This window comes from Artemia franciscana, chromosome 2, assembly GCF_032884065.1.
Source record: "Artemia franciscana chromosome 2, ASM3288406v1, whole genome shotgun sequence".
NCBI classification, from domain to species: Eukaryota; Metazoa; Arthropoda; class Branchiopoda; order Anostraca; family Artemiidae; genus Artemia; species Artemia franciscana.
Window position 1 is genome coordinate 37498307 of NC_088864.1, and position 60948 is coordinate 37559254.

The window sequence follows — 60948 nt, forward strand, 5'->3', positions numbered from 1 at the left end:
CAATTGGCGACAACGTCACTATCACCTTGGGCAACTTAAGAATTTAAAGTAGAACCTGTGGTTTTGATTCTTAAGCAGAAAACCACAGAAAATGTCTTCTATTTTTAGTTTCAAGCTACGGTAATCAATGTAATTACAATAAGTACACTATCAAAAAATGCTATTAAAAAGTTCAGAGATAGTGGTGCCTTATTGTGGATGCCTTCGTGCCAATTGAAATATTCCGGTAGAAGATAGCTTCTTGAGGGAAATCCAGCACGGTGTATTTGCAATACACAGTGATTTTAATGAAAAGAAAAGCGCATTAAAAAACATGTCTATTAAAAAGTTATAGATGAATATTTTTTATTTGGAGAAAACTTTTACAGAAACAAATTAGCATGATGAATAAAAAAAGCGAAATATGTCACTTGTCAGGAAAATCCGATCGAAGTTGTAACGCAATTTTATAACAGCGTTGTCAGTAAGTACACACCGTAAGGACTATAGGGGAAGGGGGTTAGAATATCTTTTCAAGGGTCTGATACTTGAAGAAGAATGCTTTTATGTAGTAGGATTTGACGTTAAACTTACCAATCAAGCCACGAACTGGAAAGTTATTATATTAAAGTGTATTACAAACAGTAAGTAGAAAAACGGCTAGAACCAAAATTAGAGGTGGCATTAGAAAAGTTACCATTTGTAGGGGAACGGCGGAGGAGTAAACCCCAGAAAAGTGAGTTTTTATGTCCATACTAAAAAATATTTCAGTGTACTTCGGGTTGTTCTTAGGGGGAATCCCCCCCTCCTCTTGCGCTTATATATGATTGGGAAGGATTCAAGTCAATCGAACGTGTATGCCAAGAATAAATGAGACAATAGAAGCTTTCTTTCCAAACAAACCTCCCAAACAAAAGTTTAAGCTGGGAAAGAACAAAAATTAAACCAAGCATTAGGGACTTACTGAAAAGTCATTTTAAGCACTTTATGAGTATTGTGGGCGACAAACCCATACAAAAAGTAAATTTTGCTAACCAGCTATTCTTATTGAAACAGAATCTGAACTGCAAATGATGTTTTAGCCTGGAATTAAAATTTATTTGTAAACAAGTGCAAAAGTAAAACAAGTGTAATAGCCTAGATAAATACATGTTGAAAATGTGCATTCAATAACTAATAGAATGCAGGTTTTCAGCTGTATTCTACTGCACTAACAGAATGGAGAATTCTTTTGCTTGAATTTGCTCTCCAGCAACTGAAACGTCGGTTCGACGCCCTATACAGCATCAACGGCCCTGGAATATCTTTATCCTTTTTTTGCCCCATAATGGCTACTACTACTAACTACAAACCGCAGCACCAAGCCACCTGAGGCCAACACAGCTACGCACGCTCCTCTTCCATCCAAATATATTCAAAGCCTCCCTCTTTACGCCCTCTCAAGAAGTTCCTATATCCTTTAAATCTTACTTCATGACATCCTCCAACCCCAGATGAGGACGACCTGGTCTCCGTTTAGCCCTAGACGGTTGGCCAAAAGGAAAATCTTTGGCAATCTGTCATCCTTCATCCGCAGAACGTGCCCTAACCATCTCAACCTTTCTTTCATTATAGCCCTAGAAAGCAGGAATGAACCACACTTTTCGTACAACCCACTGTTTCAAATGCGGTCTGTCAGCCGGATACCCAGAATAATCCGTAAGCAATTTCTCTGGAAAACATCTAGTAAATCTTCATCTGCTTTTCGGAGCGCCCATGCTTCAAAACTATATTTGACCCCTGTCATCACTGTACCTTCCAATATTCTAATCTTGGTTTGCAGACTTAACTTCTTATTCTTCCAAATGACTTATTCGTCAGTTAAAAGTTAAGAGCCTACAGATTTGAAAGTGCAGAATTTGGATACAAAACAACACACTGAACTGATTTTAAACTCCCTAAATTGGAATGAATTTAATACCAAAGTTTCTAGTACCTTTAAAATATCATCCAAAAAATTCCTTGTAGAGTGTCCCTTATAAATTACAAACACTGAACCATGCACATGGAAAAATAGAAATAGTAATGAATAAACTTGATACTGGTATTAAGTAAACCTTGTAGGTATTTGAATGAAAAATATCAACAGAAGATCACTATCGTCCGATTTTTAGGCGGGAGTTGGGAGATGGAGGGTACCAGTGTACAAGTGTGTTGCTAAAGTTTTGCTAAATAAGAATCATTTCAATTGTGAAAGTTAAAGCCTCCTCTTCTTTTCAAAGTTCTTTCTTAGTAATTTCATGATTTTGCCAGGCCTGCCTTCTGAATCAAGGGTAGACAATATTGATGAAAAATTTAAGATTAACAGCCTTGTTACAGCCAGAGTTATTGGAGATTTATGTTGTCATCTATTTTTTTCAAATCCACAGGTACACCTGTATAAAGACAGCACTTTCAAATATGTATCCAAAATATTTTGAACACATAGATTCTGCCTATCTTGAGACAATACCTGAAGTACCAATAAGTTACATGTACCTTTTCTCCTCCTCAAAAAACATAGAAATAGTAAAAAAACAATAAAAAATAGCGAATTGACCTACTCGTTTGCTAAGGCAAATAACAGGCCAAAGTGAGCAGCCAAGAGTGCAGCAGCAGCAAAGACAACCACAGATAAACCACTTCATATTCACAGGCATGCTTTTTTTAAGTACAGAGTTAATCCGTCCAATTGTTTCTTGAAACTCCTCGGGAGCTACTCTTCCAGTCAAGGGTGCAGGGAAATCATCTTGAAACCTGTTGTTTAAACCAAAGCTAAAAAAAAAAAGTAACTAGATTTATTTTTCACATTAAGTGACAATATGTATTGTCATGAAAAAATTCATGATATTACAGCTAAGAGCAACAGATTATTTATCTCCAATGGATTAAATAGTTATAAATAAAGACATTAGAGTTTATAAGGACGTTAGCCAAGAACCTGATACTGCATCGGCCTCTGTTAAAAAAAACTAAGGCCCATAATGACAAAAGACAATAAAATGACAAGCCAAGACAAAAGTTAAAGGTCCAACAACAACAAAAAAATATAATTTTGCAAAGGGGCTATTTATAATTTAAGGTCATTTAAAATGTCTAAGGGGTTGACTGATAAAAATGAAGCATAGATAAATATGAATGAAAACTAGTGGAAGTGAGAATCAAATTGAATTGTAAACAAAATTTTGAACAGTGATCTGTGATTGAAATCTGGAAAAGACGTATTTGTTATCTATAAGGTCTTAAGAAACTAAATGAGATGATGTATGAATCTAAACTGCTAAAACAAAGGGCGTGAAAAAACTTTCTGAGGTAAAGATGGACAAAAATGGACAATGAAATCTATAGTTGGGAAACAAGGAAAAGCGATGACCGGCCACAAAAACGATCTAAATAGGTCAGGACTTCATGAAAGACTTCGTATTTTTCACAGGATGGCTGCATCAAACCTGTGGTGACGTCAAGGCATCAAGAAAAAGGCTCAAATTGTCTGCAGTTAGAAGACAAGCGACAATGGGAATCAATATATAGAAGTCTTCCGCGTGCCAGAGTCCGGCTACAAAGAACTTAAGACAATGTGAACTTCAGCTTGATGTCATGGCATTATCATAGGTTCAATACAACCTCCCCGCGAAAAATAAGAATTCTTCCCTAAAGTTGACACCTATTTATATCGTTTTTGTGACCAGAACTGTCAATATGCCAGTTTTAAGAAAAAAGAATATTTAGCTGATTTCGAGGTTGGGCCCTGGCACTTGGCATGTGGCAGGCATGTATATTTTGATTTGCATTGTTGGTAGTCTTCTAGCAGCAGATAGTGTGAAATTCTTCTTGATGTCATGGCGTCAGGTTAGGTTTGATACAACCTCCCTGGGAAAAATACTCCATAAAATATGGAACAGGATTGGAATGAAATATACTGGAGCTCTGGAAACAAATCTAAAGGCACTGTACAAGAGTAATAACTAGACATTTGCCAAAGACTATTTCAAAGTTTTCTTGTTGCAAGATTGTTTGTAGTTTTATTGATGAAATTCTTTTGCTCTCTGTTGAGATGTGAAATACTTGATTTACTTTAAAAATGCACATTCTAATGACTGGTCTCATGAGCCATATCTATAACTGAGATGGCTCTTCAGGCCCTCCCAGATAAATACATATGTTTTGTGTTGAGAGATTCTCTGATACCTCCCTTTTAAACTTAATACATCCAACTGTAGACTAAAGAATTATTAATCCAGATCTAAAAGTGACACAAGAATTGTGATTTCAAAAATCAAGAAGGGTAACTTCAGGATCGAAGATTGCAAATCCAGGTCCTGGAGTCTGAAGTCAGTCCTGAGAGTATGCATCTGGAGTCTCAAACCAAGGGATCTCTGCCCAGTATCTATTCAAGATCAAAATCTCAAAACTAGAGTTTTTAATTTTCAGAAAATCAAGTGCTTTACAATTCTATGCAACATAAGAAGACTACAGAGCAAAGTTTGGATGCATAATTCCTATTGAAGGATATCAATTTATTTAGAAAATGATTATCCATCAAAATATCAAAAGGAATGACATTAAATAATCTTGAATGATTCGAGATAGAGTAATTTCAATCATTTGCCAAAAATCCCAAGCGGAAATAATACAAACACTTGCAGATTGAACTCAAGAATGGAAACTGACCTTTAAATCATAATAGGACTTTATTTCTGCTAAACATATGCTTAATATGGCTCTTTAATTTTCTTTGAAAAACTTATTTTTTTGAAAGTTTTTTTATTAATTAGTTAAGTAGTTAGGCTATGATAACAATGATACGGATTTTTATGGTTGAAATGGAGAACATTCTATACTGAGGAGACAAGATTGAGCTTGCTTAAATCAAGCTTGACCATTTTATCAGTTGGAGAGTTGGGACCAACTTTTAGTTATTTATTCAGTTACCATATTATGAGTTACCAAACAATAGCTTATTAAACTAAAAACGCACTGGGGATGTTCATAGAGAACATTTTCTATCTGCAGGAGGATATTTGGATGGAACTGGTGAGCATGGACTTTGTGATAAAGGAGATATTGGGCAGCTTTCTGAAAAGCACTGGCTTGATCAAGCAATATTATATCTACTGATGAAACTACACGAATCCATCTTTTTAATTTACGAGCAAGTTTATGATAGACTGACCCTACTATATCTTTCCTTCCTGAAGCCAAGCTGAACAGGATTAAAAATTTATTTGTAATCAAAGACAGATAATGCCAGTTGCTAGTTTCTAACGTGCTCGCAAAGAGCCTATTTTATGATTCACGTGTGGCGTAATACCTATTATAAACACCAGCATACACAGTGGTGGAAGTACGTTTGGACTAAAATTTCAAATACTTATATCATAGTGCACGGGTATTATTACAGCTTCCTTTATTGCTTAAACAATATTGTTTCCAACGTTTCTTTTTGTAATGACCTTTCTATGACTGTTTTTGTGGTTAGAATAGCACGAGTCCATTCAGATATCACATCGGGTTGCAGCACATGTATACACAAACTCACCTTTCCAATGCAGAGCAGTCCATCAGATTCAACAAACCAGAGAACTCTGTTTTACAGGTTTTAAGACCAACTAATAAAATTTTAGGTTTTTTATTAGTAATATTAAAGCTGCTCATTAAAAGCTACTAGTTCATTGAAAATTTGCATGATTTTTGAAAATATACTTAAAATCCCTTGAAAAGGGATGCAGTAATTTCTAAGCTACATTATATTTATTTTATGGAATTTTACTGCCATTTCAAATATTTCCAATCTTTGAAGGATCTTTGAAATCCATTCGTCCCAAATGAATAGGAGGACTCGTGCTCTTTTCTCCACCTGATTTAAATCTCAGAATGTCATGTGCATATAGTTCTGCACTTCCATAATGCTTGGCACACACCACCTGGCGTTTGTGAATTTTGAAAGTAGGCACTCCCTTTATGCAATTATAATCCTAAAATTTCAGAAAGCTTTTATTCTGACTGAACAAAGAGTACTTACTGGTAAACTTTAAAAGAATATTACACCAAATATTTCTTCATAAGAATTGTTGCTTCCCTTCTCTAGAAAAAATTGTCAATGTGTCAAATATAAACTTTCAATCAGTTTTTTTTTTGCTTTTTGTAATTTACTATTATTTTTTTGTGGCTTACCACAGGGAACGCTACTTGGTCCTTCATTATTTCTTAAAATTTGCAACAAATATTGTATTTCCAATTTAAATATGCAGGTTGTTTGTTATCCTGAAATCTAGTGCTGAATTAGTTTTCTGTTAATTAAACATTACCTATTTTTGGAGTCTTAATATTTATTTTGAGATTAAATAAAAAACAATAAGTATTTCAGCTGAAAGTAAGGACCAACATTAAAACTTAAAATGAGCAGAAATTATTTCATATATGGGGAAGGGTACCCCTTCCTCAACCATGGATCTTTACACTAAAGTCTAAAGGTTTTTTTCAAGCAGTATCATTACAATTCAACAGCCATTGTGTTCAAGCGATCTTTCTTAAAGAATTGTAATAAAAAGTCAAACTTTAGTGTAAAAAGTGAGGCTTAAGGAAGGGATGGCCTCCTCATAGACAGAATAATTTCGGCTGTTTATAAATTTTGATGTTACTCCTTTTTTTCAGTTGAAAAAACTTGTTTCTTTAGTTTAATTTCTGACTGTTTTTCCAACCAACCTAGGAGATCCGCTTGCCTCCCTCCATGCAAAATTACCACCAAGAACAGGCCCATGTTAAATTCTACCCATGAAAAACCCTCTTCCCATCGAAATATATCCCCCAAAGAAAACTTCAGTGTATTTTCCAATAACAAATACTATAGGCCTATGTGGAGAATGGGCAAGTTGCATATCTTACAACCTTATCCCTGGGGTTATGGGGGGTCTTATCATCCCCAAAGGCATAGTTATTAGACCTTTCAATTATAATAAATCATGTGGCCAACTAAAAATTTTGATCAGATATCTGGAGAAAAGGGGTTGTGGGAGGGGGTAGCTGCCTTCCAATCTTTTTTGGTCATTTGAAAAGGTCACTTGACATTATGTTTCATGAAGACTGTTTTAGAACTATTTTATGGCAAAACACACTCATCTTAGTGGAAAGTCACATGGACTGTCACTTGAATGGATAGTCACAAGCCAGAGATTTGAATCTGGTCTATTGTGACATTTATGCTGTTTACTATGTGTACCAACGTAGTCACCTCATTCTCTTGTCGTTTTTCTGTGATTATTTTTTTTTTTTTTTTAAGTCACCCAGGAACAAACATTCCTTTTTTTGTCCAATAATAAATCCTATATGTAAACAATGGACAAAGTGCAGAATCTAAGCCTTAGCTCCTTGTGCTGTAGAAGATCCTGTCATCTCTGCAGACATATTCATTCAATCATTTGACTTTTTGTGGCAAAATGGCTATGATAAAATTTTTAACAGTGGTGAGATGGGGGAGGAGCATACAAAAAAGGCCAAGTGAGACCTGGCTGTCCTTCAATCACTTTTGACTTTTAAAAAGCGCATAAGAAAGTTCGCAATTGGCATGGGGAGAGGGGTTGGCTGGTTTCTCTCCAATCACTCTCAACTCCAAAAAAGAGCACTAGAACTTTCAATTTCTAATTGAATAAGCACCTTTCAAAGTTTCTACAACAAATCCTTCTATACAAACGGCCCTGGTCTTAAAAAAAATACATCATTGTAACATCATTCTTTACTTAGACAGTGCTATTGTGCTACCTATGATAAGAAGCTTTTTTAAAAGTGCTGAAAAACTTTAGCATAAAGAGTAAGGTATTGAGGAAGGGGGGATATGCCTCCAGGGCATAAATTGCAACCCTTGTTCCAGTGCTCTGCGGGGTTTTATTAATCCTGGAAGCACTGTTTTATATTCTTTTGACTATTTTTTAACAAAATATCTCTTCTCATAGTTTTGATCAGATGTATTTGGGGAAAAGAGGGCGTCAAGGGGGGGGGGGATAGTTGCCCTCTATCACTTTTGACTCTTGAAAGGGAACTAGAACCAAATGAGGTTTTTTTTAGTCTATCATTTCTTCAGTTTTTAATGAAATTTTTAAATGATTTTGATTTTCCTGAGCTTAAAAAAGGTAAAGCTCCTCCTCTAGAGATTCATCAATTTAATTAGCAGTCTAATGTATCCTTTTGGTAATCTTGTGCCTAGGGTAATACCTCAGTACTTTGACAATGCCTAATTTCAGACAACTACTTTGTGTAAAAAAAACTTTACTCTTGTTTTTCTGGTTCTTGTTTTGTCAAAGGGCAGGGAGAATAAAGTATAGCAGAGCTGCATACAAAATGTATTAACTATGATTATTCTGCATATTATGAAGTAAGATTTTTTTTTTCTTAACATGTTTCCTTGTCAATAGCCCCTAATCTAGACCCTTACCCAAATTTTTACTTACAGACCTTATCATAACTGTAATGGGAAATAGAATCCTTGCTTATAGCATGAACTTTATAAATATAAGGCTGTATGTTATCTTTAACTGCACAAACAATTTTATTTAAGGTAATATTTCAATATTTTAAAATTGTAATTACCAGCACTTCAATATACATATATTGTTCAGATATGTTCTGTTTGATAAAAGAGACTGAAGTCAGACAGCCTTTTAGACCATGTAATAATGCTATAGACCCATTGGCCAAAAGATGTTGGTTTCTGAAATTGTTTTACTGGAAAGATATGTAAAATATTCAGTAAGAGAGAATAAGTACATGAAAATAATGTGATACACAACAAGAGAAGGGCTAGTTGAACACCAATTTATTGCTCAATCACAAATCCCTTTCAAAATAAAAATCAGTACAATACAATTCTATTACTTTCTTTCACCCTGCTGTGAATTCAGTAAAAATCACAATAACATATATCAAACCTGTTTCTCCTAGCCTCTGGGTAGTTTTGTATAGTGAAAACTAAAAGGGATAATAAAATATATCAGTAAAATAATCTAAAATACACAAAATACTTAAATTATATATAATAGGTAAAATTCTAATTGTACAAGGGTTCCATAAATATGCTAAAATATGTGAAATACCCAATTTACCATTCACAACACTAATTTAAGCCTTTCTTCTAAGAAGAAAAACCCTTCTTATAATTTTATTTGAAATCTTAAAACATATTATCCTAAAGTCTTTAATGTCTTATGTAGCAAGATCTAGCAAAGATATGAGGCTCAATATACTTTCCACAGAAATCTTACTTCTGGTTGCCATTATATATTAGCCTATAATAGCACTTCTCTGTTTTTTTGCTGCTTGATCTGTATTCATAAAATGGTGCTTTATTAGCATTTGCTAATTGATATTGTAAAACATAATCGCAATATATAAGCAAACTGTATGTTTATTTACTTGGGAGGGGTGGAAGGGGATGGTATAAGTGAAGTGAATTGGTAACTTAAATACACAAGAGCCAGGACCAAGGTATGATAAGCTTGTTTTGGTGTTACTTGGTTGTTCTACATTTGTTTTTTCATAGGCATGTATTTTGGGGGTGATACTTAGCACAGGGATGCCATGGGGAATTTATGGTAGGCATGCCACTTGCCTGGGTAGGGAATTCAAAGTGTCCAAACCCTATAGGCAAGTGTGTATTCTCCTGGTGAGCCCTTGTGTTGGGTTGTTGCCTCTGAATTATTTGTCTTTTTTTCTTTTTTTTTTACTGTTTTTAATATTTGGTAAATGACAACTTATACTTACTTACAACCTGACTGCCTGTCCATGGATTATTCTTTATGGTTGATTGTGTATGGTTATGCTGTTTGACCTATGTAATTGGGTAAATTTTTAGCAAACAGTATTACTGGCTTTTGCATAAAGTGAATATACCACTTGATGCCTTTTTTTATGCTCTTTACAAATATAATAATTGCTTCTACTGGAAATTCAGATTTAAGCACTTTTTGACCTCTTAAAAATGACCTAAATATGGGGTATAAAAAAGGCTAAGAAAATTGGTCTCAAACCTTAAATACCTTATAACATTGATCTCAAACACACTGTTTCATTATAAATCAATTTTTTTTAATGTTATATAATCCACAAGTAATGATTTTCCATTATTAATTTGAATAAATTAATTTTTCGAAAGTTATGATGTTTTCTTCTTCCTTGACATCAAATTTTAAATAAAAGCATGCATTTTTGGTCAAAAATATGAAAACCAGCTATTATGAACGCCAGTTATACTGTTTGCTATAATTTAACTATATTAAATACAGCAATGGTTAGTTTACATATTTAATATATGCTATGCTTTACCCCCACCCCCCTGATGTGCAAATACATAGCCCAAATTTGTTTCTAAACTATTACAGATTTGTGATTTCAAATATCCTATTATTTTGTAAAAATGACTGAAAACACATGCTTTAATTGAAATTTTGGCAACAAGGAAGAAGAAAACACCATAACATTGATAAAATTTATTTATCCAATTTAATTGTGGAAAATCAGTGCTTGTGGATAATATAACATTAAAAAAAATGGATTTTTAATGAAACAGTAAGTTTGAGTCCAATGTTATAAAGTTTGAGAGCAATGTTTTAAGCCCCATATTTAATATGGGGAAGCCTCATATTTAATACCAATGTTAATACCCCATATTTAGGTCATTTTTAAGAGGTCAAAAAGTGCTTAGATCTGAATTTCCTGTAGAAGCGATTATTATATTTGTAAAGAGCATAAAAAAAGGCATCAAGTGGTATATTCACTTTATACAAAAGCCAGTAATACTGTTTGCTATAATTTTACCTGTAATTGTATGGATGAGTAGGGTTAAGGCCTCATCCAAGTTCTGATCTATATTAATTACTAATGTAGGAAAACAGTCTTCCTTTTCTCCTTCTGTCTTTTTTTTACATGCTTGTGCTGTTGCATTGGTGATTTTGTTTTTCATTATAAGTAAGCAGTCCATTGATTATTCTTTGGGGTTGTTTTATAAAACAATCCCATCAAAAAACAAATGGGATTGCTTTATAATCTTAGTTTTATAAAAGTAAAACCTTGCAAAATGGATCTTCTGCTTAAATAAAGTACAAGGAAATTATTTTCAGCTTCAAACCTTTGCTCAATCCCAATTAATAAGATTTTAAGATTTATAGGCTAAATATATTTCTTAAATTTAGAAAAAAAACTATTCATATAGGCTAGCTTAAAATTTTACTTGAATAACAGGAATTTCATTTCCAAAACCAAAAACCAGAGAAGCATAACTGAAACTTAAGAAATAGCATTGTTTTGGGTAAAATTCTAGTTAATTGACTTCTTGCTATCTTGGAAAGGGTTTAGGTTAGGAAAATGAAACTTTCAGGGATGGGTCTACAGGCTAAAGTATGTCCCAGGAAGGTATTTTAAAATACCCACCTCTACTCCTTCTCCCTCTAGAGGGCCCTGAAATTTGCCTACATGACAGGTCTATACCTATTGAAATTTTGACAATACATTTAACCTTAATTTTCAGTTACTAGTTGCTCTTTCTCTGCCTTTAGTTCTGAAAATGCAATTCCTGTTATTTGAGTAGAATTTCAAGCCATATCAATGTGTTTTTTTCAAAATTTAGGAAATGTATTTGCATATCTTTAAAACATTATAAAATGGAATTGAGCAAAGTAATGAAGCTGAAAACAATTTTGTTGCAATTCAATTAAGCAGAAGATCTATTTTTCAAAGTTTCACTTTTATAACAGACATAGCCTATTTTTAAAGGTCATCAAAGATCAGGGCCCTCTAGAGGTAGAAGGAGTTGAGGTAGTTGCTTCAAAATACCTTCCCAGGGCATACTTTTAGTCTGTAGATTCATCCCTGAAAGTTTCATTTTCCTAACCTAAACCCTTTCTGAGACAGCAAGAAGTCAATTAACTAGAATTTTACCTTGTTTTGTCTAAATTATAATAGTTAAAGTCCAAATTCCATAGGTAAAGGCAAATTTCTAAGACATAGAAATCAAAAGAGGGTTAATGTAGTAACTTGGCAATAGCTCCCCAGAGTATCTTTTTTGGCCCTGGATTCAAAACTGAGCTCTATTTTCCTAGCCTCACTAATTTCCAATATCGAAAATTAGATTGTCTAAAATTTTACCATTTAAGACTAGCTTATGACCTAGGTTAGTGTAACTCACATAGAAGAGGAAGATGTAGCCCCTCTTATTACTACAGGATCAGGAACAGGAATGCCAAAAAAAGGGTCATATTCTTGAGACTCAGAAGGATATTCATGAATAGCTGATATGTTATCGTCTTCCACTTGCATGTCTATTTAAAAAAAAATTAACTTCAAATTCATTGTTGTCTTCTTTTACTTGAAAAGCAATTTGTACAATGTTGCCGGGACGAATTTCAAAGCCCGTGTGAAAATATTTGAAAAACATGGTAAATTCGTGAAAATCTTGTGACTGCCATCAGAGCGTCTTCAGGGTTTCTTACTACAATTAATTATAGCCTTGTTTTTATTGACAAATTTAGGAGTTTTTACTATTGAACACCAATCATAATTTGAAAGTCATTAATCAGATTACTATCATTCAATGGTCTGGTTTCTGGAAGTTTGTCCTAGGATCTTACAGCGAAGAATGAACTTTTGATACTCCGAAGGAGCAGCCCTAGAACTTACTGGTTACTAGAACAAGCGCGACAAGGTCCGAACGGCTGCAGTGACGAAATTTTTGTTTTGCTTGATTTTATTAAAGAAGGAATGAAAGTGAAAAAAATATTACCTCCCTCAGCTCATTTGCTAGAGTAAGCATTAATTACTAAAAAGACTTAGTATCATCGACCAAACCCTGTTAATCACAACTACTCTGTAGTAAAATAACAAAATATGAGCGGTCATACCTACTATTTAGTTACTATCACTTTATTATAGTAAAAAGACTAAAAAGGTCCTAAAGCGCTCCGATACTATGGCTATGACATAAAATGAAATGCATTCGAACCCTGAGCTACGGTAATTGACTCGGCAACAATAAACTCAACCGTAGTCCTTTCAAGGTCTAAGTCACGAAAGTTTGTTTCATTTTCAACATGGTAAAATGTTTAAATGTTGAGGTATCAACCCATGTTTAAAATGATTTTCACTTTTCTTGAATTAAAAGATGCCATTTTGAAATCGAAGCACTGTATTTCAGTTTGAACAGCCATTGAGTATAATTTATAAAGGGCAATTAATAAGTTAATAATTAATTATAATAGTCTAATATATTTATTGCAGCATTATTATTATTAATATCTTCAAGGCCAGATAAAAAAGGTTTGAAGCTTGATTAGAAGTGTTTTTATGGAGGGCTCTCTCTATACTTTATATTTTAAGTAAAATTCAGATTCAGTCAATATTTATGCGCACCGGGATACTAATGGCTACATAACAGTCTTTTATATATTCATTATCACTGTCACTTGTCGTCTATCCGAGCCTGTTGCCCCCGTTAAGCAGAAAGTTGCTTTAAATTATGTTTCACTTTTCGCAGTTTCATGTAACCTTTAGCATAGTTATCTGTGTATCGCAATTTTTTTTCCAAGATATCTATTGGATTACGATATGTTCAAAATTACCTTCAGGCGTCTGTGATGGAAGTGCCACTAACTTAATTTTGTCATAAATTCGCCCAGCTACCTTCAACCTGAAAACATCAATCTATTGATGGTTCGATCAATGCCTACGTTGAATGAAGCTAAAGCAAAACATGATTTCAGTTTTTTATTTTTTTTTTGCGAAATTCTTTAAAGAGCAAATGATGTCCTATAACAGGCCAAGCCAGTTTATTTGGAAATTGTGGAGGTGGCGATCCAATTTGACAAAGCAGGCAGCCACCTCCAAATAAATCAATTTTTCCACCTACTCTTCAAATGGGAAAATGGAGGACTCTACAGTGAATAAATACAACGTTGAAGGATTCACTGACTTGTAAATAACACTGGTGTAGTTAACGACATCTTCGTGGGTTTTTACTGGGTTTTGCGCAACAGTTTGTTGGCGTCAAAGATTGCAACGGTGTTGTTCTTTTAAAGTAGCATTTCTTTTCCTTCACTTTTGAGTCGTTCTGATTCTTACTGTCGCTTGTCTTCTAACAGAACAATTCTTTGTTCTTCACTTTCATTTCTGACACATTCTGATTCTTGCTGTTGCTTGTAATTCTCACGGTATGTTCTAACTGTATATTTCTCTGTTATTGGTGTCGTATATCTTCTAACCACATATTTCTTTGTTCTTTATTTTCATTTTGAATTCTTTTGGATCCTAATTGTCGTATGTCTTGTAGCCACATAATTTTCGCTCTTTTTGTTCTTCACTTTTGTTTTTAAGTTGTTGTAACTCTCGCTGCCGCTTTTCTTTAAACGTCCTATTTCTTTGTTCTTCAATTTCATTTTGACTCTATTTAATTGTTGTTTTCCCAGATATTCTAACTACATTTTCCTTTATTTTTTATTTTCCTCTATCGTTGCTTCAGACATTTTTCCAATGTCCTTTACCTTAGCTGCTCAGATTGGTCTTGTCACTTTTGATGGTCTAGTTTGCTCATTTTCACCCTTACATTTACCTATCTCAGGTCGTTCTCTTGATATTGTCTCATTTGATGGTCCATATTGTTCATTTTGAGCTTACAACTTTGTCCTCTTTTGTCCTTTATTGTCAAAGAAACAACAAAGAGAGAAATTTCAACGAAGTAACAAACAAACGGGACTAAGGCCAGTAAAAAGGAAAAATAAAAACTAAAAAAAGTGGATATTTCACCTGTATGAAAACAAGACATCTTCAAAGTTGACAAAACAAAGATAAAAAATAAAATAGCCTAAAAACAAATAAAATCCAAAATGAAGAAATATAAACAACAAAATTAATTTCTATAATTGTCACAACTGTGACTGAGATTTTCACTGATTTGTCACTAGACATTTTTTGTCCTCATTTGAGCTTATATTAATTATTTTTGTCCTCTAGATGTTATAAAGCTGCTGAAAATGCCTTTTGAAATTTACATCCCCGATTATGAATACATGTATTTATGTATTTTCTAAGTTTTTGTTCTATAAATATTTCTAAAACTGATTGAAAATCTAATTTCCTTGATTCTTCACTTTTAATGGACATAATTGCTAGGCCAATCAGTCTGTTCTAGTTCTTTGTTGATATAAGTTAGTTTCTTCTTGGTTTTACCCTTGGAAATGGCGACACTCCAAAAGCAGTGCTTATTTGAGTCCAGCACAGCTACTCACACTCCTCCTCCATCCCAATCTATTAAAAGCCTCCCTCTTTACACCCTCCCAGGAAATTTTCATTTCTTTTAAACATTTCTTTATGATGAGCCCTAGGGCTAAGCTTTCCGTTTAGCCCTAGACGGTTGGCCTGAAAAGACAATCTTCGGCAATCTGTAATTTTCATCCGCAGAACGTGCCCTAACCATCTCAACATTTCTTTAATTATAGCCCTAGAAAGTAGGATTGAACCACATTTTTCGTAAAGCCTACAGTTTGAAATACTGTCAGTCAGCTGGGTACCCAGAACAATCCGTAGGCAATTTATCTGGAAAACATCTAGTGAATCTTCATACGATTTTCGGAGTACCCATGCTTCAAAGCCATATTTGACGACTGTCATCACTTTACCTTCCAATATTCTAATCTTGGTTTGCAGACTTATATTTCTATTGTTTTGAATTTTTTTAACTGTGAAAACGAAACATTTATTTTGCTCCGATTCAGACTAATTTTAATTATTGTTCTCTAGTATATTTATCAAACAGTTCGTGGTGACGAACTGTAGTAAGGAGCGACCCGGCTCAATAGTAACCGAAACCCTAAAAAACGGAATTTTAATACCATTAGTTACATCAAAAGAACTGCATTTTTATGTTGATTTTAAATATATAAGTTTCATCAACTTTAGTCTTATCCATCCAAAGTCACGAGCCTGAGAAAAATTGCCTTATTTTAGAAAATAGGGGGAAACACCCCCTAAAAATCATTGGATCTTAACAAAAATTACACCATTAAATTCAGCCTATTAGAAGTTTCAAGCGCCTATCTATAAAAATGTGGAATTTTGTAATTTTTGCCAGAAGACAGATCACGGATGCGTGTTTATTTGTTTTTTTGTTGTTTTTATCCCAGGGGTGATCGTATCGACCCAGTTGTCCTGCAATATCGCAAGAGGGCTCATTCTAATGGAAATTAAAAGTTCTAGTGTCCTTTGCGAGTGACCAAAAAAAAATCTGAGGGCACCTAGGCCCCCTCCCACACCCAGTTTTTTCTAAAAGTCACCGGATCAAAAATCTGAGATAGCCATTTTGTTCAACATAGTCTAAAAACCTAGTAATTGTGTCTTTCGGGACGACTTAATCCCCCACCGGCCCTGGGGGAGGGGCTGCAAGTTACAAACTTTGGCCATTGTTTACATATAGTAATGGTTATTGGGAAGTGTAAAGAAGTTTTGAGGGGACTTTTTCCTGTTAAAGGGGGGGTTAAGTGGGATGATCTTTCCATCGAGGAGTTTATCATGAGGGAAGAGAACTTCCATGAAGGGGCTGCAGGATTTTCTATTATTATTTTTAAAAAATGAGAAAATAAATATATAAAAAAATTTTCAGCTGGAAGTAAGGAGCAGCATTAAAACCTGAAAAGAACAGAAATTACTACTACGTATATAAGGGGGTTCATCTCCTCCACAATACTTCGCTCTTCAAATAAAGTATTTTTAGTAATTTCAACTATTTATTCTACGGCTTTTGGAATTCTGGGGTCATTCGTGAAGAATTTGGACAAAATTCAAGCTTTACGGAAAGAGCAAGGTATTGACTAGGGGGTGAACCCCCTCATATATGTAATATAAATGCACATATATAGAAGTTCGTTACGTAAGTTAATTCTTAAGTAAAGTATATTTATTACTAATAAAAATGTTCGTAAAAATATAAAAAGTTCTAGATACTATTTTAAGTAACCAAAAACTGGAGGGCAACTAGAGCTCCTCCCCCACCCTCTTTTTGTATCAAAATCTTCTGATCGCAACTATGAGAAAGCCATTTAGCCAAAAAAATTAAAATGCAAATTTCGTTTTAATTATTTATGTGCGGTGAGCCAAAATCAAAACATACATTAATTCAAAAACGTTCAGAAATCAAATAAAAAAACAAGTTTTATTGACTGAAAGTAAGGAGCGAAATTAAAACTTAAAAAGAACAGAAATTACTCCGTATATGTAAGGGGATTTTCCTCCTCAATGCCCCGCTCTTTACGCTAAAGTTTGACTCTTTCTCTTAACTATTGAACTTACATATACATATATGTATCCTTACATATACGGAGTAGTTTCTGTTCGTTTTAAGTTTTAAGTTCAATCCTTACTGTCAGTTAAAAAAACTGTTTTTTTTGTTTAATCCACTTTTAAAAGCCATATTAAATCACTACAAATTTAAAAAATAAAGCCCTAAAAATTCTTAAACTTTTTATTCCATCAACTGTTGAACTTCCAAATAAGTCTTCGACAAATATATCGACAAATATAGTACTAAGAGATCTAAATTCGCTCCATTTGTGTCAATAGCCCGGTGTTGGGATGCTTACACGGATCCTTTCGATAAATTTTCTTCTCTCCATTTAATAAAAAGGAAACTTAAATTTCATTCAGTTCTGGATTGTTTTTAGTTAAGCATCTTTTCAATAAGGCAAAGTTATTTCTATGATTTGTTGCTCTGGTTGAATGTGGGCCTCTCAGCTGTATTCTAGTATTAATTTACATTTAATAATATTGAAATTTTCAATTTTTTCAATATTATTGAAAGATCCTGGGCTAGCTGCTACTTTCGTATTATTGTTGTGTTATTGTATCTTTGCTGTCATGTTTATTTTTGTATTGTAGTGTAATTTGTTATTGTATCTTTGTCTAGGCCTAGTTTTTCGAGCTTGTCTCCCCATGGGCTTATTTCATATATATACATGTATATGAGATTAAAAAATAAATGAATTTGAACTTGAGCCTTGGCTGTTTTACTTTTAACATCTTCACTACTCCCACCGTCTTTACTTTTTCAAACATGTTCTAGCACCCTGAACTCGCAAAACCTCTAAAAGATCATTCGTCTTGATCACACTTTCATCTAGGATGCTTAAATCATCGGCATAATCTAAGTCTAGGAGAGTTTTTCCTCCCCATTTGATTCCATGGTCTCCCATTGCCTTTCCTTTGCTCCTTAACACAAAGTCCATAAAAATGATCCATATAAAGGGGGATAGAGCACAATCCTACTTAACTCCTTATTTAATACAAAACCAGCTGCTAAACTCATTTCCTACTTTAACCGCAGCAGTGTTATTCTCGTACACAGCGCTAATCACTTTAATGTATTTGTCTGGTATACCATACAAGGATAAGACTGCTAAAGCTCATCTATCAATAGAATCGAATGCTTGCTCATAATCTAAAAGACTGAGGACCAAAGGTGTTTGACAACTAAGGAACTTCTCATTTATTAACCTAGGAGTGAAAATTCGGTCGACACATCCTCTATCTTTTCTAAAACCGCACTGTTCTTCTCTTAAAACTTTGTCTACAGCATCTCTCAGTCTAAAAAAGTATCATTTTAAATAAGTAATTTGTTACCTACAGAGACCAGACTAATGCCTCGATAATTATTACACTTAGTCTTATCACCTTTCTTATATGGTGGTTTATTTAAGGTCTTCCTAAAATCGTTAAGTGCTTTCCCTTTTTCAAAAATTATATTCATAATCTTCAGTAGCTGATTTCTAACCTCAGAGCCACCATATTTAAAAACCTTATTTACCACACTATCAACACCTAAAGCCTTATTTATTTTTTAATCCTCTTAGTACTGTCACTAATTCTTCCTCACAAAACAAATCTTCCTTCACATCCAAGGTATCAAAAACTTCTTTATTTTCACCCACCTCTCTTTAACTGTTTCTTTATCACTAATTGTGGCCTCGTTCCTCTCTTTAACTGGGACAAGTCCGGATTGACTCCTCCCTCTCAGTTTATTAACATGCCAGTATAATATTTTACTACTATGCTTCCTAGCTGCATCTTTCAGATTCCTGGCAATTTTATCTATGGCCTCCCCTTCATATCTCCTTAGTTCATATTTTAAGGCTTCCTCCACTTTCTTTACTTTTGTTTTGTTTTCTTATGATCCATTACTGAGATAATTCTTGTACAAACTCCTTTTCCTCTCTTTTTAAACATAAATATTTTTTACTTAATATTCCTAGCTGCAGTCTTAACTTTCTTCATTAAGACACCCTCAGCAACTTCACGAATTATTTTTCTAAAATGATTTCAACCATCTTCCACATTCTCAGATTTTAAACCCACAAGTTCAGTATTCAACTGTTCCTGGAAAGTTTCTCTCAAATTCTTACCCTGGAGTCTACCAACATCATAATTTCCCGGAGGTAGTTACCCTTCTGAAATTTCAGTTTTAAATTATCCCGAGACACTAGTATATGGTGATCTTTACTCTTAACATCAATAAGAGTAGCCCTATATACTTTAGTATCTTGTATTGAGTCCGCCAGTCTTTGGTTTACTACAGCATAATCAATAAGGATTGCTGTCTTACCACCACTTGAATACCATTTCAACTTATAGGCCATTTTATGACCAAACATTATAGTGGTTATAACTAGATTGTTATGCCTCAAAAATTACAAGTATTTAGCCATCACTTTTTTCTTTTCCTACACCAAATTTACCTAGGCTAAGATACCTTCTATCCCTATTTCTACCAGCCTGGGCGTTTAAATCTCTTAGGAAAAACACTATTTTTTCAACTTTGGACCCTGTCTGTTTGCTGCTGTAACTCTAAGTAAAATTTATCTGAGTTACTAGTATCTCCGTCAGTCGGTTCAACATGGGCATATACTACTATAACTGATACTCTGAACTTTTTAGTGATAAAATGAGCAATTATTATTTTATTGTTAATATCTTCCCAGCCTAAACAAGACTTAGCAGCTTCCTTATTCATTATGAGCCCTACTCCTTGCTTATGTGCACAGTCCTTCCTTCCCGAGTAAAAAAAAAAATTATATTACCTATTTTCCTGCTTCCTGCTCCCGGGATATGAGTTTTTGAAACTCCTAATAAGTCCAGTTTGAATCGTCTGAATTCGCATGTCAAAATGTCGACACGATTATCATTTTTTAACGTCGTAACATTCCAAGGTCCAATTTTCATGTTCTTTAAATCATTGAAATTATTTTGGACTCAGTAAAAGTAATGATTTCCAGATACCAATGCAGGACAGAGATCAACATATTTCCTCAAGTCTACACCAAAGATCTTAAGTCGGCTTAGAACCGGACAGCAAGAGGACCCCGGGACCTCCAGTATGAATGGTGGCTATTTAAAATCCTGGGCACATCTTGGTCAGAGCATGGTTTTCAGAACTGGGCGATGCTCTTTTATCAACAAGAGTCAAAATCCTGCACAGACAGTCCCAAGCCTATTACATCTGACTCATTATATATTCATCCCTACAAATATTTTGCTAAAGTAGGAAATAAAGATGCTACTATGGTGAGGCAGCCCATAGTAGCTAATTTGCTAGGAAGAGGTTTTTCAGCCCGAAACCACCCGTAAAAACAAACCAAGCCGAGAAGTTTTATCCATTAGCCAGAATCCCGTTGAAATGCTGTGTCGTTTACTATACTGGAATTTCCTAAAGGGATGTCACTTCTCAAATTAGGTAGGTAGGTAGGTTTTATTTTTATCCACAATATAAACATAAATATAGATGACAGCACTAATAAATTATTGCACCAGAAAGAAAGTCCTAAGGACTTGTGCTGCAAGTTGATATTATGATTTATATCTTATAAATAAATATCTAAATTTGACATCTCATGATTATCCACCTAGCCTATTTTATATGTTTAAAAAACAACAACACATACACATGAACACAATGCAACAAAATAATCCTATTAAATACTATTAACCGGTTTCAGCTCCCCCCCAAGAAACTGCGAAAGAAGACATAAAAAACGTCCCACCCTTCAAAATCTATTAGTGAAATAAAAAATTTGCAATTATTTTTAAATCTGTATAAAGTGACACACTCCCTGATGCTAGCCGGTAGATTATTCCAAACAGAGGGCCCTAAATTATGAACCACATATGATGATCTGACTGTGTTTCTTTTTTCATGGCTTAAAAGTTGTGAATTTTTTGTATCATAACTATGGTGCTTCTGATTCATGGAAAAATAATCATGAAAATATTCAGGGCATATATGTTTCATGCTCTGGAACACAAAAATTGATGCATGGTAGTCACGAATCTAACTAACATTTAAAACATTACACCAGAAAAAGCTAACAATAGTTTTGGATTTAACCTGCTCTTTTATGTCCCCAATCAATCGAATGCTTTTATTTTGCAAAATCTGGTAAAAAAGGTAAAGAATACGGCATTAGACTTTACAGTCCGTACCGGCGGTGCTGATCTCCGTTTCTTGGCCCTTCAGCCAGGAAGTGCAATGGGGGGTTGGGGGCCAGCCATCCTGTGCTTTCGCACACCCTTCCTGTTTACCTTCCCCAGATTTCTCCAGGTACCCATTTAGAGCTGGGTCGACTCTGGCTAAGCTTACAGAGTCACGCCACTCACCCCCGTCCCAAGCTAAAGAATTGGGTACACCGGGATTCGAACTCGTGTCCTCTCAGACAAGGGATCCCGAATCCAGCGCACCAACCCATTCGGCCAGGCCGGCCTTTGAAAAATCTGGATCCTTTTATAATTAGAAAAAAATGGGAATAGAGTTTACTGCAAGGTCCCCAGTCACGCATGTACCCTGAAAGGGTCGAGGCAGCCCTTTGCAGAAGCCGATGTCCATAGATCTGGATCTTAAGCCCTGCCAAGTTGTCCTTCTATAGAGGATCCTCCCACGACATTGTTCTGCGTACTTAAGTGCCAACTACAATTTACTTCAAGTAATTAGTACTGATACTTAATTACAATTTTGTTTGAGTGCTTAGTGTGTATACTTAAATGCTTTTTGGAGTCCTTTACCCCAAACTGCTGGCGGCACACCTGAACGCTGCTGAAATGTTTCTAAACGCCGTAAAGACTTTAGTCGGCGACGTGCTGCAGATAAATCGATGCGGCGTCAGGACCTAGCCACTTGCCCTTGTTTTTGTTCTACTTTCAAACAGTTCGTGGTAACGAACTGTAGTAAAGAGCGACCCGGCTCAATAGTAACCAAAACTCTAAAAAATGGAATTTTGGTACCAATAGCTACATCAAAAGAATCGCATTTTAATGCTGATTTTAAATATATAAGTTTCATCAAGTTTAGTCTTACCAATCAAAAGTTACGAGCCTAAGAAAATTTGTGTTATTTTAGAAAATAGGGGGAAACCCCCCTAAAAGTTATAGAATCTTAACGAAAATCACACCATCAGATTCAGCGTATCAGAGAATCCGACTGTAGAAGCTTCAAGTTCCTATCTACAAAAACGTGGAATTTTATATTTTTTAACTAGAAGGCAGATCACGGATGCGTGTTTATTTGTTTTTTTGTTTTGTTTTTTTTTCTCAGGGGTGATCGTATCGACCCAGCTGTCCTAGAATGTTGCGAGAGGGCTCATTCTAATGGAAATACAAATTTCTAGTGCCCTTTTTAAGTGACCAAAAAATTGGAGGGCATCTAGGCCCCCTCCCACGCTAATTATTTTCCCAAAGTCAACGGATCAAAATTCTGAGATAGCCATTTTATTCAACGTAGTCGAAAAACTTTATAACTATGTCTTTGCGGACGACTTACTCCCCCACAGTCCCCGTGGGAGGGGTTACAAGTTCAAAACTTTGACCAGTGCTTACATAAATAGTAATGATTATTGGGAAGTGTACAGGCGTTTTCAAGAGGATTTTTGGTTGGAGGCAGGGGTTGAGAAGAGGGGGATATGCTGGGGGAACTTTCCATCAATGAATTTGTCATGGGGGAAGAAAATTTCCATGAAGGGAGCGCAGGATTTACTAGCATTGCTTAAAAAAAAACAATGACAAAATAAATATGAAAAAGTTTTTTTTCAGCTGGAAGTTAGCAGCAGCATTAAAACTTAAAACGAACAGAAATTATTACCCATATGAGGGGCTCACCTCCTCCTAATACCTCGTTCTTTACGGTAAAGCATTTTTAGTAATTGCAACTATTTATTCTGCGGCTTTTGTGATTCAGGGGTCATTCTTAATGAATTGGGACAAAATTTAAGCTTTAGTGTAAAGAGCGAGGTACTGACGAGGGGAGGAACCCCCTCATATATGTAATAAAAACATGAGAATACAAAAGTTCTTTACGTAAGCTAATTTATAAGTTACGTATATCTTTTACTTATAAAAAGATTCGTAGAAAATTAAAAGTTCTAGTTGCCTTTTTAATTAACCGAAAATCGGAAGGCAACTAGGCTTCCTCCCCCGCTCTTTTTTCTCAAAATCATTCGATCAAAATTATGAGAAAGCCATTTAGCCAAGAAAAATAAATATACAAATTTCGTTTTAATTATTCCTCTGCGGAGAGCCAAAATCAAAACATGCATTGATTCAAAAACGTTCAGAGATGAAATAAAAAAAACAAGTTTTTTAAATGAAAGTAAGGAGCGACATTAAAACTTAAAACGAACAGAAATTACTCCGTATATGAAAGGGGCTTTTCCTTCTCAACGCCCCGCTCTTTACGCTAAAGTTTTTTACTGTTTTAAAATGTAGAGTTAAGAGAAAGAGTCAAACTTTAGCGTAAAGAGCGGGGCGTTGAGAAGCAAAAGCCCCTTTCATATACGGAGTAATTTCTGTTCGTTTTAAGTTTTAATGTCGCTCCTTACTTTCATTTAAAAAACTTTTTTTTATTTAATTTCAGAAAATGCTGAATGTTGACACACCCTAAACTGACATCCCGGTCTGTCTGCTACTGAATCAAGCCATCATTCTATGAGCATTTTTCGAAGAAATTAAAAAGCTTAATAATTCCGTGCTTGGTCATTGCAGGCTAGATTTTTTAAAAGTAGCATCTAAATTTTGATATGGTAAAAATACATTTGCTGCTGTAATATGAATTTATGTATTTTTTTGGCTAATATACTATGTTGTATTTATTGTCATCTTGGTGACAAGTCTTGAAAAAATTCATGTTGGCTAGGCCATTTTCAGCTAGCCTAGGTAAATATATAAGTGTACTTATCCTAACGCGGTAAAAATTCTAGTTTAGGCACTTTTTGCTGTCTTGGAAAGGGGCTAGGTTAGGAAGATGAAACTTTCAGGGAAGGGTATACAATCTAAAGTATATCCTGGGAAGGTATTTTGAAGTAGCTTATCTACCTCCACTCCTTCTTCCTCTAGATGGCTTTGACTTTTGATGACCTTTACAAATCTGTGTCATAACAGTGAAATCTTAAGAAATAGATCTCTTGCTTAAATGAAGTAGCCTACAACCAAACTTTTTTCAGGTTCACAACTTTGTTCAATCCCAGTTTGTGAGGTTATAGACTAAAGATCTGCTAATACATTTCCTAAATTTAGATAAGGCCTGTTGATATGGCTCAAAACTCTACATAAATAACAGGAATTGCCTTTTCAGAAATAAAACCATAGAAAAAGAAACTGTTAACTGTATATTAAGGTAAAATACTGTTTTGTCAAAGTTTCAATAGGTATGATAGAACTATCAATTAGGCAAATTTCTAAGGCTTAGAAATAAGAAGACTGTTAACATATAAGCTTGGCATACCTTCCCAGAGTCTGTTTTTAGCCCAGGACTCATTGTGTCTTTAAAATACAAAACAAAAATGTGCTGTAAATTCTTATGTCAGCTCTAGTCTAAGCTGGCCTAAATTTCTTTGACAATTATGGAATATTTTTGCTTCTTATGGTTTATTTCTTGTTGTCATGCTTTCCATAGAAACAAAAACTTTGTGTTTCACATGTGACCTCTGATTATAATTTGAATATTTTGAGTTCTAAGATTCCAAAGAAACAAAGGTACTTTTGTATTATTCAGAACACACTCAATAAGTAAAGTTAGGTTCTTTTATGAAACAAACTATGATGCAAAAATCTGGTTTCATAGACACAAAGACATAATTCAATTTAGTTTGCTGTGTATAGTGATAGAAGATAGTGTCTGAACATGGATTTTGAAATGAAGATTTGGGATTTGCCAAAGGCTGAAAAAGAGGCAATTATATTTTTCCAGGATAAGGGGTTGCTGCCCACAACAAAACAGTGCAGCAATGGACACAACATGACTTTATACTCTTACAAGAAGGAACATTTTTGGAATTTGTAACAATAGGCCATGTTTGAAAAAAGTCAATTTGCATGTTGTCATTCTAAGTTGTAATTTTACATTTTTCCTAATAAAGTATTATATTTTCATCATATTTTGTTTTATTTCATTAGCTTTATCAAAAGGCTGGGCTATTTATTAGCACATTAGGGGAGGGGGGTGCATTATATCAGCTACCTAACCTAAGCACCTCTATATATAAAATATTTAATTAAAATGTACCTGCATTGTAGTTTGTTTCAGAAAAGAACATAACTTCACTGATTGAGTGTGTTTTGAATAATACACAAGTACCAAAACAAATATATTTGATGTTGCATCCCAATTGTCAAAATTTCAAATAAGACTTTTTCTGCTCAAACTAAACTGTGAAGCACAAAAGTCTTTCCAATAAAGTTCAACAATTTTGAAGTATAATGCTAAAAACACATCATGGTTGCCATTTTTCTTGTTGAAATTACAATTTTTTATGAGGACTGTGTGAAAAATGGATTTTTAATTTTTAGCTTATAGCAAAGCACAATAAGTGCAGCAAGTATTTTTTTGTACTTTAATGTATTGCCTGCTAGTATTTCAGTATTTCGTTTAATAATAGATAATGTTAGGAACTGCTTTTGTTTTATAAAAGAAGGCCAGTGAACTCTGAGACTAATGACAGTGAAATTTATTATCAACAAATAGTTGTAAAAATTGTCAAAAAAAGATTCTTCAGGTTGTAGAATATCAAAATGAAAGTGAAGGGCAAGTTTGATCAGCAAATGGCTTTCCAAAGAAAAAGTTCTCCCATCTACAACCTTGGGCTATGTTCAATCTTTAGGGGTGGGGTGGGGTGCTGGGACACAGTTAAACTAGGGTAACTCCTAATCCAAATAAATAAATATGTTACAAAAATAATAAAATAAGCATTTTGTTATTAGCATATATCTTTTGTTGTGAGTGTGGGGGGGGGGGGGTGACTAGATTGATAACCAAGCTTTCAGTAAAAATGAAGCATTTTTTCTAGTCTAACTGAAAAAGTTTTTAGGATTTAGATTTGCGTTTAAGCCATGGAAAAAAGAGAATAGACTTCTTTTTCAACTTAAAAAGCTGTTGTACTGGGCAAATATAACTTTCAGCAATTGATTCAAAGCATAAATTTAGATATGCTAGGGTAAATTGTCATCTTTCAGACTGGAACTGCATTTCATGAAACCACTTCAGACTAAAGCCAAAATTGGCTTTGGCAAAATTCTGGATGATAGGCTATTTTCAATCCTAGAAAGAAATTGATTTAGGTGAGTAAAAGTGTCAGGAATGGATTTGTAGTCTAGATTGGGAAGATTCATTGAAACAGCTTCCTCAAGCATTTCCCCCTCCTTAGGTTGTTGACCTTTGACAAAGGTAATTTTAGTGCAGGATTTTTTTCAGCACTGGCAGCAATAGTAATGAATTTTGTTCTTATTACAGAAACTTCAATTAGTTTATGTTTATATTTGCTTTCAGTTTAATTGAATCTATCCCCTCCTAAACATAGATATGGCCCTAGACTGAACACTAATTTACTGCTGTCTTCAAATTGGTATTGTTACATGACTTTCAATGAGGAATAAGTATGGAAAGGAGTGCAAGTCAACATAACCAGTAAACTTAGGGTTTAGCTTAGGTCTGTATCAAGGCATGTGTGTGTATGTCGGTGTTTGAGCAGACTTGAGTCCAATTAAACTAAAAGCAAGCATACAAATAAATTAAATAGATTTATCTGGTAGAAATTTGCTGTAGAATTGTTGCTATAGGAATTTTAGTAAAGAATAGTTGCTAGTTTAAAAAGCGAATCTTTCTCCAAAATAAACTTGACAAATTTAGACATTTTTGACTATTCCAAAAGTTACAACAAAAAGCTGTTTTTAGGACACCTTTATTTCATTTAAAGGATAAGCAAGTCCTCTATCCAAAAGAAAATATGTATATCGTCAACATAAGATGCTATTATTTATTGCGACCATAAAATTTTTATTTAGCTTGATTCTATTCATCTACTTTTCTGTTTGCAATTTACTGTTTTTTTTTTATATTATTCAATATAGTGTTCACCTTAATAAAGTACAATTGCTGTCTAAAGGACCTCTCCTTCCTAGAAAAACAGTGGCCAAAAATGGTTATTTTTTCATGATAATTAAGAAAATTTTCATAATTACCAAAATAGTTCAACTGTTAAGTTCTACTTTTGAAATAAGAGATACTTTGTTCTTTTGTTAAGCCTCTGATTGAATAAGCTAATTTTCCTACAATATTAATGCCTAATTGATTTTCCCTTATGAAAAAGGTCAATTCTGCCTAAAAACTAGGATATCATAATTTTGTCTTATATATATATATATATATATATATATATATATATATATATATATATATATATATATGCATATACTGTATTTAAGTTTATAGCTGCCAAGTTTGTTCAAACACTTGTCATACCTTTCAACTAATTTTAAAGTAACCTCTTCATAAAAAAATTTATGTTAGCTCTAATAACCAAGAATTCACTGCTGTTTTTGGATTGTCATCATCATTTTAATGGGTGTCACTGAGGCTTTGTTTGAGGGAAAGAAATGGATGGCAATTGCTTGATGCAAGATCAAGACTGTTGGGAGGGATGCGTGCCAGACAAAACTGTCCAACAAATTGGAAGTCTGACATGCAGTGTGAGGTCTTGCATTGTCATGAAGAAGGACAATTCTCTTTGTCAGCATGCCAAGTATTTTTTTTTTTTGAATTGCTCTGCAGAGCTTTCTGAGGGTTTGGCAGTGTGCTTTTGCTTTGTTAGTGGTTCCTTGTTCCATGAACTTGACCAAAAAAAACACCATGCCTATTCTAAAACACTAAAGCCATGATTTTGTGCAGGGACAGAGTGTGTTTGTCATTCAACTTTACAGGGGAATGTGTGTGTTTGCATTTCTTGTTCTGCTGCCATGTCAGTGGCATCTGTTACAATGATGACAACAATAAAAAAATAGCTGTGAACACTTGGGTTTTGGAGCAGGTGGCAAGTTTTTATGAAGAGGTTGCTTTAAAATTAGTTATGGTAAGTGTTTGAAAAAACTGAGCAACTATGCTGAAAAATAAAGTATGTACTTTCTGAAAAAAATTACTTTTTGAAATAGTCTGTTACAGTGTAACAGACCTTACTGAAAAAAACACCCCTCATCTATATATATATATATATATATATATATATATATATATATATATATATATATATATATATATATATATATATATATATATATATATATATATATATATATATATATATATATATATATATATATATATATATATATATATATATATATATATATATATATATATATATATATATATATATATATATATATATATATATATATATATATATATATATATATATATATATATATATATATATATATATATATATATATATATATATATATATATATATACCAGATTTCAATTTATTTTGGGAGAAGAGCCTGAGTTTGCCAGAACCCCAGAAAATGAGCAAATATAAAATGTGGGAATTTTGGATAAATCAAGACGAATTCTTAGTAGAATGAAATGATTTTGTTGAGTGCTTGGAATTAAAAGATCCTCCTGAAAATGTGCCTGTACACAATCATGCCATAATTGTAATATACCCTTCTACTTTTAGTTTAGAAACTTATATGATGCTGATGTTACTGTATGGAGTCCACAAGGAAGGCTTCACCAGGTAAGCTTTACATTTGAAATGATCTATTTTATTTTAACACTGATTCTCTTGTTCTAGTGACTAATTTTTCTTTTTTTTTGTAGAAAAAAAGCTTTGTAAATCTCTTGGACATTATAGTGACTTTAATAGTGGCCTTAATTAAGGCCACATTGAAGACAAAAACATGTTCTTTTTATCTGATTGTAGAGACTGACAAATAGGGATTGCTTTGACAAGGTTTGAACCTGTTGCTTAGAAATGACGTAAATTTTTATGTAAATACTTGTACTTATGAATTACCTAAAGCACTTTTTCCTAACTTGGATGGAGTATTTTTTTAACTGTGTATTTCAGTAATAAATAGTTTCTCCTGTAAGACTGGAATATAAGGGATTTTATTGCAAGTGTATAAAGAACTGGGCTGTTTGAACAGCAATTTGCATGCACTAATATATGTGTAAATATATTGTTTTTAAAGCATAAGTGTTACCTTAAAATTACCCAAAAATTGCGGGGACATAGAGGGTTGGAAGGGGGAAAAAGAAATCTTGGAAACCGGAAATCTTGGAAAACCCTTAGATTGGAGAGATTGGGATGAAACTTGATGGGAAGAATAAGCACAAGTTATAGATACGAGATTGACATAATTGGTACGGATCCGTTCTCTTTGAGGGAGCTGGGGGTTGTTAATTAATCTGATTAAGGAAAAATCAGAAAAATTGAGGTATTTTTAAATTAAGAACAGGTGACCAGACCTTAATGAAATTAGATATTTAGAAGGAACTCATGTCTCAGAGCTCTTATTTCAAATCCCAAAAAGATATTTTGACATTGGGGGGAGGTGGAGGGGGACCTGGAAATCTTGGATAATGCTTATAAATGTTGTAGATACGTGATTGACGTAACCAGACTTGATCCACTCTCTTTGATGGAGTTAGGTGGTGGGGCTCAGTGTTTTGACGAGTATGGTGCTTCTGGACGTGCTAGGACGATGAAAATTGGTAGGCGTGTCAGAGAGCTACACAAATTGACTTGATAAAGTACTTTTCCCCAATGACCATCTGGGGGGCTGAAGGGAGAGGAAAAATTAGAAAAATTGAGGTATTTTTAACTTACAAGTGGGTGATTGGATCTTAATGAATTTTGATATTTAGAACAACCTCGTAACTCGGAGCTCTTATTTTAAATCCCGACCGGCATTTAAGTCTCTGATTTCCTTTTAAAGCAATCTATTGATTCTTAGAATTTTTCTAGAGCTCATACCATATGAGCTCTTTGCTCTTGTTTTATTTTTTATCATTTTATTTATTGTTTTATTTTATTTTTTATAGTGATTTTTTATCTTCTGATAATAGTTGTATGTTTTCAGTTTTTATTGATTTGCTGCATGGTTTTAATGTATCTTTAATGATTGTTACCAAATCTCATTAAATAAGAGAAGAATAAGTCAAAACTCATTAAATTAGATAATAAGAGACAAATCAAACTCTGAAATCCTTCTTTTAAAATCTTGGTTTGAATTAAGTGTGTTGAAGACATGGATTTTTTGGCAGTTGCATAAGATGCAGGCAAGCCTTTCCAAGAAGCAGAGATCCTACCAAAAAGGCCCTTTTTGGGGGATGCCAATTTTTATTTGTATTGTATCCCACTGTCCAATTTCTGAGGGATATAAATTTAGAGCCTTCATTTGAATCTCTGGAGCCACATTTATTGTACTTTTTGATTATTTTAATGATATGGCTATCTCAAAGTTTTGATCCAGTGTCATAGGATTTACAGAGGGGCAAGCAACAAAGAAGGACATGGGAGGTGGCTGGTCCATCTCAAATCATTTTTCACTCTTTTCACTTTTCACTTTTCACTCACAAAAGCCAATAGAACGTTCAGTTTAAAAGCAAATAAACCTCTTTCAAAGTTCCTACATCCACCCTTCTATACAAAGTGCCTTGACAAAAAAAATGCTTGGAAGGCATATGGCCATTTATTTGTGTAGTGCTACAGTGCTACCTCTTAAATAAATGGATGTTTATCATATTCATGAAGCTTGTTGAAATAAACTCCAAGCTTGTGAATCATTGCATGTGAAGTAATTAACCACAAGAAACTTCTTTGTTAAAGTATATGAAGTGTAAAAAAGAAATACTGCTAAAATCACTTGTTAACAATTTATAGGTGTTATGAATAATCAAGGACAAATCATTATTTTTAATATATATATTTTAATATATATATATATATATATATATATATATATATATATATATATATATATATATATATATGGGGTGTTGAGGTGGCGCTTTGCGCCACCCCAACATCTAGTTGGTGGGGGCGCTTCGTGCCCCCCAAGCTCCCCCGCGCACGTAAGTCGTTACGCGCCATATTAGTTACACGCCATTGTAGTTGTGTCCCTGTGTCCCACCTGATATATGTTTTTAACTACATAAAACTTGCGAATATACAACATTCTTCGCTGTCCCATTGTCTGTGCATATAAATAGATTGTCAGGTTTACCGACTCTTGAACATGCAACATATAATTGTGCATGGGAAAAACAATCCATATTCAGATCTATACCTCATTATTCTAATGATTGCCCTTGAGCTTTGTTGATGGTGATTGCTAATCGAACATTCCCTGTGTCCCCGTCGTCATTTATATATCCCCCCTGTGCCCCCCGGCGTCCCCGTTGTAGTTGTGTCCCGGTGTCCCGGTCTGTAATTTCTCTTTGAGTGTCCTGGTCGTCATTTATATTCCCTGTGTCCCGGTCGTCATATGTGTCTCGGTTGTCCATGGGAAAAACAATCCATATTCTGATCTATACCTCATTATTCTAATGATTGCCCTTGAGCTTTGTTGATGGTGATTGCTAATCGAACATTCCCTGTGTCTCGGTCGTCATTTATATATCCCCCCTGTGCCCCCCGGCGCCCCCGTTGTAGTTGTGTCCCTGTGTCCCGGTGGTCATTTATATTCCCTGTGTCCCGGTGTCCCAGTCTGTAATTTCTCTTTGAGTGTCCCGGTCGTCATTTATATTCCCTGTGTCCCGGTCAGCTGCCAACAAAAGATAACTATTTATTTGTGCTTGCTGATATTTAGCAACCCATCTCTGTGTTCTAACACTCAAATTTTACTTCTGTAAATGATCATAGGAAGATTGTGAAGGCTTTAGAGAAAAAAAATGCGCACTACCTTCTTGCTTACTGTTGTCACTCATTTTTTAAATCAATAATGATTAAAATTAAATGCGTTATGAGTTGACATGTATTAAAGACCATTGGCCTCAAAATGAAACTGTACACAATTAGTAATCATAATTAAAGTGTATACATTAGAAATAGGCCTGTAACTTTGATACTTTCATTTTGATCACTGTTAAAAAAGTGGCTCCAGAACCCATTTTATGTGTGATGTTTGACAGGAGCTGCTTGTACAACAATAGTTCTAAATATTAATAGGGTTCCAAGAAAATCGTAGATAGATACTATAAAAATCAACTTTGAAAAATTAATAACATGTGAATATTAATTGGTGTAAACCCTTTAGGACTTTCATGCATTAATATCATTGAAGATTAGATGAAACTTGGGCTAAAGTATCAAAAATGCCCTTTACACACCTTACAGGAGGATTGAAAGCAAGCATAAAAGATGAGATGAATTGTTCAGCTTTACCCTTAGTTCAGACAGCCGCTTATTTTCTGGCGCAAAACGCCTCATATTCTCATTTCTGACAGCATAAACACAGGAATCACATCAGTTCATTTTCCCCTTTAAAAAAACGTAAGGCTAAGTTGAAGGTATATAATTTTGTGGAAAACCTTTTGTCAAAAATGCGTTTTTCAGCTCCAAATATTCCATGCTGATGGAATATTTCAGCGGAGCCATTGAACTGTCATGGCCCTCAAGCTTGAAGCATAAAACAGGTGATGTAAAAAGCAAATAACAGCTCTGTCATGTTAGGTTTGGGTTTTTCATCCAATAAAACCTTGTATTTAATATCTTTTAGAAGTCTGAGGAATATGTGAACCTTGTACTTATTTTATTTATTTATTTATTATTACGAATAGTGGTAAGCATCAATGCTTGTCGCAAAAACACAAAGCACAGAATCATAATACTAATCTAAAGTATATTGGCAATGACAAACTAAGCAGCAAAAACTTCTAAATAACACGAAACTACACAACAAAAGCGTCTAAATAAAAAGGCGTATTTACTAATTCACTCTTAAAAATTCAAACATTCTCTGCTTCGACAACCTCCAAAGGCAAACAATTCCATGGTCTGGCAACTCTACTAACGAAAGATAATTGACCAATTTTTTTCAGTGGTTTTGGGGGATATAATTTGTAATCATGCTGACAAGTAGAGTGATAATGGCTAATTTCGAAATACAAATTTGGATCAACATCGTCCACTCCTTTAAGTATACGAAACACATTTATAAGGTCACTACGACATCTACGAAACTTCAACGACGGGAGTTGAAGCCTAGAAAGTCTCTGCGGATAGGAAAGTTGATGAAGGTTTGGGACCAACCTAGTGGCCCTTCTCTGAACCTTTTCTAGCCTATGCTCATCCGTGAGATTTAATGGAAACCAAACTGAAGTATTATACTCAAGAAGAGGGTGGACCATTGATTTATATAGTAGTAAAAAATTACGAAGGATAAACTTACTAAAGCTTCTCTTTATTTATTATTTATTTAAGAATTAACGACGCTTCTTGACTACTAAAGTCCCTGCGTCGGCCCTGCAGTGCATTTCTGCAGCGTGATTCGATCTCTGGGTCCCGTATTACCAAGCTAAGGTCAAATCCACTGCGCCTAGACGACAAACGATAATTTGAATTCTTTACAATTTCTGAAACATGCTTATCAAATTTCAATTGGGTATCAAAGTAAACGCCAAGGTCGCGCACTATTTCTTTAGAAGGGATTCGTATGCCAGACAACTGGTAAGCATGCACAGGTGGGAGGTTACGAGCATAGTGTAGAACAACACACTTAGAAGGATTTATGAACATGGAATTAGATTCACACCAATAAGTTAGAGAGTCAAGATCCACCTGTAAAATTTGCACATCGTTTTGGTCTCGTACGGGTAGATAAAGTTTTACATCATCCGCGAACATCTTGACCGTAGAATGCTGAACAGAGGAAGGCAGATCATTGATAAATAAAAAAAAAAAAAAAATAAAATTGGGCCCAGGCAGCTACCCTGGGGGACTCCGCTTAACACATCAATCGAGGATGACATAGCTTCACCAACAACAACCTGCTGAGTTCTTCCATTTAGATAATCAGCAATAAATGCAATTGTTTTTTTACCCAGTTTATAAGCTGCATATTTTCGAAGAAGGATGGGTATTGAAACTTTGTCAAATGCCTTCGAGAAGTCAATATAAATGCAGTCAAAGGGTATAGCTAAATCGACAAAACATTGAAAATCCAAAATAACCTCAAAAAGCTGAGTATTACAAGACCTGCTTTTTCGAAAACCATGCTGAACAGGATTCCAATGATGATTTTCATTAAAATACGTTTGAACACGTGATACAATCAACTTTTCCATCTCACGGCAAAAAATACACGTAATTGAAATTGGCCGATAGTTTTTAAAATCTGACTTGGAGCCACTTTTGTGAAGTGGCTTTACCAAGGCCTTCTTCCATCCTGAAGGACACAGTCCATGCGCCAAAGATAAGTTAAACATATAAGTAAGTTGTTCTGCAATTTCATGAGCAATTTGTCTTATCATTATTTTCGGGAAACCGTCTATATCCGAGGCTTTAGACATATCCAATTTTGTAAGAAAAGCATAAACTTTAGTCAATGAGAAATCCGAATCATCAAATGGAGCAAGAATGTCCGACAACGCAATCGACTCTACTTAAGATGCAAAATTAGCTTCATTTGAATGAATTGGCTGTGTTTTAACAAAAATTGAAGAAAAAATTCGATTAAAAATAAGAGCCTTCTCAGAATCACTATCAATCTTTTGGTGTGTATGCTGATGTGTGAACGTAGATGTAGATGGTACAAGGTTAGGCTTATTCCTATTTACATATTCCCAAAATATTTTAGGTGATATGGTGCTTGAGTGAATAATATGCGACTCAAGCTCTTCACAATTAGTCCTAAGAAGCCGAGTGACGTTGTTTCTCGCTAGTGAATACGCATGTCATTCACCTGGATCCTCTTGCAACTGAGTATCCAGTAATTATTGTATCCAAAGACTCTATTGTATCCAAAAAAGTTAAATCCAACTGAATAATTATTGGTATATTTGTTTGGCGTTGACTCAGCAAAGGATGAGATGTATGGTTACTAAATTTCAGACTATCTTCTAATCTCATTGTTTTTATTTCGAATCTCTTTATAATCTCTCTCTAGGTTACATCAGTCCTATTTTCAAAATAAGCTTTCCAATTCGTATTTTGAAATCTAACTGGGTTTAGAAGCAAAAAAAAAAATACCTACATTGTGATCAGTTGATTCTCCAAAGTTTAGTTTATTAGTTGGATTATCCCAGGTATCAAGTGTCATCTACACACATAAAATGTTGCAATTAATTTCTGAGATTGATGGTATTCTTTTTTTATCTTTTCAAGGATAATCATGCAGAAAGAATGGTCGTAGAGAGTTTTGAAAGGGTCATTCGATTCTAAATTTTAATTTCTAGTGACCTAATAAAAGCCAAAACCAATGAGAAGGTAACCTACCACCCCTTCAACAGCACATATGTCCTGGGCATCCCTGGTGCTCCATATGGCATTGTATAAAATTTTATGATAACTGTTTTTAACAAAAAAGAGTGTATTTGCTATGAAGAACAGAGTTGGGGCTTATAATTTATGCTCGTTTCAAGTTTTAATTAAGCTCCTTAGTTTCATCTGATTTTTTTTAGTTAATACATTTGGCATTACAAAGAAAATCCTACGATGGAAAGACCTTACCTAAATTTCTACCGAGTGTGCTGAAGGCCTGTTTTGACGAATTTTTAGAACGTAACTCACCAATTGCCAGATTGTAGAGTTTTTCATATTCCTTAAATGTCTTTTTTACTGATGCACATGGATATTTTGAAATGCAGCATTTGATTCCAGAGTTAAGGGTTGGTTAAAAACACTAAAAACAGTATCCAAAAACTCGCCAATGCTGACGTCAGGCTAGTCTGCCAAAATAGTATTTTTCTGCCTATTCGTAAAACATTGCTCACATTTTGTAGAATCTTAGCTAAGAATCAAAGTTTGTGTGCGTGTGATTTGGCAAAACTTCAACGAAAAGTGCCCCTATCTTTTAGAGCATCTTCGAAGATAAAATTGTCCCAATAAATTTAGATAAGAGTTCGGGTTGCTTTATTGTCACCTTTACCCCATAGACCAAGATAGAGCATGTAGTAAGTGTTTTATTGTTTTTGCTTTGTTTTGGATATTTTAGCAAATATCACAAACTCAAGTAAAAGAGTAGCAACAATAGAAACTTTTCCTTTTTTGAACTCTTAGTCACAAAGGTACAAACAAAAAGAAAAAGAGAAGAGAAAATGAAACACCTTTAAAACAGTCTAACTATGAAATGTATTGATTTGCCATCGGCACAAGAATCAGGGTCCCCATAATAACAATTAATCATTAAACAAATAAAAACAATTTTACAGGTTGAATACGCAATAGAAGCTGTTAAACAAGGTTCTGCTACTGTTAGTGTAAAATCCAAAACCCATGCTGTTCTTGTTGCTTTGAAAAGAGCTTCATCCGAGCTATCTGCTCATCAGAAGAAGATTATTCCCATTGATGATCATATTGGTATTTCGATTGCTGGATTGACTGCTGACGCTAGGGTTCTCAGGTACTATTTAGTTTTTATTTTAAAGCAAATACCCTCTTTATTTTCAGTAGGCTCTGCTGGCAAAATGTTCACAATTTGACATGATTCCAAACAATTTGAAATGATTCCTATGTAAATTAAACAGGCTATTGGCATATGGTTCTGTCATATAAATATTTTTTAGCAGACCATAGAACAATAGGTTGTTAAATCAAGGATTTTTCTTGCAGTTGAATTGTTTTACGGAAATGTGTGACGTTACACACTAGATAATAAGATTTACATTGACAGTTTGAAATGATTTCTACGTAAATTTGACAGGTTATTAGCAAATGGTTATGTCAAGTGAATATTTTTGGAAGGGTTCCATATGAAGATAGGTTGTTAAATTAATAAGAATTTAAGATTTAAAACAAGGATTTGTCTTGCAACTGGCATGTTCTAGGAGAATGTTTGATGTTACGTGCTAGAAACAACCTTGAATCATGGAATTTACCTTCAACACTGATTTTGAAAATCAAAGGGATTTTTAAGAGGTTCATATCAGAATTGGACATGGTATGTTGCTAATGAGGTTGACCTAGACAAATTTAAATTATTTCGGTGTAGACTGGCTATTAGAAAATTGATCTGTCAAGTGAATATTTTTTGAAAGGGAACTATATGACAACAGGTTATTACATATTGTATTTGTCTTGCAATTGGCTTGTTTTAAGGAAATGTTTGACGATGCATGCTAGAAAATGAGGTTGACATAAGACAAATTGAAATGATTTCTGCGTAAATTTGACAGGCTATTAGCAAATGGTTCTGTCAAGTGAATACTTTTTGGAAGGGTGCCATAGAACAATAGATTGTTAAGTTGGTAAAAGTTTCATATTTAGATCAAGGATATGTCTTGCAACTGGACTGTTTTAGGGAAATGTTTGATGTTACATGCTAGAAACAACCTTGAATCATGGGATATACCTTGAGAAACCTTCATTGATTTTGAAATCAATGGAATTTTTAACAAGTTCATATTAAAATTGTGCATGGTATGCTCGTAATGTGGTTGACGTAGAAAAATTGAAAGGATTTTTATAGAAATTTGACAGGTTAATAGCAAATAATTCTGATAAGTGAATATTTTTGGAAGGAGACCGTAGGAGAATAGGTTCTTAAATCAAGGATTCGTCTCGCAATTGGCTTGTTTTAAGGTAATGTTTGACGTTGCATTCTAGAAAGTGCGGTCGAAATAGACAATTTGAAATAATTTCAGCGTAAATTTGATTGTTGATTAGCAGATCTTTCTGTGAATTGAAAATTTTTTGGAAAGGTGTCTTAGGACCATGTTTGGGTTTTGTTCGCGAGATCAATTACTTTGCTTACATTCCCATCTTCATTTATTAATTTACATACGCCGTTTTTATTTTCCTGTCCAAATGCTACCATCTTTTTTCACTAAAGTTATAGATGGCACCACAACTGTTTTTTCACTTAGGTTACATTATGTTGACTGGTCTTGAGTTAGGTTCGTTTGAGCTCAGTAAGCGTGATCTAAGCTGAGTAAGCAACCTAAGTGAAATAACAGTTGTGGTGCCTTAAAAGAGGGTAGCACTTAGACAGGAAAATAAAAATGGCGTCATCTATGAGTTTAAGTTAATATGTGACGGTAGGGATTTGACTAAAGTATTTAATCTCGCGAACAAAATAAACAAACATTTTCCTAAGACCCCCTCCCAAAAATATTCACTTCACAGAACCGTTTGCTAATAACCTGTCAAAATTACGCTGAAATCATTTCAAATTGTCTAATGTCAACATCATTTTCTAGCAAGTGACATCAAACATTTCCTTAAAAAGCCTATTGCAAGAAAAATGCTTGATTTAACGACCTATTGTCCTATGGCCCCATTCGAAAAATATTCACTTATCAGAACCATTTACTATTAACCTGTCAAATTTACGTAGAAATCATTTCAATTGGTCTATGTCAACCTCATCACCAGCATACCATGCCCAATTCTAATATAAACTGTTAAAAATCCTGTTAATTTTCAAAATCAGTGAGGGTTTCTCAGGGTAAATCCCTCGATTCGAGGTTTTTCTAGCATGTAACATCAAACATTTCCCTAAAACAGTCTAGTTGCAAAACAAATCTTTGATTTAAATATTAAATTTTTACCAATCTAACAACTGTTGTCCTATGGCACACTCCCAAAAAGCATTCACTTTACTGAACCATTTGCTAATAACCTGTCAAATTTACGTAGAAATCATTTCAATTTGTCTATGTCAATCTTATTAACAGTATACTACGCGAAAATCTAGTATGAACCATATGAACCTGTTAAAAATCCCTTTAATTTTCGAAATCAATGGGGGTTTCTTAGGGTAAATCTCTTGATCTAAGGTTGTTTCTAGCATGTAACCGTTTTCATGCTTCCCAGCCTTTACACTCTAGAAATTGCACCAAAAAAGGACATTTTTGGTGGCATATGGCACTTTATGATAGAGCTATCGAGACGAATTTACAAAGAACACATTGATATGATCATGAGCTTTAAAACCAGCCGTAAAACATCTCTAGGATGTTGGTGCAGACTGATACCTCTGATAGTTCCCCCGCCATTTATGGAACTTTCTAGAGAGATGGGAGGGTGACTATACAAGAGAGAGGATTGTAAAATTCAGGTTTAAAGTTTCAACCATGGAGATTATGATGATAGCCTTTCACGCTTTCTAGCATTTCCACACGATATATGGTACCAAAAATTACCATTTTCATGGCATTTTACGACAGTTTTATCCATTGAATTTACAAAAAGCCCGTAAATAAACAAAATGGCTTTTAAATGAGACCTTAAACAGCTACCTATGATATTGCAGTAGCCTGCTAGTTTTGTTAGTCATCAGCCGATTTGTGAAAAATAAGGGCGTTGGGAGGGGACAACATAGAAGAGGGGAGATTGTAAATCTCAGTTTGGAGTTTTAACCATTGAGAATATAATAATACCCCTTTCGTTCTTCTTGGTTCATCCATTCGGGAAATGGTACCCATAGTGCACCTTTTGGGTTCCATTTGGCAATTTATGATAGCGTCTTCAAGTCGAATTTATAAAAAGCGATTATGTATAAATTTAGCTTTTAACGAGCCCTTAAACAGCTCTCTATGAAGTTCCAGTGCCCCGCAATTGACGAAGGAGAAAAAAGTGCATCAGTGCTATCCGTGCAAAGAAGTGATTTCCCTTATTATTCAACACAGGGGGCTTTTATTTTCCTGCCTACGGTATTCGTTAGTTGCGATTCCAGTAGTGTACTTTTCTTTTCAATCCGACGGTATTTTTGAGGGGCTTCAAGGTGTCTTTTTCAAACTTCTTGTAAATGGGTTTTCAAAATAAAATTGCATTAATAACGTTAATTGGAATAATAGCGACCATTCCTGAATCAGCTTCTAATGAAATTATCATTTCACAGTTCAAAAAAAATTACGTTTATACTTTTGGTTCCCATGGACTGTGGTTCGCTCTTTACTAAGTTGCAACTGTTGCTGCAACCATGAAAGTTCATGTTTGGTGGTACAAAATGACAGAAAACGTTACTTTAGTGTGGCAAGATTTCTTTTTTTTTACTTTAACAGTGCTCTAAACATGGCGATTTCTTTTCAAATGTGCCCTCTCCCAATAGTCTACAACCACTGGCTCGATATGATCACCCCTTGAAAAAAAAGGAAGATCAAAGAGACAGAAAGATCAGAAAGAAAACAGGCGTTTTTATGTTTTTCACGATGGGGGACTGTAATTCTTGTGTACATGGTTTTTGGTTATGGCGATTGCAGTAATGCCTTTTTCATTTCGGTCTGACGCAAGTCTGTTGATGTTTGAATTAAAATCAACTTGTTGGAAGTGATGAAAAAATTGAGAGCCATGGCTAATCGGAATAAAGCCAAAACAAATAGTCTCAGTGAAGGCATAGCTGACATAACCCTTTTTCAGAATTATTTGAAAATCAGGTCATTTACTTGTTGATCCATCCTTGGGCAGAACTAAGGTAGTTCTAAGGTATTTTCAAAATGTTCACAAAAATGTCATAAAAATCGAAATAATAGTTACTATTTTGTATTAGTTATTTACTATCAGTTACCTTTTAATGCCAATTTATTCTCACTGGTCATTTTTCTTTTTCAAAATGCGTTTTTAAACTTTCAATTGCTATGGACCGTGGTTCGTACTTTACTAGGTTACAGCTATCACAGCAATCATGATGGTTAGAACTTATGACACCCTCCCACTGATTTGGGTAAAGAAGGGATAAATTGAAGTATAAACATCTAAATGGGGATGCACTAAGATCTTACGAAACACCAAAATGGTAACCTGATGAGATTGTATCTTCATTTTGCTGGTTTTGGGAAATCCAGCAAAATTTTCGAAAAATAGGCACCGGAAAGTTTTCATTTTTTCTAGTATACAAGTTCACAGAACATGAAAGGTTTTTGGCTTAAATTTTTATTTTTATTTTTTACTCTGTACCAAATTCTTGCTAAATAATTGAGACGACTTCCGTGTTCCTAAAGAATTTTTTTTTTCTTTGAAACATTTCGTTTGGAAACACACACGGTTGTATCAGCAAAAAGTTTTTCATCAAGATAGAAGTCTGTGTTAATGATTAAGTTTTGGTTGACAGGCTCGTACTGTATTTATAGTTCTTAATTTGTCGTACAAAACCAAACTAATTATTTAAAACAGATTTGGACATCCTTTAGCCTGTTGGGGATCGTGTTAATCTTCTAATCCGTAATCATAAGGAGTTTTTACATCTCCAAAAGTTACACTTTTCGAAATATTGTTTTATATTACTTTCAATTTATGTTCTGTTTCAGTCGTTATATGCGAACAGAATGCTTGAATAACAGATACGCCCATGATGCACCATTGCCGGTTGATCGATTAATCTGGATGGTTGGTAATAAAATGCAGGGTTGCACTCAGCGGTATGATAAGCGTCCATTTGGAGTTGGTCTTCTTGTTGCTGGGTATGATGTAAGTTTTTCGTGCTGTTAGTTTACTTCATATTTTCTGTTTCATCATTGTACATTGCACCTGCAGAATCAGCAAACATAAACATAAAATTCCAATTTTAATTCTGATGCCCTGTTTCCATAAGAACCGCTTTTACTAGCTAAGAATATTATAGGAGAAATAAAAACAACAATGACAAACTAAGCTTGTGGAGCCCAACAACTGTTAGCAGTACTTCTTATGGCACTTGGTATTAACCAAGTGACATATAGCAATCCCAAATTCTGTCGGTCTGTCTGTTGGTCTGTCGGTCCCGGTTTTGCTACTTTAGGCACTCCCAGGTAAGCTAGGACGATGAAATTTGGCAGGCGTATCAGGGACCGGACCAGATTAAATTAGAAATAGTCGTTCTCCCGATTTGACCATCTGGGGGGGGGGGAGGAGTGGGAGGCTCGTTAATTCGGAAAAAATAGAAAAAATGAAGTATTTTTAACTTACGAACGGTTGATCAGATCTTAATGAAATTCGATTTTTGGAAGGATATCGTCTCTCGGAGCTGTTGTTTTAAATACAGACCGGATTTGGTGACATTGGGGGGGGGGGGAGTTGGTAGGGGGAAACCTAAAATCTTGGAAAATACTTAGAGCGGAGGGATCGGGATGAAACTTGGAGGTAAAAATAAGCACAAGTCCTAGATACATGATTGACATAACCGGAACGGATCCGCTCTCTTTGGGGTAGTTGGGGGGGGGGGGGGGTTAATTCTGAAAAATTAGAAAAAATGAGGTATTTTTAACTTAGGAACGGGTGATCGGATCTCAATCAAATTTGATATTTAGAAGGATATCGTGTCTCAAAGCTCTTATTTTAAATCCCGACCGGATCTGGTGACATTGGGGGGAGTTTGAGGTGGGGGAACCTAAAATCATGGAAAACGCTTAGATTGGAGGGATCGGGATGAAACTTGGTATGAAAAATAAGCAGAAGTCTTAGATACGTGATTTAAATAATTGGAACGGATCCGCTCTAATGGGGGGGGGGGGGTAATTCTGAAAAATTTGAAAAAATGACGTATTTTTAACTTACGAAGGAGTAATCGGATCTTCATGAAACCTCATATTTAGAAGGACCTCGTAACGCCGATTTCTTATTTTAAATCTCAACCGGATCCAGCGTCATTGGGGGGGGGGGGAAGGCAGTTGGGGGGGGGGACCGGAAATCTTAGAAAATACTTAAAGCGGAGAGATCAGGATGAAACTGGATGGGAAGAATAAAAACCTGTCTAAGATACGTGATTGACATAACCGGACCGGATCTGCTCTCTTTGGTGGAGTTGGGGGGGGGGGGTAATTTTGAAAATTGAGGTATTTGTAACTTACGACTAGGTGACCAGATCTTAATGAAATTTGATATTTAGAAGGATCTTGTAAGTTAAAACTCTAATTTCAAATTCCGACCAGATCCTTTGACATTGGGGGGAGTTGGAGGGGAAACCGTAATTCTTGGAAAACGTAAAAATTGGGGTATTTTTATCTTACGAATAGGTGATCGGATCTTAATGAAATTTGATATTTAGAAGGAATTCATGTCTCAGAGCTCATATTTCAAATCCCGACCAGATCTTTTGACATTGGGGGGAGTTGGAGGGGGAAATCTTGGCAAACACTTGGAGTGGAGGAATCGGGATGAAGCTAGGTGGATAGAATAAGTAAATGTCCTTGATACGTGATAGACGTAACCGTACTGGATTCGATCTCTTCAGGGGGTTGGGGGAGGGGTTCAGTGATTTGGTGAGTTTGGTGCTTCTGGACGTGCTAGGACGATGAAAATTGGTAGGCGTGTCAGGGAGCTGCACAAATTGACTTGCTAAAGTCGTTTTCCCAGATTCGACCATCTGGGGGGTTAAAGGGAGAGGAAAAATTAGAAAAATTTAGGTATTTATAACTTACGAGTGGGTGATCGGATCTTAATGAATTTTGATATTTAGAAGGACATCGTGACTCAAAGCTCTTATTTTAAATCCTGACCGGCATTAAGCCTCTGATTTTCCTTTTAAATCAATCTATTGATTCTTAGAATTTTGTTAGAGCTCATACCATATGAGCTCTTGGCTCTTAGCTCTTCTTGCCTCGTCACAAGTGCCATATGAGCTCTTAACTCTTGTTTATAAGATTTAGATACTTTTATTGAAATACTTTTTTATAAACAACTAATTGCAGTACCAAGATACCTCAGGTCAACACAGCTGGGTGCACTCCCTCCCCCCATCTATTCAAAGCTTTACGCCTTACCCCTTCCCATGAATTTCTAATTTTGTTGCGAACTTTCATTATGAGTTCTGCCCACTCTATTCGGGACAAACTTTTTTCGTTTGTCCGGAAAATCTGTCATCCTTTATCCTTAAAATGTGGCCTAGCCGTCTTAATCTCTCTTTCATTATAGCCGTAGATAGTGGGCTCCATCCACATTTTGTTTTATAGCTTACTTTTTTATATGCGGTTAATCAACCGAATATGAAAGACTATCCTTTGACAATTCCTCTTCGAAACATTTAACAAATCTTCCTCAAGCTTTGAATCGCCCATGTTTCTGAACCATACTTGGCCACTGCCATTACCATGCCCTCCATTATTCTAATCTTAATTTTCAGGCTAATCTTCCTATTCCATGTCTTGGCTACTCTACTTTTTCATCGTCCCTGCATCCATAATCTTTGCTAACAATGCTACCCTGGTAAGTGAAGCTATCGACTTCATTGATTTTACGACCATGCACAACCGTGCATGGAGACTAAGTGGCTTAGTCTCCTTAACATATATTTTCAGACTCATTCTTGTATCTAAAATTCTCAAAACCTAAAAAAATTCATTCATTTGGCTAGCATGTTTATCTTGGACACCCAAGTCTCAAATTATGTGCATAGTCTAAGTCTAGCAAAGTTTTACTTTCCTGTTTGATACCATGTTCTCTCAGAGTCTTTTCGATATTTTTTCAAGACAAACTCCAGACAAAATACATCAAAATGATCCATATAAATAACTACGTAACTCCTAATACTACGCCAAACCAAATACTAATCTCACTTCCTACCTTAACTGCAACGATATTATTCTCGTACAAAGCACTTATCACTTTAGTATGCTTATCTGGTATACCATACTAGGGGAGGACCTTCACTAAAACTCATCCATCGGCTGAATCAAACATTTGCTATTTATGTATAAAACTGAGAACTAAAGGGATCTGATGACTCAGACACTTCTCAATTATTAATTTAAGCGTGAGAATTTGGTTGGTGCATCCTCACCCCTTCCTAAGATCAGCTTTTCTTCTCTTAAAGTCTTATCTACAGTATCCCAGTCTAATAAGTAGCATTATGCAGGAAAATTTGCTTCTTATGCAAATCAAGCTAATGCCTCTGTCGTTGTGACACTCACTCTTATCACTTTTCTTAAAAAGGGGTTTAATTGAGGTTTTCCAAAAATCGCTAGGTACTTTACCTTATTCAAAATCCTATTCGCAATTGTGATTAATTTATTTCTGATTTTGTAACATCATATTTCAAAAATTCCCAAACACGCGTTAGCAGCACTTAAGGTCGTTTTGTTTTTAAATCCTTTTAGAACTTTCTCTAACCCCTCCTCGCAAAAAAAAAATCTTCCTTTAATATCAAATAGTTGAAAAGATTTTCTTTTTTTCTTTCATCTTTTCCTAGGATTTTAACACCGTTTAACAAATTCTCAAAATATTCTGCCCACCTTTCTTTAAAACTTTCCTTATCATAAATTGAATGCCTCGTTCCTAGTTTTTTTACTAACTGCTTTTGGGATTAAAATAGAAATATTTTCTTTGCGCTGTTTATTGCTATTATTCTTTATTCGCCAAAACTAGTTAGTAACCGGTATTTGGCCAATATTCTACAGCTAGAATCAAAAGACTGCCAAGTTCAAATAAACGATACCTAAATTAGCTTCTCCAACTATTTTGTTACACTGAGTAATTGGTACCTGTGTGGCACCTTAGTCTAAGTACAGAGAATGCTTTCTTGGTCTGCCATTGTAAAAAGTGCTTTTTTTTTTTTTTTTTTTTTTTTTTTTTTTTTTTTTTTTTACTCAGATTTTTTCCTACCTGCCAACTGAAATCTATTAGTCACAGTATTATTAATATATAGATGTATTCTTTTTTATTGCTGAAATGATTTGCACCAGCCATAATTGCCGAAATTGCACTTCCTGTCAATATTAAATAAAAAAAAAACAAGTTTTTTGAAATGAAAGTAAGGAGCGACATTAAAACTTAAAACGAACAGAAATTACTCCGTATATGAAAGGGGCTTTTCCTCCTCGACACCCCGCTCCTTACGCTAAAGTTTTTTATTGTTTTAAAAAGTAGAGTTGCGAGAAAGAAAGTCCTGCGCCCTTTTCATTGAATTTCTCTTCCCCCATGAAATATTCCTCCAAGGAAAGATCCTCCCATATAACCCCCTCCCCTGAACCCCACACCCAAACCAAAAAAATATCTTTGATAACGTCGGTACACTTCCCAGTAACTATTACTGTATGTAAACATTGGTCAAAGTTTGTAACTTGCAGCCCCTCCCCCAGAGACTGTGGGGGGTAAGTCATCCCCAAAGACATAGTTATTATGGTTTTCGACTATGCGGAACAAAATGGCTATCTCAAAATTTTGATCCGTTGACTTTGGGAAAAAATGAGCGTGGGAGGGGGCCTAGGTGCCCTCCAATTTTTTTGGTCACTTAAAAAGGGCACTAGAACTTTTTATTTCCGTTAGAATGAGCCCTCTCGCAACACTCTAGGATCACTTGGTCGATACGATGACCCCTGGGAAAAAAAAAACAAAAAAAAAAAAAACAACAAATAAACACGCACCCGTGATTTGTCTTCTGGCAAAAAATACGAAATTCCACATTTTGTAGATTGGACCTTGAAATTTTTTCTATAGGGTTCTCTGATACGCTGAATGCGATGGTGCGATTTTCGTTAAGATCCTATGACTTTTAGGGGGTGTTGCCCCCTATTTTCCAAAATAAAGCAAATTTTCTCAGGCTCGTAACTTTTGATGACAAAAACTAAATTTGATGAAACGTATATATTTAAAATCAGCATAAAAATCTGATTCTTTTGATATATCTTTTAGCCTCGAAATTCCGTTTTTTATAGTTTCGTTTACTATTGAGCCGGGTCGCTCCTTACTACAGTTCGTTACCACGAACTGTTTGATTCCCATATTCGGTTAAGTTTCACTCTAATTGTTATGGGAATATTCCAACCCGCTTGGAAGTGCGTCAAGGTGGTGCTCTTTCACCGTATCTTTTCAGTATTTGTATCCGCAGTGTGTTATGCAAAATTATGCCCTTTCTTTTTTGTAATTTTTTAAATGTCTCTTGTATTGCATATGCGGATGATATACTTCTAGATCTAGCCGTTCTAGATCTAGCCTCTCGAATTCCGTATCATCTATTTCAAAACATTTCAAAACTGTTGGTCTGTCATTGAATATTGATAAGTGTGAGTACCTAGTCTTTAATGCAAAGTCTATGCCCATTTGAAATCCGCGTTCTAACTTCTCCATCCATTGTGTCTCTGATTTGCGGCGGTCAAGCATTCATATTTATTGGAATCTACTAGCTTCTAGGATCAATATTGTACGGCCTATTAAAAAAACTTAAAGCGGGTTATGGTAAAATAGTAGCTAATCATGGTCATTATTATCGAAAAGCGCTTGCATTGCTATACACTAGTTTTTGCGACCATTCAATACTTTTCCTATCTGGTATTTCACCTATCCTGAAAAAAAGACAAGATCTGGCTGAATTGTGTATATTATATTTCCGCTATTGTAAGTTTCTGTTTCATTTACCTGGTGTTATAGGAAAAAGAAAATAATTCGGTATTTCGGGGCTTCTGACATTATTACTCCTTTGCGGAAGTTAGGCTCAAAATTGGAAAAGGATTATATTTTTTCTGTGGGCCCCTTCCACCTCTTAGTTCGTTTATTTTCCCTTTAGTTTTCACCTGTTTTCGCTTTATATTTGTGTTATCTCTTAGCAGTTCTTTCGTTAGTTGAGTTATGGTTGTGGTATATATGTTTTATCGCTCGTATAGTTGTGTTATTTTCAAATTATACTCCATAATAGAGAGGCTCCGAACACCCAGCATTGTATATTAAGCTCTGAATTTGACGTTTTTTCTAACGTGACCAGATTCGTCCTGCGCCCTGCGCCCTTTTCATTGAATTTTTCTTCCCCCATGACATATTTCTCCAAGGAAAGATCCTCCCACATAGCCCCCTCCCCTCAACCCTACCCCCAAAACCAAAAAAATCCCCCTGAAAACGTCTGTACACTTCCCAATAACCATTATTGTATGTAAACACTGGTCGAAGTTTGTAACTTGCAGCCCCTCCCCCAGGGACTGTGGGGGAGTAAGTCATCCCCAAAGACATAGTTATTATGGTTTTCGACTATGCTGAACAAAATGGCTATCTCAAAATTTTGATCCGTTGACTTTGGGAAAAAAAATGAGCGTGGGAGGGGGTCTAGATGCCCTCCAATTTTTTTTTGTCACTTAAAAAGGGCACTAGAACTTTTCATTTCCGTTAGAATTGGCCCTCTTGCGACATTCTAGGACCACTTGGTCGATACGATAACCCATGGGAAAAAAAACAACAAAAAAACAAATAAACACGCATCCATGATTTGTCTTCTGGCGAAAAATACAAAATTCCACATTTTTGTAGATAGGAGCTTGAAACTTCTACAGTAGGGTTATCTGATACTCTGAATCTCATGGTGTCATTTTCGGTAAGATCCTACGACTTTTAGGGGGTGTTTCCCCCTATTTTCCTAAATAAGGCAAATTTTCTAAGGCAAATTCGTAACTTTTGATGGGTAAGACTAAACTTGATGAAACTTATATATTTAAACTCAGCATTAAAATGCGATTTTTTTTATGTAGCTATTGATATCAAAATTCAATTTTTTAGAGTTTTGGTTACTATTGAGCCGGATCGCTCCTTACTACAGTTCGTTACCACGAACTGTTTGATATGCACAAACACATTTCAAATGAAGTGTCAAATTTGATAATAACAAGTTTTATTAATAAAATAGATACTTTATAAATTTAAGGCAAAAAAATGTGTATTTTTTTGCTAAAAAGACAAACGCAGATAAACGAAAACACAGTCTTATGTCGCTAAAGCAGAAAGAAACGATAGCATTCAAAGCATTCAAATAAGAAAATAACAATATTTAAACATAAAAAATGAATGAATTGAGGATCGAAAGAGAAAGAATCAAGAAGAAGAGGGAAATGGGTTAAAAGCAAAATACAAACCCACAGAAGGGAAATTTGTCAATCACTTAAATTTAAGGATAGTAAAAATAACATGAAAAGGAAATAAAGTTATCAATGGGATAGAATCTTGATGCAGTAAATGAAGGCTTAAACTGGAGGAAATGAAGGGGACTAAATCAATTATTTATAAGTTCAAAAACATGCGGTCGAACTCTTTTGTTATATTCCTGTGTGCATATTTTGAGGAATAAATTGGGACTTCGAAGGAAACTAGTTGATGATGTTATGGGTTTAACAGGTTATGGGAGTAACAGGTTATGGGTTCCCGGTAAAATATTTTAAACTTTGCCATTAATTAATGCAATCTTGGGGAAGCCCAAACAAAGATTGGCCCTCTTCTCTTCTAAAGGTATTAGCTCAGCCTTTTTCTAAAGGTAAAAATAGCTCTCTTGTTGATTCTGATTAGAATTGATTCTATTTTATCTGAGAGTATATTGGACCTCAGAGGATGCTACATAGGCCAGGCCTAGCTTGACCGTGCTAAAACACTTATTTAAGCAGTAAAATTAGGAAATAATGTAGCCTTATGGACTTGAAACATCCTGCTGTTGTCATTTAGTTTTGAATTATTCCCAAAAGCTGAGTCAATGTGTTTTCCTAGAATTTTTTCTATTAAGTTTCTTTTTTAGAATTGTCTTTCTACATTAATAATTTACTGAATTTTTTCGTTATTAGTAATGATATCAGTTCTGGGTCACTAAAATTTTCATTTGCGTTTTATTTCAGGGTCAAGGCCCACATGTTTATAATGTTTGCCCGTCAGCTACGTATTTTGACTGCAAAGCTATGGCAATTGGAGCCAGGTCACAGTCGGCAAAGACTTACCTTGAAAAGCATTTGGATGAATTTCTTGATTGTGGAGTAGAAGATCTGGTGCGTCACGCCCTCAGAGCCTTGAGAGACACTCTTCCAAATGAAGTAGAACTGACTACTAAGGTTTGTGCTTCCTTTGACGTTTAAGCTAGGTTTTCCAACTGCGCGTCATGAAACCACGGGGTTTTCACGCAGTAATCTCAAGTGTGTGCAGAAAAGCTCTTTATTTTGTCATACTTTAGGGAATAGACTTCCTGAACGTTCATTCTGCTTCAAGCCAGTACAGCCACTTTTGAATTCAGCTACCCAAAATTTCATGTTGAGAAATGACGGTGCGTCCATCACAACGTCAAACTTATCATTGAGTAGCGTAAATCCATTACTTTTCAAAAGCTAAACTTAATGATAGATCCTTAGCTGATTATTTTTATTTTTCCAAAAGTTCGCATATCGATTCATTTAAATTATTGTCAAACATTAAATTTATATCTTAAATGGCTGAATTTCCGGTGAGTACCTGTCAAAAATTGCATACTACGTTCCATATGTTTTATTGACAAGAACTGACATCTTCACTTTAAGTTGAGAAACTTTACCGACCATCCTCATAAAACATAAAACTTAAAATTTTGAAGTACAATTTAGAAGCTGGAGGATTTTCTTTTTTTGTCTGTGCGACCGTATTTTTTCATTTAATGACCAGATGCTTTTGTACAATAGTACATCAGTGTTGCTCTTTAAAACCAAGCTTAGAGTGTGGCTTTAGAGTGGTTGTTTGATTTCAGAGAAGTTATGTCTTTTTCTTGTAGAACGTATCTATTGGTCTCGTGGGAAAAGGAATGAGTTTTACAATTTATGATGATGAGGCAGTTACGCCATACTTGGCTTCTATTGAAGGTGAAGAAAGAAGAGGTGGGAGACCACTTGCTCCAGAAGTGGTAAGCATATTTATTTTTTGGCTCTCTTGTCTAAAATATGCTGGAAAATCATTTATACGCCTCTTACGGTAGATTGCTCTTCTTCTCTTCTCTATGTGCCTTTTTGTTCTCAGATTAATAATATACTTTCCTTTACTCTTCCATTATCTAGATGCATCACTTTGGTGTTAAACTATTTTGTATCCCATTTTTGTTGGTAATGAGATTTTTAAAGACTTGAACTGTCGCCTTGATACGAAACCTTGAAAATGTCTTTCTTTATTTTTTTGTGAAATGCTGTTTTTGACATTCTTTTTATCAGAAATGCCACTCTCAGTAGCTCGTTTCATTTTTAAGATCGATTTTTCTGACTCGGATGAATTTGGTTGAAAATTGTCTTTAATATCTCTTGGCCCATTTCCCCCCCCCCAGTTTTTTTCTTTAAAAAAGCATGTCGCTCGCTGTCTTCAGGCATGGATTTTTCCTAAGTTCGAGAGGCCAGAATGCGTGTTAATAATGTAACACTAAATACTTGTTCTGTATTTGCTCAAGAGTATGTTTAATGAGTAAAACTATTATGTTCACTTACCTACTATGTTTTGTAAGTTGACAGACCTATGGGTAAAGGTGCCCTAGGGAAAACCAGGAGCAAATATTAACATGTCTCTCTAGAATGTAAAATGTATACATACAGAACAATACATTGGAACATTCATAAATTAAGATGTTTTTTTTTTTTCAAAGTCCAGTCAGGAAAAAAATGTTCACAGATTTGCCCAAATTCCATGCCGTTTGTTAAAATTTATTTGTGAAAAAAAAAGACTTTAAATATTCTAGAGAACTCTAAAATTAAAGATACACTTCCACAAAAGCAAGCTCTTGTGCAGTCAAAAGCTGCAAAGCAGACGAAAGACAGATCCATAGAAGCATTGTACCCTTTTGGATTGTACGGATTTATAAACAATTACTCGCGAAAAGCAAGATCCTCTCTCTGGGATTAGATCCAAATGACTATCACTGTCAGAAAATTTGACGAATTTTGGCCTTAAAGCTATTGTCGTATTCTCCCGAGGCTACAATGAAAACCAAGTTAAATTTAAAACATAAATAAACAAATGTATGAGTGAGGTTTTATATTAATAAGGGTTCATGTAATTATTTTAAAAAAGATGGAATTTAAGATATTGAAATTCAAACCATTTGTCAAAAAACCAAAAAATAGGGACAATCTTGGAGGCAGGATTGTCGACCGGTTTGTCTGAAGTTTTGATTTAGCGGTTGATTTTCCATGGAATTAATTTAAGATAAAGAAATATTGATTAAAACATTTGTTTGTCTGTTGTGACAAAATAGTTTTTTTCTGGAACTTTGACTTGTATTTTGGTTACTTGTTATCCTTAAGCAACAACTAAGAAATCTTATGAAAAAAAAATTGAGTATTTCAATCTAAGGTGGGTTAATGTAAATATATATATATATATATATATATATATATATATATATATATATATATATATATATATATATATATATATATATATATATATATATATATATATATATATATATATATATATATATATATATCTATATATATATATATATATATATAAATAAGTTGTTTGTGTGTTATGTCTGTCTGTCTGCATATGACGTCTGAATTATTTCATCATATACCAATTCAAAAACGAATGTATTCAAGCAAAAAAAAACTAAAAAAACTAAAAAAAGGTAAAAACGACAAAATAAAACTAAAAAGAAAAAAAAACTAAAAACTAATAAAAAACTAAAAAAGCTAAAAAACTAAAAAAGAAAAAAAAAATAAAAAAAGGAAAAAACTGAAAAATAAAGGAGAAAAACAGAACTAAAAAAAAGTAAAAATAAAAATGAAAAAAAAAACTAAAAAAACTAAATAAAGGTAAAAACCAAAAAAAAAACTAAAAAGAAAAAAGGGGAGAAACACAAATATTTATTTCATCATATACCAATCTAAAAACGAATGTATATACAGACCGGGACACCGGGACACAAATGACGACCGGGACACAGGGAATATAAATGACGACCGGGACACAGGGACACAACTACAACGGGGACGCCGGGGGGTTGAGGGGGGATATATATATGACGACGGGGACACAGGGAATGTTCGATTAGCAAAACTAACTAAAAAAAAACTAAAAAAAACTAAAAACTAAAAAAGAAAAAAAGACTAAAAAAAGGAAAAAAAAATGAAAAATAAAGGAGAAAAAGAAAACTAAAAACCGGGACACAGGGAATATAAATGACGACCGGGACACTCAAAGAGAAATTACAGACTGGGACACTGGGACACAAATAACGACCAGGACATATAAATGACGACCGGGACACTCAAAGATAAATTACAGACCGGGACACAAATAACGACCGGGACACAGGGAATATAAATGACGACAGGACGCTCAATGAGAAATTACAGACTGGGACACTGGGACACAAATGACGACCGGGATACTGGGAGTATAAATGACGACCGGGACACAGGGACACAACTACAACGGGGACGCCGGGGGCACAGGGGGATATATAAATGACGACGGGGACACAGGGAATGTTCGATTAGCAATTACCATCAACAAAGCTCAAGGGCAATCATTAGAATAATTTTGTAATAGATCTGAATACGGATTGTTTTTCCCATGGACAACCGGGACACAACTGACGACCGGGACACAGGGAATATAAATGACGACAGGGACACTCAAAGAGAAATTACAGACTGGGACACTGGGACACAAATGACGACCGGGACACATGGAATATAAATGATGACCGGGACACAGGGACACAACTACAACGGGGACGCTGGGTGGCACAGGGGGGATATATATAAATGACGACCGGGACACAGGAAATGTTCGATTAGCAATCACCATCAGCAAAGCTCAAGGGCAATCATTAGAATAATGAGAGAAATTACAGACGGGACACCGGGACACAAATGACACCGGGACACAGGGAATATAAATGACTACCGGGACACTCAAAGAGAAATTACAGACTGGGACACCGGGACACAAATGACGACCAGGACACAGGGAATATAAATGACGACCGGGACACAACTACAACGGGGACGCCGGGGGCACAGGGGGATATATAAATGACGATGGGGACACAGGGAATGTTTGATTAGCAATCACCACCAACAAAGCTCAAGGGCAATCATTAGAATAATGAGGTATAGATCTGAATTCGGATTGTTTTTCCCATGGACAATTATATGTTGCATGTGCACTTCCAGGTAAGCTAGGACGATGAAATTTGGCAGGCTTATCAGGAACCGGACCAGATTAAATTAAAAATAGTCGTTTTCCCGATTTGACCATCTGGGGGGGGGGAGTGGGAGGCTGGTTAATTCGGAAAAATAGAAAAATTGAAGTATTTTTAACTTACGAACGGTTGATCAGATCTTAATGAAATTTGATGTTTGGAAGGATATCGTGTCTCAGAGCTGTTATTTTCAATCCTGACCGGATCTGGTGACATTGGAGGGGGGGGAGTTGGGAGAAGGAAACCTAAAATCTTGGAAAACACTTAAAGTGGAGGGATTGGGATGAAACTTGGTGGGAAAAATAAGAACAAGTCTTAGATACATGATTGACATAACCGGAACGAATCCGCTCTCTTTGGGGTAGTTGGGGGGGGGGGGGCTAATTCTGAAAAATTAGAAAAAATGGGGTATTCTTAACTTACGAACGGGTGATCGGATCTCAATGAAATTGGATATTTAGAAGGATATCGTGTCTCAGAGCTCTTATTTTAAATTCCGACCCGATCTGGGACATTAGGTGGAGTTTGGGGTGGGGGAACCTAAAATTATGGAAAACACTTGGAGGGATCGGGATGAAACTTGGTGGGAAAAATAAGCAGAACTCTTAGATACGTGATTTACATAATTGGAACGGATCTGCTTTATTGGGGGGGGGGGGGGTTAATTCTGAAAAATTAGAAAAAATGACGTATTTTTAACTTACGAAGGAGTGATCAGATCTTCATGAAACTTCATATTTAGAAGGACCTCGTAACTCAGATCTCTTATTTTAAATCTCAACCGGATCCAGTGTCATTGGGGGGGGGGTGTAGTTGGGTGGGGACCGGAAATATTAGAAAATACTTAAAGCAGAGAGATCAGGATGAAACTGGATGGGAAGAATAAAAACCTGTCTAAGATACATGACTGACATAACCGGACCGGATCTGCTCTCTTTGGTGGAGTTGGGGGGGGGGGGGTAATTTTGAAAATTGAGTGTTTATATCATAAGAAACGGTGACCAGGTCTTAATGAAATTTGATATTTAGAAGGATCTTGTGCTTTAAAGCTCTAATTTTAATTTGCGACCAGATCCTGTGACATTGGGGGGAGTTGGAGGGGGAAACCGGAATTCTTGGAAAACGTGAAAATTGGGGTATTTTTATGTGATCGGATCTTAATAAAATTTGATATTTAGAAGGAATTCCTGTCTCAGAGCTCTTATTTCAAATCCCGAACAGATCTTTTGACATTGGGGGGAGATGGAGGGGGAAATCTTGGAAAGCACTTGGAGTGGAGGAATCGGGATGAGGCTTGGTGGATAGAAAAAGCAAATGTCCTTGACGCGTGATTGACGTAACCGTACTGGATTCGCTCTCTTTGGGGGAGTTGGGGGAGGGGTTCAGGGATTTGGGGAGTTTGGTGCTTCTGGACGTGCTAGGACTATGAAAATTGGTAGGCGTGTCAGGGAGCTGCACAAATTGACTTGATAAAGTCGTTTTTCCAGATTCGACCATCTGGGGGGTTAAAGGGAGAGGAAAAATTAGAAAAAATTAGGTATTTATAACTTACGAGTGGGTGATCGGATCTTAATGAATTTTGATATTTAGAAGGACATCGTGACTCAGAGCTCTTATTTTAAATCCTGACCGGCATTAAGCCTCTGATTTTCCTTTTAAATCAATCTATTGATTCTTGGAATTTTGTTAGAGCTCATACCATATGAACTCTTGGCTCTTAGCTCTTCTTGCCTCGTCACAAGTGCCATATGAGCTCTTAGCTCTTGTTTAAAAGTTGAAAGGAATTGAAGGTAACCAGCTCCCCCCCCCCCCGCTACAACATCTATAATGTCCCCAAATACATCCAATCAAAATTTTGATATAGTCTTTTTATTCAGCATAGTTGAAAGTTCCAGTAATTGTTTCTTTGAAGATGACAATCCCCCCCACTGCCCTCAAGGGAAGGGTTGTAAGTTATTCCCCGGGTGCATATAAGGTTTTTATTGGATGGTCGTATAAACTCTGACGAGGCTCAATGAATTGGAAATTTGAGTTCTAAGTCCCTTTGGAGAGTCAAAAGTCCCCCCCTCATAACATCCACTTTTCCCCAGACGCATCCGATTGAAATTGTGCGATATCCATTTTGTTCGCAATAGCTCAAAGAGCATATAAGAATTTCGTTAAGGTGGACACAACCCCCCAGAGCCCAGGGGCGAGGGTTGTAAGTTATGCCCCAGGGCATATAAGGTTTCTATGGAACGGGTTCCTATAAACTTCAGATTGGATGGGTTTCATTTGATTGGAAGATGGAAGCTCTAGTGCCCTGTTTAAGAGTCAAAAGTGAATAAAGGGCAATCAGCTCCTCCCCCGCAATCAGATCCCTCAATTTCGTTGGGAATGTAAGCCACAGTCCTCAGGGCTTGGGTTGTAAGTTAGACAATTCGTTCATTGTTGACACATAGTATACATTATTGAGCAAGGTATGCATGTTTGAACTATATTTTATAAAGAAAAATGAATGGCATTCAGTTGAGCCTTTGAGAGCATGTTGAGGGGAGCCCTTAACTAAATCTAAACACGTAATGTGTGCACGGATTGTCAAAAGGGCTTAACTCAGGAATGAATGGGTATATTCATTTTGAACTTTCAGGAAATGATAAGGGAGATGGATCAAACAGCCAATATTTGCATGCTACCATACAACTACCACTACTTCTGCTACCACTACTATTACTACCACACTACTCCATTTACAATATTGAGAGGAAATTCTCACATCCCATTACTATTTTGCTGCTTCAGATATACCAGAATCCTTTATTTCTTCTAATTTTTCTATGGTTCAACTAAACTGTCTCTTCTCTGCTCTTCTATGAATGATATTCAGTTTATAAGTGAAGTTGCCCGGCCTAACATTTTTGTTTTTTGTGAAGTGTTCCTAAGCCAACAGAAGTCTACTCTGGTTGATCTTCCAAATTATTTTTCAGAATCCCTTCATCGTAAAAAGGAGAAAAAGAAGGGACTAGTATTTTATGTAAGTGATTCTCTAAACTCGTTTCGAAATGATAACCTGATCTTGATCTTCCGCTAAAAAAGACGCAGTTGACGTTTCTTCCGATGATGGCTACTTTCGCATCATATTCGTCTATTACTATTCCGACGCGTGTGAGGCAAACGTCTCATAAGGTAATTGACAATATTTTTTGTTCGAGTTTCCCGACTTCTGATTCTGTTTTAGCTCGATTCTTGGCCCTCTCTTATTTATTATTCACATTAACAACTTACAGTTTATTCCCCCCCCCCCAGATTGTTGCTGCAATTTGTGCCCTCAGACTTCATTGTCCGTCGAACTCTGACGAAATTTTACAGGGCTTTGTAGATGACAGTCATTGGATGTGCTGATGGTGATTTTGAGGTACTGTTTAATCGACAGAAAAGACGATGGAGCATGTTTACTCGTGGATGGATGCTAACAAGATGACTATAAATGTTAAGAAATCCCACGTATTGCTATTTTCACTAGTGGGAAAGCTCCAGCCTTCTCTCACTGGCCTGAAAACGACTAAAGACATGATTCAGAGACCAGAAAATGGATTTTTAAAGTACCTGGGTGTGTGCATTGATGAAGACAGTATGGGCCTAAAAATTTCTAGAAAGTCTGGGAATATTAAAAAAAAACTTAAACACTTTTTTCCTGTCAAGATCCTTCATATTCTTTTTCTTTTTTTTCTTTTTTGCTGATGCAGTCCCATATCCGATACTGCTATCTTGTCTGGACGGCGACATTTAAATCCCATACAAATATGATGAACAAAATAAAAAAAAAATCATTAAACCTAATCATTTAAAATAAATCTAAAAAAATTCTGGGAAAGTGCCGTTATGTAATAGTAAGTAATTTAAAATGATATCGAAAAAACGTAAAAGAAGATGGATAATTATTTTTTTATTTTAGTATTAATTTAGAGCGATATCAGATCTTGTTTTCTCCCGTTGAGATTGAGATTTAAGTTTTTGTTTAGTACTTTTAAGTGAATTGTTTGTTCAATGATTTTTCTCTTGGTATTAGTTATATTACTTTTCGAACTGACGATGTGAAGATCAATGGTTTGACGTTAATTTGTTTTACTTTTGTCAATAGTGCATGGTGTAATTTTTTTCAGATTGGAGCAGAACAACCACAAGTTCGGGCACCTCCACTGGACCCCACTGTTGATGTGGCAATGGCAGTAGAACAACATGACACTACAAAACAGTGATATTCCATATGCAAAAGTGTTCATTTCTTTTCTATACCAGCTCCATTGGTTTGATTAAAATCATCAAACAAAAATAATAAGAAGCATTTTTTTACATGTATGTCAATCTTGTTTTTATTATAAGGAGAAAATAGGTATTCTTTGGACCTTTAACCAGAAATTACTAAGCCTAAGATTATTTTAAGCGAAAAGAAAGGGGAGGGTTTAAATATTTTTAGATACAAAAACATGCAAAGCTGAGGGACCTTTTGACTAAGCTCTAAGGACAGACAAAGATGGCATGATAGTAAACGGAATAATTTTGATTTTGTCAAGAGAGGTCTGTGTCCATGGAGTTTTTTTTTATGGTCTCATCTTATAGAGAAAAGGGTTCGGGGGTTGAATCAATAATAATAATTTATTTATGCCCTTTATACATACATGGATGTACACAGAAGAGTATAAGAAATAAATGAAAAAAAAAACTATAAAATTACACTTCTAACGGAAAAGATGACAATAAGTAGCTCATAATACTTATAATACTCATAATAACTCGTAAATGTATAATACATAGCCTATGATAGCTCATTAGTGCATAACACTAAAAACACTCATTAAACATAACACATAAACGCTCATAATACCTAACGCATAAATAGCTATTTTATTAAAGCTATGGCAACAAAACTATTTTTCCATTAAACAAGACAATTAAGGGAAAAATTTATTCTATTTTCTCTAGATCGTCTAAGAGATCGATCGTATTGCTGATCCATTCTAACAGTAACATCAAATATTCTGCATTTTCGTATAATATACCTATTTTTGAACCATAGTTGAATTCCAAGAAAATATTTACAAAACAGGAAGAAGTACAGGCGGATACACATTTTATGACTTTTACTTAAAAACTTAAAAAATGGAACAGTGAAAAATACATGAGGTGCAAACATTGAATTATAAATTATAGCAAGTGTTTGTTTATCAAAACCACCTTTCACCCTGACTAGCAGGCCATAAGTTTTCCCAATACAGACAATAACGCCAACTCCCACGTAGCTTTAATTGACGGAACAAAAGGCAACCTAAGGTAATTAATGGAATCTTTATTAAAAATATGCAGTGATCCCACCCTAATTGAATGATGCTGGAAATCACTATTGTTATTTGCCACTAGGAATTCTGTTTTAGTAGGTTCAATCTCTAATCCAATCTCTCGTAGATTGAGTTTGATATATTAATTGCATTCTGCAATCAGTATCGAATTCTGATTTTTAGAATCTTTTTGTGGGCAGATAATGATCAGAGGACGACCTGTAGTCCCTATAACAGCCAGTATGTCCCAAGCCCCCTTCGCTGTCTCACATGGTGTCAAATCAAAGTTTTTAGATCGTCACTTAACACGTCTGCCAATCTTGCTTATGTTAACGAGAAAGGAGACAAAGTCCTTTGGACTTTTAAAATCGACAGACAAAAATAATAATAAACAGTCTTCACTTATTTGTCAGTCTTGTTTTTATGATAAAGAGAAAAGAGGAATTCTTTGGACTTTTAACCAGAAATTTGTTAAGCCGATGAGTATTTTAAGAAAAAAACTAAGGGTTGGGGTTTAAATATTTTTACATAAAAATATTCGAAAATGAGGGAAATGACCAGTTAACCTAGCTATACCATAAATACAACACAAAATATAAGGGGAAAAAAATATATATTGAAACACTATAGTTAAAAAAAAAAGATAATACATTTTCACTCCTGCTGAATCAAGTTGTAAAAATTGATTTTCTGGGGTCTATACTTGCTTTCTTTGCTTTTTCACTGTGGTTCTGCATGACCCTTCATATGCTTGCATAAGGAGAATTTCTGAGAAAATTATTTACTACCGATGTTGCTGGTATAAGGCTTTTCTCCAGTATGAAGTCTTAAATGGGTTTATAAATTAGAAGTTTGAGAATATGCTTTACTTCATATCTTCCAGCTGTTGGGTTTTTCCCCAGTAGTAATTCTCAAATAGGCGTATAATTTAAATTTCTGAGAAAATCCTTGCACATATGTAAGGCTTTTCTCCAGCATTAATTTTCAAATGGTAGGATAATATTCGTTTCCAAAAACCTGTTCTATATGTCCTCAGAAGCACAGCTTAGACACCAATACAGTTACAGTTATGAAAACTCCTATCTTGCCCATGAGAAGCTTCTGGTACAGAGCTCTGAACTTGACGCCTCCTCCAAGCCTGCGCTCCGACGCGTAGATCGTACTACAACACCATAGGTGGGAACGCCATTTTGTTATGTTGCATACACTGCTTAGATACCAATATATTGGTAGCTAAGCTGTGCTGCCAGTTTCCTGTCTCAAGCCGCTAGCATCGCTACCGCGCACTGTGTTCTAAAAATATATGGAGTTTTCATAACTGTGTTGG

General features: G+C 35.0%; 2 protein-coding genes across 2 annotated transcripts in view; one reads left to right on the forward strand and one right to left on the reverse strand.

Moving 5' to 3' along the window:
* LOC136041157 (cysteine-rich hydrophobic domain-containing protein 2-like) overlaps positions 1-12383 on the reverse strand; it is a 36345-nt gene extending 23962 nt beyond the window's left edge. Inside the window, exons 1-2 of the mRNA XM_065725691.1 lie at positions 12170-12383; positions 2562-2772 (exon numbers count right to left, since the gene is read on the reverse strand). Of these exons, the coding sequence (XP_065581763.1) occupies positions 2562-2772; positions 12170-12300 (342 nt within the window). The 5' untranslated portion in view covers positions 12301-12383. The remainder of the gene's footprint in view (positions 1-2561; positions 2773-12169) is intronic.
* Positions 12384-23942: 11559 nt separating this feature from the next.
* Positions 23943-58638, forward strand: LOC136041169 (proteasome subunit alpha type-1-like). Its single transcript, XM_065725698.1, has 7 exons — positions 23943-24080; positions 29010-29069; positions 36710-36900; positions 41744-41903; positions 49988-50197; positions 50884-51012; positions 58449-58638. Exons 1-7 carry the CDS (start codon positions 24078-24080, stop codon positions 58542-58544), a joined length of 849 nt encoding a protein of 282 aa, XP_065581770.1. The 5' UTR covers positions 23943-24077; the 3' UTR covers positions 58545-58638.
* Positions 58639-60948: the final 2310 nt, after the last annotated feature.

What these genes read in the sequence shown, in the direction of transcription:
- LOC136041169 (XM_065725698.1), top strand. An exon ending in AAGTAGAACTGACTACTAAG is followed by an intron (nt 50,198 to 50,883) that starts GTTTGTGCTTCC and finishes TTTTTCTTGTAG; the next exon opens with AACGTATCTATTGGTCTCGT. An exon ending in GACCACTTGCTCCAGAAGTG is followed by an intron (nt 51,013 to 58,448) that starts GTAAGCATATTT and finishes AATTTTTTTCAG; the next exon opens with ATTGGAGCAGAACAACCACA.